General features: G+C 38.5%; 1 protein-coding gene across 1 annotated transcript; it reads left to right on the forward strand.

Annotated features, from left to right (window-relative positions):
• The first annotated feature begins 23,363 nt into the window (after positions 1-23,363).
• On the forward strand, positions 23,364-24,034 carry LOC149165617 (uncharacterized). The gene has a single exon (XM_089431173.1). The coding sequence runs from the start codon at positions 23,397-23,399 to the stop codon at positions 23,886-23,888; it is 492 nt and encodes a 163-aa protein (XP_089287299.1). The 5' UTR covers positions 23,364-23,396; the 3' UTR covers positions 23,889-24,034.
• The last annotated feature ends 48,055 nt before the right edge of the window (positions 24,035-72,089 follow it).

Consider the following 72,089-nt stretch of genomic DNA (forward strand, 5'->3'; position numbering starts at 1 on the left):
TTCCACAACCTATAAGGTTGAAACCACAAAAATTGGAAGAAAAAAGAGCAAAAGGGCTTTGTTACAGTTGTGATAGCAAATACACTAAAGGTCATAAGTGTGTTGAGAAGAAATTATTCTACATAGATTGTGAAGAGGAAGAAGAAAAGCAGCAAGAAAGGTAAAAAGAAGAGGATATACTCTAGGAGCAAAGCCTAGATAAAGAAGAAATGAATCCGACCATATCTTGTAATGCATTGGAAGGAATTACCACTCCTCAAACCATCAAGATAGAAGTACAAATCAAGAAGAAAAAGGTAATAGTGTTGATTGATTCAGGAAGTACCCACAATTTTATTCATTGTAAGATAGCAAGAGAATTGAATTGCTTCTTATATCGAGCACCAGAGTGTCAAGTGATGGTTGCAAATGGAGGAACAATAAATTGCTCGGGAAAGCACCATAATATCAAGCTATCCATGGGAGAATATGTATTGGCTAGCTCAATGCTTTCCATTCCAATGGGAGGTGCTGATGTTGTACTAGGAGTCCAATGGCTACAATCCTTGGGTACAATAGCTTTTAATTTTCAAAAAATTTTCATGAAATTTTCTGTGGAAGGAAAGGAAGTTGAATTAAGGGGTATTGCAGGGAAACCAGGAAAGATAATCAGCTCTAACGGTATGACAAAGCTTCTAAAAAAGGAACAAAGAGGTGTAATTGCACAATTATGTTCGCTAGAAGTGTCCACAGTGGAATCATCTATTTCTCCAGATCTCTAAAAAGTCTTGAACAATCATTCCAAGGTATTTGAGACTCCCAAAGGTCTCCCACCTATTCGTGATCATGATCATGCTATTCATCTGATTCCAGGAAGTGTTCCTCCAAACATCAGGTCGTACAGATATCCCTATGCCCAAAAGAGTGAAATTGAACGTATGGTTGCAGAAATGCTAGAGGCTGGTATAATTCAACCAAGTCAAATTTCTTTCTCTGCTCCAGTCGTATTGGTGCACAAGAAGGATGGATCATGGCGCATGTGTTTGGATTATAAGGAGCTCAACAAGCTCACTATTAAAGATAAGTTTCCCATTCCTTTCATTGATGAATTACTGGATGAATTGCATGGATCAATTTACTTCACCAAGTTGGATCTTCGTTCGGGATATCATCAAATCAGAATGAAGATTGAAGACATTCCGAAAACAACATTTAGAACTCATGAGGGTCATTATGAATTTTTGGTCATTTCTTTTGGCCTTACCAATGCACCTTCAACATTTCAAGGTTTGATGAATTCAATTTTCAAACCATTCCTTAGAAAATTTGTGTTAGTATTTTTTGATGATATACTAATCTACAGCAAGTCTTGGAAGGATCATGTTGAACATGTTGACAGGGTGCTACAACTATTGGAGGAGAAACAATTATATGCAAAAAGATCCAAATGTTTCTTTGGAGTACAAGAGGTGGAATATTTGGGTCATATTGTATCTCATGAAGGAGTTAAGGTAGACCTTAGCAAAATTAAAGCCATTAAGGAATGGAAAATTCCCACATCCATAAAGCATCTGCGAGGATTTCTCGGGCTGACAGGGTATTATCGCAATTTTGTTAAGAATTATGGGAGAATAGCAGCACCTCTAACAACATTATTGAAGTAAGATGCATTTTCATGGACTCCAAAAGCAACAAAGGCATTCGAACATCTTAAAGAGGCAATGTGCCAAGCACCGGTCTTAGCTACACCGGACTTCACAAAAACCTTTATTGTGGAATGTGATACTTCAAGAAATGGAATTGGTGCTGTTTTAATGCAAGATGAAAGACCCATTTCATTTGAAAGTCGTCCAATCAAGGGAAAGTTTTTACACAAAGCTATTTATGAGAAGGAAATGTTGGCAATACTCCATGCACTTAAGAAATGGCGACCCTACCTAATGGGAAGACACTTCAAGGTAAAAAGAGATCATGATAGCCTTAAATACTTTTTAGAACAAAGATTATCCTCTGAAGAGCAACAAAAGTGGGTCACAAAGATGTTGGGTTATGACTTTGAACTCATCTACAAAAAAGGGAAGCAAAATGTGGTGGCAGATGCACTCTCAAGAAAGGATGAGGATGTGGAAGCATTGTTGTGCGCCATTTCTATTATCCAACCAGATTGGATAAACGAAGCAAGGGAGGAATGGAAGAATAACGAAGAAGTGTGGGCACTCATTCGAAAGTTAAAACAAGATTCCAGTATGTCTGATACATTTAGCTGGCAAAATGATTCGTTATGGTAAAAAGATCGCTTATACCTCTGGAAGAATTCCCAGCTAAAACAAAAGATTCTTATGGAATTTCACACTTCTCCCTTAGGAGGGCACTCAGGATTTTTAAAAACTTATCACAAGGTTAAGAAGGAATTTTTTTGGGATGGCCTTAAAGCAGATATTCAAAAGTTTGTGGCGGAATGTTTGGTTTTCCAACAAAATAAAGTTGAAACAATTAAGACACTGGGTCTATTACAACCTTTATCCATTCCATGTCAACGTTGGGAGGAGGTTTCAATGGATTTTATCACAAGTTTACCCAAGTCTGAGGGAAAGAGTATCATCATGGTGGTAGTTGACAGACTTACCAAGTATGCACACTTTTGTGCATTATCACATCCATTTAAAGCCAGTACAGTTTCTACTGCATTTATGGAAATACTTCAAAAGCTACATGGAAACCCAAAGATTATTGTAAGTGATAGAGATCCCATTTTCACTGGAAATTTTTGGACATAATTATTTTCTTGTCTTGGTACTCAGTTAGCTCATAGCTCATCTTATCATCCTCAATATGATGGGCAAACTGAGATAGTAAGCAAATGTTTAGAACGATATCTTCGTTGCTTTGTATTTGATAAGCAGACACAATGGGTCAAATGGTTGCCTCTCGCTGAATGGTGGTATAACACTTCCTTCCATACAACAACAAAAATGACACCATTTATGGCACTTTATGGGTATCAGCCACCATCCATCACATCATATTTAAGAGAAAATTCTAAGGTTCAAGCAGTGGAACATCACATTGAACATCAACAACAAGTCCTCGAACTCTTAAAGGATAACCTCGTGTTGGCACAGAATAGAATGAAACAACAGGCATATCAACATCATAGTGAAAGAAGTTTTGATGTAGGTGATTGGGTATTCCTATGGCTACAACCATATAAGCAAATGTCCCTCAAGCAAGCTAAGAAGGATAACAAATTATGACCAAAGTATTATGGTCCATACAAGGTGTTGAAAAAAATTGGTACTATGGCATACAAATTGGAGCTTCCTGCAGCTTCTCGATTGCACCCAGTTTTCCATGTTTCATGTTTAAAGAAGGTTATAGGCGACAAGCTCTCAGTTCAAATAATATTGCCAGAACTTGACGAGGAAGGAAAAATTATATTGGAACCAGAAGCAGTCACAGAAACAAGAACTCAACAGCTACAAAATCGATCAATTTCGAGTATCTTATCAAGTGGAAGAACTTATCCGCTGAAGATTCCACATGGGAGGATGAGAATTTTATACAGAAGCATCCAGAACTTCTCAAGCATTGAGGACAACAGTTTTTTGAAGGAGAGGGGCATGTTGGGTCCCTATAATACTAGTGATTACCCCATTACTATTGTAGTTGTACCCCTTATTAATATTTTTGTGCCCCTATTATCCCCATATTGTTATTACTGTGCCCCATAGAATCCCTCTATTGTTATTTTTGTGGCTTTATATTATTATTGTTAAGTCAACTGGGTTATATTGTGACTCCTTAGACTCCTATATATAGAAAGGAGGTTTTGTCATTTGAATCATCCAAGAATTGTTCATTTATGTAATGTAAAGGAGGTTTCCCCCTCGAAGAGGCTGAATTCTAAGGCGTTGATCTATATTTTCTATCTTTTTCTTTGTTATGAAACCAGCTCAAGAAAAGATAGAAAAGATAAATCCACGCCTTAGAATTCAGCCTCTTCGAGGGGGCAACCTCCTTTACATTACATAAATGAACAATTCTTGGATGATACAAATGACATAACCTCCTTTCTATATATAGGAGTCTAAGGAGTCACAATATAATCCAGCCGACCTAACAATAATAATATAAAGCCACAAAAATAACAATAGAGGGATTCTATGGGGCACAGAAATAACAATATGGGGGTAATAGGGGCACAACAATATAAATAAGGGGTATAACTACAATAGTAATGGGGTAATCACTAGTATTATAGGGACCCAACATGCCCCTCTCCTTCAAAAAAGTGTTGTCCTCAACGCTTGAGTGGTTCTGGATACTTCTGCATAAAATTCTCATCCTCCCATGTGGAATCTTCAGCGGATAAGTTCTTCCACTTGATAAGATACTCCGAAATTGATCGATTTCGTAGCTGTCGAGTTCTTGTTTCTGTGACTGTTTCCGGTTCCAATATAATTTTTCCTTCCTCGTCAAGTTCTGGCAATATTGTTTGAATTAGGATCTTTTGCAACTTTTGAATAAGTGGCCATACTTCTTTGTCCTTCTTCCATTCATCCCTTGCTTCGTTTATCCAATCTGGTTGGATAATAGAAATAGCACAAAACAATGCTTCCACATCCTCATCCTTGAAGAGTCTTCCCATTCGGTAAGGTTGCCATTTTTTAAGTGCATGTAGTATTGCCAACATTTCCTTCTCATAAATAGCTTGCTTTAGATGTAGCAGTAAAAATACCCAGTCGCCTACATCAAAACATTTTTCACTATGATGTTGATCTACTTGTTGTTTCATTTGATTTTGCACCGAAGTGGTGTTATCATTTAAAAGTTGGAGAACTTGTTGTTGATGCTCGATGTGATCCTTCACTGTTTGAACGTTTTTCTTCTTGATATGTCCTTCTATCTTTAGAATTTGAGGAGTGGTAATTTCTTCCAATCCTTTACAAGATATGGTCGGATTCATTTCTTGACGCTCGATGTGATCTTTCACTTCTTGAACATTTTTCTTCTTGATATGTCCTTCTATCTTGATAGTTTGAGGAGTGGTAATTCCGACCAGTGAACTACAAGATATGGCTGGATTCATTTCTTCTTTCTTGATGTGATCTTTCACTTCTTGCACCTTTTTCTTCTTGATATTTCCTTCTATCTTGAGAGTTTGAGGAGTGGTCATTCTTGCCAATAGTTTACAAGATATGTTCTGATTCATTTCTTCTTTCTCTAGGGTCGGGTCCTGGCATATATCCTCATCTTTTGAAGTTTCTTGATCCTTTTCTTCTTCCTCTTCATACTCTATGTAAAATAATTTTTTCTTAGCACACTTATGACCTTTAGTGCATTTGTTGTAACAATTGTAACAAAGCCCTTTTTCTCTTTTTTCTTTCAATTGTTGTGGTGTAACCCTTGTAGGTTGTGGAAGGTTAGGAGAAACAACACATCCATCTTTAAAGTTGTGAGGGGTAGAATTCCTTGTTGCCATAATTTTACTTTCAAATATGTCACAAAGCCCTTTTACTCTTTCCAATTGTTGTGGTGTTGCTCTAAAGAAGGTGTTGCTCTTTGTATCCTCATAATGTGTTATCATTTCCTCCATGAGAATTGACCACGTAACAAGTTGTTTAAGAGACCAAAGCCCTTTATACCATAAAAATTGATCTGGTTCTAAATATGAAGATGAAATACATACCTTTTGTAACAGTGGTACACCATGTAGATCAAAATATTTCTCCATCTGAAGTATCCAATTTACCGGATCCTTGCCATCAAACTTCCTCATCTTGCTTTTTCTTGATTTTAGGACCTCGATCTTGAAATGACTGTAACTCTATACTTGTGGATATTTAAGTTTTGAAATTGCTACCTGTAGTATCCCTCTGTGTCCTCTTTCCAATGCCACCAGTCTGATCCAAATTGGATTCTCCAAAAAAGAGTTATGCACAATCTCCCAAGATGATCAGATTATAGACCTTTCCAGAAGAGCGAACTTGTATGAAGTGCCACGTGTCAATTTTTTGACCTATGGCTCTGAAAAAGATATACAAGAAACTAAAATCCGTCCTCTTTCTGTACCTTCTTACGAAATTTCAATCCAATGCTCAGAGAGAAAGTTATGACTATTTTCCCCAGGTCACCTGTTTTGAATGTAATTCAGAAGTCTACAAAAAGACCAACTTCCTCAGATCATATCTCCGCAAATATCACGCAAAAAGCTCTGAAATTCGGACCCAAGGTTCAACGCGATTTCTTATCAAATGGGTTTTTTTTGCGACTTCTAAAACGTTACAGAAAAAAGTTATGGCGAAAATTTCACGATGACCTATTTGGAGCAGCGAAACCCTAAAATCCAAAGCTCTGATACCGAATGTTATGAAACCAGCTCAAGAAAAGATAGAAAAGATAAATCCACGCCTTAGAATTCAGCCTCTTCGAGGGGGCAACCTCCTTTACATTACATAAATGAACAATTCTTGGATGATACAAATGACAAAACCTCCTTTCTATAGATAGGAGTCTAAGGAGTCACAATATAATCCAGCCGACCTAACAATAATAATATAAAGCCACAAAAATAACAATAGAGGGATTCTATGGGGCACAAAAATAACAATATGGGGTAATAGGGGCACAACAATATAAATAAGGGGTATAACTACAATAGTAATGGGGTAATCACTAGTATTATAGGGACCCAACATTCTTGAGTTGGTTTCATAACAAATTATTTTTGCTTTCAATAACTTATTGAGTTCAGATTTGATCTAGTTTTCTAAATTGGGATGGATCTTTCTAAACTTTTGTTGGACATGTTTTTCATTGTCTATCATTGGAATAGTATGTTGGATGATGGATGTGTCATATGTTTTGAGTTCATCATAGTTCCAAGCAAAGACACCTTTTTATTGTCTCAAGAGACGAATATACGCTAATTTTTCTTCAGGAGCTAGACCAAGGCCTAGATTGATATTTTGTGGTTTGGTATCAGTTCCTAGATTTACTAATTCATAATTCAGAGTTGAACTTTGGAGTTTTGAATTGGTAGATCTTTTAAACCGATCTTTCAAATCATAAAGATCTTCTAACTTGACTACTGACTTAGGTATGGCATTGCTAATGCTATCTTGTTGCAATTGTTGGTCATGTTGGTGTTCGTCAATTATTTGATTGGTGTAGGATCCTTCAGGTGTGAGGAAACTCACAATATCAGGATCGTCGTTGAAAATCCTCCAATTGGTTATGTTATCAAGAATAGATGGTCTAAAAACTAATTCAATTGAAAATTGATCAGGGCTGAACTCTTCTGAAGGAATGAGTTTGGAAGCTATGTTGGCTAAGAGGTCTGCACTAGCATTCTGGAGTCTAGGAATTGATGAAATATTAAATGCTATAAAGTGTTCAGTCAGATCTTGGACTAAAGATTGGTAATGTTTTAAATGACCTGATAAAAAATGTATAGTATTACGTACCTGTCTGATTACAATTTCAGAATCTCCGAAAACTTGAAGATATTTGACGTTTAATATGATTGCTTTGTACAACCCTTGGACTAAAGCCTCGTATTCTGCTGTATTGTTTGTGCAATCAAATTCGAGTCTGCAAGTTAGCATAGTCTTATCTCCCTATGGAATTATTAACACGCATCATGTTCCTACTCCTTCGTTAGACTTAGAACCATCAAAAAATAATTTCCAAAATAAAGATTTATTTACAGGACTATCTATAAAATTGATACATCTAGAACTATCTGTTTGAGAGAATTTTTCTACTTGGGATAAAATAGAATGTTCTAAGTAAGGTGAAGTATGAGCATTAAAATTTCCTGGGAAAGAATCTACTGAATAGTTTCCAATGATGTTAGAATTATATGCTACTGGTTCATTTTCTCCCTCGAGTTCTGTTACTACGTATTTCTGATGTCTTTCCCGCTCAACTTTTATCTAATTTGGTTTACCATTGTAAGGAAGCCACATGTGCGACCAATCAATTGCAAAGTATCCATGAAGTTTTCCTGACCAATCTTTGCTAAGAATTAAGCCATAAAATTCCGGAATATCAACAACTAAATTATCGATTACTTGACATACCTTTGGGTTGGATGACATCGTTATGGTGACCTGATTTAATTCGCCAATCACTTCGACTTGCGATCGATCTAGCTAAACTATGCATACAATGGATTTCTGTGGTTGAAAATTCAATTTTTCACATATTGATCTTGGTAAAATATTCGATGAAGCTTCAGAATCCACTAAGCAATTATGCACATTTTTTTTGAAAATTTCATAAGTAAGAAGAAATGGGGGAGTATGAGATATCGATCTTCCTCCAATTAAGGCGATATCATTTGGATCAACTTTATTCATCGTATTAGTTGGAGGTCTTCCCATGTCATGGGAAGCTTGAGAGATTACAACGACTGGTAAAGGTGCAACTGGTACAACATGTAATTTTTTCAAAAGTACCTTTTGTTGGAGTTTTTACTTGCTCAATTCGAAAAAAGTAATATTGGCCCTAGTCTTTTTCATGTCTTCTATGATATTATACTCCATTTCATCCAAAACGATCAACATTTTAGATTGAGTTGATGGGTCTGTTTGGACTGGGCTGGTTTGAGAAACTTTAGGTGACGTTTCCTTGGCTGCGACTTTATCCTTAGTCATTGAGCTTGCGCTCTTTGCCTTAGGTGTAGGTTGAGGAGGATCAAGTTGATTTTTGCTGCGAGTACTAACTGGGGATACCTCTTGATCCTCTTCATATGGGAGGATGAAATCCCACATACCTTGTAATTCTACAACTTCTTCTTCATAGGTATGTTCTTCAGTAGCGATTTCCTCTTCTTCTTCTTCGGATTCAACACTCGTAATGGCGTTAGGGGGTTTGGAATTGGTTGAAGGGTTTCTTTTGAAAGGTCTGTATGAATTTTTAGAAGAAGTTTCTACCACTTGTTTCTTAATGTCGACCATCTCGTTAGACATGGTCTTCAAAACTTTTTGTAATCCTTCTAAATTGAATGGATCTTTCGATTGTTTTTTCTTGGGATCTTCCTTGAAAGACAATTTCTTGGATTTTCGTTCTTCTATTGCATTTTTCTTTTCTAAGGCCATAATACGTTTCTCTACTGCTATTGCTTCTTTCATATTTTCAACTAAAGTTGTTTTGTTATCCCTATCAATAAAGATTGCTATGTTTGATGCTAAAGCAGTAATGTACCATTCACTTCGCACTTCTTCGCTAGGCTGGGAAGCAGCAGGGATTTTGTTTAAGATTTTATTGAAACCTAAATTGAAATCTTTGATAGGTTCTTTTGACTCGGCCCTAAGGTTAGACAGGTCGTTGATCAGTGTCGCTGTAGACCTATCATCACCAAACTTAATCAACAATTGTTCTTGGAATTGCAGAAGATGATCCCTGTGGTTGAGAAGATGAGGATATTATGACTCCAGATGATTGAGAAGATGATGTGGTAGTGCCGATGGACTGATGGACAATGATCTGAAGTGGAGGGGTGGATGGTTGACTTCGAGGTTGTTAGACTCAGTCTTGTCAGTATTCTGTCAGAGTCAAATTCACTAAGGTTCATTTCTCGTCATCTGCAGTCATCAAATACTAGTTTGGTCAAAAAGGGTCATTTTAATCCTTGAGTCCAGGGTTTTGTCTCCAGAAGTGTTCACTAATTCCCGCAGGCCAAAGAGAGCTTCAATTAGGTTTCACTTCAAGATCCACATTATTAATAATGCTGAAGAACAGTTCTTCTTCAAAACTCTGTTTTAAAGAAGAAATTATTAAGTTCGTTCAATACATGGTTGATAAGGTTTTACAGCTCTTCAGGCAGACCTGCCCATCTTGCTAGGTTCAGCAGCCCCTATCCCTGCAAAATCACAAACAGAAATGACTTGGAATAGATTAATAAATTCATGCAAGAATTTTTTGTAAAGAATATTATCCCATACATGGAGTAGAAAATACGCTCCTTGAATCAACAGGCTTTAGCAACAAGGAAGGAGTTGAAAAATCAGTTTAAAAACCTTAGGTGGCATAAGGGGAAGGTGTTACACTAAAAAATGTCACCTTGACTACTTACAGTTAGTATGGCTCAAATCAACAGTCATGCTACCCTCTTAGGCAAGTCTCATGCCTCTGTTATCCATCTCAAACTCAAAGAAGAGAGAAAGTCTTGTAAAAACTATGTTTATCTCTGGGGTCGCAGGTTCTCTCTAGCCTTACCTGCGGGGACGCTGACCTTGTTCACAAAATATGCGTCCATGGACGCTCTGTATGTTAAGGGACAGGTGCGTCCCTCTGTAAAAGGCAAAATGCGCGAGTTTTATCTTGAAAAAGTTACTTGTGGTTACTTCTAGAACATTCTAGAGGTCGGTTTGATGAAATGGATGCGCCTCCAGTTGGTTCATGTATCTCTATTAAGGGGGAACTAATCCCATCAATAAGGGAGCTATCCCACCCAAAGAGGGGGATGATCCCATTGATAGTGGACCTGAATAACCTCTTTACAGCACTATAAATAAAGGCATTGAGCCAGAAGGAGAGGAGGTTGGAGCTATACATTTTCTTTGGGTAAATGCTGCAGGATTTAGGTCTTCCATTAGAGCCTTTGTGAGGAGAGATTGTCTTCACTTGATTCTACTTGGGAGAGGGTGAGCTTTGTCAAAGTAGAGGAAAACCCTTGATGGACCCTGGGAGGAACTTGCACAACACCAAGGCCAGGTTGTAAGAGTTTCTTTGTTTCGTTATTAATACAAACTGGTTTATTTTTCTCAATAGCTTGTGTTAATGAGTTATTTCATGTGTTCCTTGGTCTGCATGTTGAATATATGTTTTATTATATGAAATGCAAGTGCTTGGTAATTGTTTGATTGTTTGTGGTTGCAGGAATTGACTTGAAGGAGGAGCTCATCCGGATCGTCAAGAACGGACTTCAACAACAGCGTTTTGGAATAAGGTAAGCCTAAACACTTGTAGTTTTCATGTTGTAAAAGGTGTATTTAGAGAAAGATCACTCCATTTTGTCTTGTTTGTCATTAGAACGTCTTAGACTTCTAGGAAGGTCAGTCGTGTCTGCACCCTTGACAAATTCCGTGTGACAAATTGGCGACTCCGCTGGGGAATCCATTAATGAGAGAGTCTTTTCCTTTGTGTGAACTTTGCTCTGAGAAAATCATTTTTGTTTTCTGGTTTTTGACTGTGAGAATTAGTATTTGGGTGGCTTAGCTTTAGATCTGGTTAGTCTTGGTTTTTCTTAACTTTTCCCGAAGGACGCACCCTCTGAGTACTGCACAGTGCGTCTTTGGACGCGCTGTTGCCGTTTGCACAGAGCGGGGCCGCACCTGTGACAACGGGTTGCCTGCGTCTTCCTGTAAAATTTAGGAAAATTCCATTTTTTGCTTTAATTGCTTTTAGATTTTGGTTTTTCTTAGTGTTTTCTGCCCAGATCCTTTAGTACCCTGTCAAAAATTTTCACCTGAGCTTGTTCCTGCTCTTAGCTTTCATCAATTGGGTGTTTTGAGTCTCTTTCTTGAGAAATTCTTGATTTATTTTCCTTTGGTCATTACTTGGAGATTTCTCTCAGTTCTTTCACAATTTTGCATCTTTTTGCTTTTGTTTTTGCAAAAAAATTTCCCCCTCATTCACCGGGGGGGGGCTAAATTGTGTATGAGTGTTAATCGCCTTTGAGTGTTTTTATGTTTTGATCTTTGGAACTCTCACCCAATTTTCTCAACTTGCACTTGATTGGTTCTTAGATTACATTAGAATCATCTTGTGTTTGAGAATTCTCTTGCATAGATCACATTTGCATAATTAGAGTTCTCAGTTTCAGAATATGAATGAAAAATGTGCATAGATTACATTTGCATACTTTTCATGTGAATTGTGCATAGATTACAATTGCATAGTTTACATTCTGAAAAATCAATCGTAGATTTAGATCAACTTTCTTTGATTTGAATTTACACAAAAATAAAAATAAAAATTGGTTTGGAATTGATTTGCATTAGTTTTTCTTGATGAAATTAGTGCATTAGAGAATTTGTTAAATTTTCTCTTAATGATCAATTTTTTGCATTGTTGGAAGTGAATGGAAACTCTCTCCTTACTCTAGTTAGGATTCATCGAATTGAAAGGATTGCATTATCATATTCGATTGCATTCAGTTGAGTCGGGTCATAACACCATTGGTTTCATCTCCATTTACCCATTTGAGTAATAACAGCCTTAATAACACAGCGCTTAATTAAAATTCATCTAGTAATTTTTACATTTCTAGGGCTCTGAAACACCAACATAGCTTAGGCTAGGGTCTTGGAGTAGGTGAGTACTTAACTCTCCAAGACTACAAAACCAAACAGATAGTTTATCTTGAGTAGAATAAATCCAATTGTTTCAATTGCACTCTGGGAAAGCTCCTCTTAAAGGAGAAGCACGAGCTCGTGTCCGAACCAGTGAGGGGATCATTCCCCCCTCGTTGGGAACGACGCCAGACAGTACGTATTACAAACGGTAAACCTCGGATTAACCATTGTCGAGGAGCCAGGGGTCACTTATCGGTAAACCTTGGATTGTTGTCAAGGAGCCGGTAAGGGGATTGAGCTTGCTACTCTGCCCTTGCGTGCTGTCGGAGTTTAGACTGTTCCCCCAGGTGTATTTGTTACTGTTGGTGACCTTAGTGACCATAATCTTTAGGGTTCTACCGAGGTGACGGTGGAGGGAAGGTCCCACTGTACCTGGAGCAGACGTCGGTTATACTCACTTGGATTTTCCGGGGGGTTCGCTTCACTTCGAGACGGTTAAAGTGGAGGAACTTGGTCCAGTCTATTCATTAAGCAGGTTGTCGGGGTAACTGTTCCACCCACTATTTCTGTACTGGATTCTGCGAGGTTGGGCTTAATCACCAACTAGTGTTTTCGGTCCGGAAGGCTACTGTTTGTGTGTGGTTTGACTCCTAGATTTGATAGCGCGTGTTAATTTGTTTGTTTTTACTTTTAGAGACCATAGGTGTGAATTGTGAATTTTAGTTGTTAAGTGTGAATTGTGAATTGTTAATTTTAGTTTTAAATTGTTAATAAAATTCACTGAAGTTGAATATAATGGCAAATGTTCCGGAATTTATCAACCTAGGAACCCCTCCTAATGAGAATCCTAGTACTTTTCCTTACTTTGGAAATGTTGGTCCTCCTTATATGGCTACTTTGTCATTACCTGGATTTACAATAGGTTTACCGATATGGTTATTTTCAACTTCATTGGCCCAAAATACTCCAATTGTTCCACCTCAACCGGATGCTTCACCTCAACAGAGTTCACCATCTCAACATGACCAACCTTCTGTTGACCCTTTACCTTCTTCGCCTAATTTTTCTTCCTCCATTTCTTCCTCTTCGCCTGGTAAAAGCCTTGATGCTAGTAACCAGGAGGCTAAGAAGAAGAAGAAAGGGAAGAAGAAGAAGAAGAAGAAGAAGCAAGATAAGAAAGAAGTCAACCAACCAACCATGGCTGTAAGTGTTAGTTGTGTTGAGGAAAATTCCGACATGCACCGTAAACCCAAATACCCTTGCAGGCTTTGTAAGGGTGACCACTTCCTTGTCAATTGTCCTGGTATTCCAAAGGTCTTGGAAGTATGGTCAGAAAAATCTCATCAACTTTCCATTGATCCATCAACCAGTGATAGTCAGGTTTCTGGGAAAAAGGGTAAAGTTAGGTTTCCTTGTAAGTTATGCAAAGGGAGTCATCAAACTCACATTTGCCCTCACATGGATGAAGCCTCAACATTGTTGGAAAAACTTACTGTTCTACAGCAAGAATTTCCAACTGGTTACCGTAAACTTTCTCCCAACCTACCGTCATCTAACGGAGTGATTGATCTAAATTCAAGTACCGTCAATCACACTCTTCCATTGGAGAGTGAAACTCATGTCACTCAGGTTGATGATCCGTTAGTTGATCAAGTGGTCGATTCAATTTCACATTCAGTCGATCCCACTTTCCCTTTAGAGAGTGAACTTCATACCGCTCAGGTTCTTCTTGTTACATCAGATTCTTCTATACCGGGGGGTATTTCACCTGTTTCTATAGAACCCTCTCCAAGCACTGAGGTCTTTTCCTTTGATTGGAATAGACTGACAGAACCTCGTCTTCCTTCCTCCATCCCTTTCCAAATCATTGTCAAGGCTGGTGGTAGGGACATACATCGTACTCAGGTAGATGAAGGTGCTTCTGTTAGTATTTTATCCTCAACTGTTTGGAAAGCTTTGGGTTCCCCTCAGCTTGCGCCTATTACGCAGAATCTGAAAGCTTTTAACAGAACCATTAGTGAACCTTTAGGGATCCTTCCTAAGTTTTCTATTACCTTGGAAGGTAAAACTGTCTGTATTGATCTTATGGTAGTTCGAGGTCCCTTGGATTTCAATTTACTCCTTGGGCGAGACTATGTTTATGCAATGAAAGCTGTCGTATCGACACTCTTTCGCGTGATGTCTTTCCCTCACGATGGCAGTATTGTGACTGTAGACCAGCTTTCGTTCCCTAGTCTTGTTTCAACTACCAATAATATGACACCCCTAAATGTTCCTGATTCTAAAGTGGTATCTACCCTGCCACGGGTTAATTATGTGGCAACTGGTCCCATGACTTCAGTTACCGATGTAAGTGAGCCTCTCACTGTTTGCTCATCTTCCTTTGATTTAGCTCCGGTAATTGACATGGAAAACTCTATGGGATTACTTGAACACGATGTTCTTATCCCTTTTGAGTCCCTTGACATGTGTTCCTTCCAAAGAAGTATTCTTCCTTCTGATGAAGACCTCTTGGAAGCCATGATCAAGGTATGTCCATTGACATGTCTTTCTTCCAGTTGGAAGCCATGATCAGTGGATACGAGGAGAGTTTTTTCCTGTATCAACCTCGTTAAAAAATGAAATAGGCTGTAGTGAGGATAGTTTCTTCTAGTCTCAACCTCGTTAAAAAATGAAACTGGAAGTCATGAGCATAGTTCCTTGTCTTGTGTCAAGCTCATTAAAAAATGAAACAAGGAGTTCCGAGGAAAGTTCCTTGTCTTGTGTCAACCTCGTTAAAAAATGAAACAAGGATAGGTTATATAGATAGTTAGAAAGTAGAATTGTGAGGAAAGTTCCTTTTACTGTGTCAACCTCATTAAAAAATGAATCAGTATGAACGAGGATAGTTTGTTCCTCTCTCAACCTCGTTAAAAAATGAAATTGGATGTTCCGAGGATAGTTTGTTCCTGTCTCAACCTCGTTAAAAAATGAAACTGGAGTGTTTCGAGGAAAGTTCCTTTTACTGTGTCAACCTCGTTAAAAAATGAATCAGTGTGTATGAGGATAGTTTGTTCCTCTCTCAACCTCGTTAAAAAATGAAATTGGATGTTATGAGGAAAGTTCCTGTTACTGAGTCAACCTCATTAAAAAATGAATCAGGTAGATTTTAGGCTATATAGATAGTTAGAAAGTAGGATTTTGAGAGGAAAGTTCCTGTTACTGAGTCAACCTCGTTAAAAAATGAATCAGGAGTGAGGAAAGTTCCTTTTACTGTGTCAACCTCGTTAAAAAATGAATCAGTGTGTGCGAGGATAGTTTTGTCCTGTATCAACCTCGTTAAAAAATGAAATAGGCTGCTACGAGGATAGTTTGTTCCTCTCTCAACCTCGTTAAAAAATGAAACTGGATGGTACGAGGAAAGTTCCTTTTACTGTGTCGACCTCGTTAAAAAATGAATCAGTGAGTACGAGGATAGTTTTTTCCTGTATCAACCTCGTTCAAAAATGAAATAGGCTAGCATGAGGACAGTTCTTTTACTGAGTCAACCTCATTAAAAAATGAATCAGGTAGATTTTAGGATATGTAGGTAGATTGTAGAAAGTAGGGTTTTGAGGACAGTTCCTGTTACTGAGTCGACCTCGTTAAAAAATGAATCAGGTTTGAGGATAGTTCCTGTTACTGAGTCGACCTCGTTAAAAAATGAATCAGGTTTGAGGATAGTTCTTTTCTTGTGTCAACCTCCTTAAAAATGAAACAACTCCCTTTTCAAGTTAAATATTGAAAGTAAACCTTCATTTCATCCAGCCGGTTGAATGCAATGAAGCCTGGGGGGCATGTACCTTGCTTTGCATCATTATGCTAGGGGCATGTGAACTTCTTGAGCATAGTTCCTTGTCTTCTGTCAAGCTCTTTAAAAAATGAAACAAGGGTAGGTTAAATAGGTAGATTGTAGAGCGTAGTCATGAGCATAGTTCCTTGTCTTGTGTCAAGCTCATTAAAAAATGAATCAAGGATTTTAGAGCATAGTTCCTTGTCTTGTGTCAAGCTCGTTAAAAAATGAATCAAGGTTTTTAGAGTAGAAGTTTTTGTTAGGTAGATTGTAGAAATAGTTATGAGCATAGTTCCTTATCTTGTGTCAAGCTCGTTTAAAAAATGAAACAAGGGTTTGAGGATAGTTCTTTTCCTGTGTCAACCTCACTAAAAAATGAAACAACTCCCTCGAGTATTTCCAAGATTTTGAAAGTAAAGCTTCATTCCATCCACCTCATTGAATGCAATAAAGCTTGGGGGGCATGTACCTTGATTCGCGTCATTATGCTGGGGGCATGTGGACTTATAACAAGCATAGTTTTTCGTTTCAAGCTTGCATAAACATGAAACTGAATCCGAGCATAGTTCTTTTCCTGTGTCAAGCTCGTTAAAAAATGAAACAAATCCTCCTCTAATTGAGTCGAGAGTTTGACTAGACCTCATAGATGTTAGGTTGTATATTTAGGTTAGTTATTTTAGGTTTTTGCTTAATTTTCTTACAGTTTTAGGTCGAGTCTTTCAAACGATCTCGTTCATTCCATCCAGCTTGTACTTAGTTGAATGAAATGAAGCTGGGGGGCATGCGCTCTAGCAGTTGTGCTTAGGGGGCATAAAGCATAGTTTTACTCTTTTTCAAGCTTTTATAAAAATGAAACCTATCTCGAGTCAATTTCAGTTATTTTCAAGACTCGTTAAACTCATGAAAATACCGAGATTATTTTGCTATCTTTCATTCTCGTAAAACAAATGAAAATGTCGAGTTCTTTCCGTCTTTTCCTGCTCGTAAATTAAATTGAAAGTCGGCCATATGAGTACATTTTTATCATTTTTTCGAACTCGTTAAAACTTACGAAAAAATGAAAACCATGAGTACATTTTTATCCCTTTTTCGAACTCGTTAAAACTTACGAAAAAGTGAAACCTCAGAGTCATCTTTTAAGCCCTTTTCTGACTCCTAAAACATGAAAAGATTGCCGAGCGTTTCTTTTACACTCGTTAAAACGGAATTAAAAGACGGTCCCCTTTTAGCTCTTTTCTGACCGTAAAATCAGGAAAAGATTGCCGGGTTTTTGTCGTTTCAAACTCGATAAGGAAATAAAACGACGTGTCCTTGATCGCTTTTTACTTTTCAGGTCGACGACACTATTATGAAAGTACTCCTTGGTCGCAAGATCAAGCGGTTCCCCCAGGTATTATTTTATACTTTTTCGGGCTTGAGGGACACAAATTTACGAAAAAGTTCAACGTGGAGTTTCCTTAAGTTTTTCAGACTCTCTAAAATTGAAAAACGCCGAGTTTCTCCTATACTGGGCTCGTTAAACTTTTACAGTAAAGGACCTGTTCAATTACAAACAGGAACGAACCACTCCTTCCTAGGGTTCGAATTTAAACTAGGTTGGACTCGTCCGAAGGATGAGCTTATAATCAAGCATATGTTATCCTCCTCAAGCTTGTTAAAAATAAAGAGGTACTTGCCAGAAATGGTGGGGGAAAAAAGAGAAGAATGAACCTATTTGTCACCTTTTGTCTCAGAAGAAACTTTATTACCGCTCTTGAACACGACACTTTTCATTCACCTGGGTTGGGAAATCTTTTACCTCACAGTTGACCAAATCACTTTGAAAGTCTTTAACCGGGTTTCGGGGATTAACTTTGAGTTATTCGTCACCAAGCCATCTGTTGTGTCGTTATGTGTTCAAGAGGTCTGCAAGCAAAACTTTCATCTGCAAAATACTTGTCATCCATTTGACCATCCCTGAGTCAGTCCTTACGGCAACATTTCTTCAACTTGAACAATGATTTCGTGTTGCGGGCTTGCCTGCAACGGGTCGCTTTCTATCGACATCGGCACATTATCTAGAAAGATGACTTAGGAATCGACAGTACCTTGAAGTCTGCATGCATCAATGGCAGGTTTCTCGCCTTTGACGTCAGTTTACATCATTGACTTTCGATCAAAGGATTCCGTGAAGTGTTCGACATCAAAACATCTATTCACATTTCACGGGTTGTGCTTGGTACTTTGAGAACCATTGACATTACTGGTGGTTTCTCTCACGCTTGTTAACAGTTTACATCATTGACTGGTAATCAAGTGGTTTCTACCATGTTCGACATCGAATCATTTAATCACATGGCTAGAATCGTACCAATTCGGGAAGTAGAAGTGAAGACCCTGGATCTAGTTTCTACCATCCAGGCTGCGAGGAGTTTTGTATTCATTATCTATGTAGACTAATCATAAACAGATGGCTGCGTCCATACTGTGTCTACAAAAGTCTATTAAAATGATGTACTGCAAGATCATTCCTGTATCAGAATAGTTAGTCCATTAGTTAAAGTTTTGAATCTGAGTATGGGAATGCCTACCTCAGTGATGATATAATCTTATCCATGTATTTTGTGTTGAAAATTGCAGGTTCCAACCAGGCCATCCACAAGACAATCCTTGAAATGATAAAGCGCTTCACCCTTCCTAGAATTACAAAACCCTATTCTATTCCAGGCTTCGCACTTTAGGGGGCAATCTGTTACACTAAAAAATGTCACCTTGACTACTTACAGTTAGTATGGCTCAAATCAACAGTCATGCTACCCTCTTAGGCAAGTCTCATGCCTCTGTTATCCATCTCAAACTCAAAGAAGAGAGAAAGTCTTGTAAAAACTATGTTTATCTCTGGGGTCGCAGGTTCTCTCTAGCCTTACCTGCGGGGACGCTGACCTTGTTCACAAAATATGCGTCCATGGACGCTCTGTATGTTAAGGGACAGGTGCGTCCCTCTGTAAAAGGCAAAATGCGCGAGTTTTATCTTGAAAAAGTTACTTGTGGTTACTTCTAGAACATTCTAGAGGTCGGTTTGATGTAATGGATGCGCCTCCAGTTGGTTCATGTATCTCTATTAAGGGGGAACTAATCCCATCAATAAGGGAGCTATCCCACCCAAAGAGGGGGATGATCCCATTGATAGTGGACCTGAATAACCTCTTTACAGCACTATAAATAAAGGCATTGAGCCAGAAGGAGAGGAGGTTGGAGCTATACATTTTCTTTGGGTAAATGCTGCAGGATTTAGGTCTTCCATTAGAGCCTTTGTGAGGAGAGATTGTCTTCACTTGATTCTACTTGGGAGAGGGTGAGCTTTGTCAAAGTAGAGGAAAACCCTTGATGGACCCTGGGAGGAACTTGCACAACACCAAGGCCAGGTTGTAAGAGTTTCTTTGTTTCGTTATTAATACAAACTGGTTTATTTTTCTCAATAGCTTGTGTTAATGAGTTATTTCATGTGTTCCTTGGTCTGCATGTTGAATATATGTTTTATTATATGAAATGCAAGTGCTTGGTAATTGTTTGATTGTTTGTGGTTGCAGGAATTGACTTGAAGGAGGAGCTCATCTGGATCGTCAAGAACGGACTTCAACAACAGCGTTTTGGAATAAGGTAAGCCTAAACACTTGTAGTTTTCATGTTGTAAAAGGTGTATTTAGAGAAAGATCACTCCATTTTGTCTTGTTTATCATTAGAACGTCTTAGACTTCTAGGAAGGTCAGTCGTGTCCGCACCCTTGACAAATTCCGTGTGACAGAAGGATGATACTGCTGATGTTTTGAATGGGTCCATCTACACATTTAGTTCGATAGAGTCTCAGATCATAATTTTGGGAGACTATGCCTTTATGTTGCGTGATTATGAACTTGCTCTTTCAAATTATTGATTGTTATCCAGTGACTACAAGATTGACAAGGCTTAGAAGCACTATGCTGTGGTTCAGGAAATGTCTCAAATTAAAGGAACAATGTTAAAATCCAATGGAAGTCAAGTGAGCTTCTAGAGGCCACACCTGACATTGACAAGGAGGTCTTTCGTTAATATGTACAGAGAAATTGAGTATTACTGGTTGAGAGTAATGATATATACATCGATATATCATGCCATTGTGGCAAGGGGCTCTTGTGGTGCCTTCGTAGTAGGATTCATGACTTTCATGTCTACAGGAGGCTTCCCATCATTCTTAGAGAGCATGAAGGTTTTCCACCATGAGAGGCTCAGTGGACACTATGGAGTGGCAGTTTTGCAATTGCGAATTTTTTATCATCTTTGCCATACCTAGTAATGGTGGCCAGATTCTTTACCGCAATTGTATTTTTCATGGTGCAGTTGCATCAGGCTTGTGTTCACTTTTCATACTGGTTTCTGGATCTGCTTGGAACAATTGCTGTGGTTGAGAGTTTGATGATGATTATCGCTGCTTTGGTACCGGACTTTTTGATGGGAATTGGAACAGGCGTTGCAAATCTAGCAATTTTTATGATGACTTCAGGATTTTCCCGTCAGGTAACCGAGCTCCCCAAACCAATCTGGCGCTATCCTATTTCCTGTATAAGTTATGGCACATTGAGTTTCCCGTGCGGCGCATAGGCGCAGTGCGGCACACTGGGCCTCCTGCCACAATGTTATTTTTAATAGGGCGCGACGCACATGGCGCACGCAGCGCACATGGCGCACCCGACGCACATGGCGTGCGCGGCTCACTGGGCGCGCGCACGACGCACATAGCCTCCCAATGCTAAATTGTGCGACAAACATTACAAAAAATCCAATTCTCTTGCTGCAGTTCCAGATGGTTAAAGCTTATTACTTCGTCGTTGGGAAATATGGAATGCAGTCACAATTAGAATGCAGTCAAATAACAGTGACGGCCCCGAAAATACACACGCAACATCATTATATAGTCTAAGATTTCAGTCATATGTTCATAGCCTCGATGTAATAAAGGAAGCCATTGTCTCGGTGAAAGTGTTTCCATGCAATTTCCATAGATGTATTCCGTGATTCGTTTGAAACAGTTCAGACCGCCGCATGGTTGGGAAATGCCTATGTCTTTTCGGCTGGAGCTGAAATTTAACTGTATATACACGTGTTCCTCAGTAACAACGTGGCCATCTCCATGCTGGGCACGCAAAGGATGCCTTTTTAAACCTATGCATCGTTCAGAGGGATCAAGGGCGCACAATATGCGTCGAATGAAGGCTGCTAAAGCTCTGAATTCTCTCTTTTTGGGCCCTCCTGTTAGATCCAACAAAGTGAATGCATGCTATGAAGAATTCGTGGCAGGCATACCCACGTGTCCTCCACCGGCGTTAGAGATCAAGATTGATCAGATTATAAGAGAAAGACGTAAGAGACATGAAAGAATGTGGTCAAGACTGGATGGGCCTGAGATAATCATGCCTATTTAAAAGAAAAAAATCCTCATGCCAAGTGTCTATGTTGGGAGTTAGTGACATGTTCTCGAATGCAAGATAACTTAGGCCATTCTATGGAATCATGTAACTTTCACAGCACCATGGTGGGGCGATGGTTGCGTGCTGAATTAATGAGCAATGGTGAAATAGACAGCAAAGAGTGCAAGTCAGATATGACTATTTTGAAGAAATGGATTGCCATGGATACTGAAGGTAGTGGCACTCATGATTTGTTAAGTTTGTCCATTTTGAGAGATGTGGCTTTTGATGCTGACAGTCTTGAAAGCAACGAGGCTAGCTTAGTAGGAGCAAGCGGCCTTCTGTTTCTATTGGCTGACAATGTTCGACGGGATCTTGAACGAACAAGACTGCAGTCTCTTGTAAGGAGTGTTCAACCGGGTTCCCACTTACCTCTCCTGATCTTGAGCTCTGGAAATGTTGAAGGAATCACAATAGAGAACCTGTTAGAGCTTCATAAATTGGATAGGATGAGGATTAATAGCTGGTCTGTTATTCTTGATAGAGAGAATGAAAATGATGTCAAAGGGTTTTTTTTTTTTTTAAGTGATGATTGCTTAAGAGAAGGGTTATTGTGGCTTGCCCATCATGCTCCTTTACAACCAAATGTTTATCCTTCAGACGTTCGAGATCTGGTTTTAGAGTCTCTGGACCCTCATTTGAACGCCCTCTTAAATGTGAAGCCATCAGAAGTGACACCGAGGGATTGTATTGCTGTTTTCAATCAGGCATTGGAAAGAACTGAAAGTGACATTGCTCCGCAGCTCAGAACAGTGTTCCTGGTTGGCCGCCACCCAAAATTAATGTGTTTGATGATATTGTGAGAAAGTGCAAGCTGGAAGAAGGTTGCGAAGGCAATAAAGATAATAAGAATCAGAAGGATTCAATAATACATGTAAGATAAGAAGCTGTGAAATACGCTAAAAAATTACAGGATTTAAAGAAGAAACAAGGAATGATTAATGAAAAGGAGTGCTCTCCCAATATGGTGACACTTGAGTACTCAAATGTTTTACTAGAAACCGCTGCTGGCAGGGTGGAAGGAGGGAAGGGGCTAAATCCTGTTGAAAAAACAAAAATACTGGCATACACAATAGCTACTCTGACCCCTTGCTCGATGCTTTATAATTTCTTGGGGCATGAAATTACCAGAGCCTCAAAATCTAATTTTGATCACCCACACAAGGAGTGGATTGAAAGGGTCTTTCTTCAAGATCAGGGACCATCATTAACAGCTGAAAGGGTGCTAGACAAACTGGCTAAGCCGTTAACTAGGGAAGAGAATGAAGTCCAGGAGAGGTTATATTCTCACACCTTCAAACAAGAGATAAAGTTCTTTTACGCTATGCCTTTGGAGCAGAGAATTTCAGTTCCCTTATTGAAGCAAGCATGCCAGCGGCGATTGTGCACAACATTTCTGAATAGTGAAACAGCTCATTCGTCAGTTGAAGGTTCGACTCTGGCTGCTTTAACGGTATTGAAAAAGATATGTGACCATCCTGGACTATTGACAAAGAGAGCAGCTGATGACATAGCAGAAGGAATGGAATCTATGATCAAGGGAGTAGGTGTTACCGAGGAAGAAGAGATGCACGCGGAAGTCGCTGCGGCAGGAGAGATATCTGTGCTGTCTTAAGGGGAATCAATGCAGAAGTTGGGCCTTCTGATGAAGTGCTTATTGATTCTGAGGAAACTTTCAGTCAGAACCAACACACTAAAGCCAGCCTTTCACAGCAGAATAAGTCCTCTCAGGACCAAATAAAAAAGCCGTCTGTTTCTATTGCAAACTTGTTATTGCCAAGGAGTTACAAACCCAATTCACAGATATACACTATTTTAATGAAAGGGTATATGCAAAAAGGAAGATTGGATGATGTGTTGCAGATGCTGAGGGAAATGCAGATTGAGGATGACTCCCAGAGCCACCCAGATGAAGTGACCTATACAACTGCAATTTCAGCTTTTGTTCGAATGGGTTTGATGGATGAAGCGCGCAAAGTCCTTCAGGAAATGGCCGCCAACAAATTTCCTGCAAATCTCATCACTTATAACGTTCTGTTGAATGGCTACTGCCGATTAGGTCAGATGCATAAAGCCGAAGCTTTGGTGCAGGACATGAAGGAGGCAGGGATTGCTCCTGATGTTGTCTCGTATAATACGCTGATAAATGGTTGCATTGGCGTTGATGACAATGTAGGAGATCTTACATATTTCAATGAGATGAGGGAGGCTGCAATTCCTCCATCAGTTATCAGTTATACCACATTGATGAAGGCCTTTGCAATGAACAGTCAGACAAGGCATGCAGAAAAAGTGTTCGAGGAAATGTAGAAAGACCCTAGGGTGAGAGTAGATATAGTCGCTTGGAACATGTTGATAGAAAGTTACAGTAGAGCAGGTTTGATGGACGATGCCAAAAATATTTTCGTACAGATGAAAGAGCAGAAATTGCATCCCACTGTAGCCACATATGGAAGTCTAGTGAATGGTTATGAAAAAGCTCAAAAGCCGGGTGAGGCATTAATCCTGTGGAAAGAGATTCAAGAAAGGACAATGGCCAAAAAATGGAGAGAAGAAACATGGAAATGCATCCTGCAAAATTGTTTTCTTAATGGCACTGCTGGATAAGCTCATCGCGGAGGACCATCGAGTGCTAGTCTTTTCTCAGACTCGAAAAATGCTTAATATTATTCAGGAGGAAGTAAGAAGCAAGGGGTATGATTTTCTGCGGATTGATGGCACAAACAAAGGCATTTTTTTTTTGCTCGCAGTAATCTTTTGGAAATGTGATTACCAACAATATGGTTCACTTCCAAATTTTCTAACCAAAAACGAAATCCAAGATTCCTCGCGCTATTTAAAGACACTTTTCTACAGCAGTTTGATTTTAAAGAGATGAGTCGAACAATTTCTGATGTGTGCCTCAGTGGAAAGAATGCACTGCTACAAGCATAATTTAGCTACAACAAATTTTTAAGTACCCTGTAGTTTGGGTGTAAGTTCGATAAAATAAATTCATTACCAGACTTGACCTTTTTTTTGGGTCGAATACTAGTTTCAGTCATAAAGAATGAGAGAAGAAATATCATCTGAAATTAATTGAGACTCTTTGAAGTTGGTTCCATTTCGGTCTTAGAAGAAATCTTGAGTGGAGTATCAGTGAGAGGGATAGATCAAATTCTAGAAAAACGCAGAAACCAAAAAGCCAAAATTTAAATCAAAGACATCTACCAGGGCAAAGAAATAGGAACAGATGGCCTATTGTTGGACTTTAGTTATGATTCAAAATATCTACGCTACAGGTGTTGCCTCTTCATGGGCTATCAAATAGTTTTCAAGTGTAACGCTCCTTTCTTCAGAACAGATGGTTGGCTTTTCATTTCTATTAACAATGATTAAATAACCCCTCACTTTGGGTCGATCCATTTCCCACAGTAAAGCTTATTTATTGCATAAAAAATCATTTGTAAAGGGTTATGAGTCCTGAGAAAGAGTGTGGGAAGAAAAAACCCAACACTATCACTGTACAGTTTTGACAGAGAAATAATTAGATGGTGCAGCTCTGATTTATAAGATCCTTGCGGTATGAGTTTTGGAAATGTGTTTTTCTCTCTGTTTCATATGTATCATGTGTTGTTTTGTAGTCCATTCATGATTGTTTCCAGCTGAATACTTTCAAGTGAGAAAGGTAGAATTCAGTCATTGCTCTGCCTTGAGGAAGTGTTCAGTATTTATGTGTTTTCTTCTGCTTGGAAAGGATTCATACATTAATGCCCTTTTCAGCTTTCTTAAACAGTCTTTTCACCCCATTTAATTTCAATTCGATTGCTAAAATCTCATGCTTATCTCGCCTTATGAAATATCCTGTGCCTTTGGTTAAATCTCTGTTCATGCTGTCCTCGTCCCATACAACCCAACAACTTAGTCATTAAATCAAATATCCCTCATTCAAATTCATTTACTAGCCTAAAATCAGTTCCTGTTTTAAGTCATCTCGCACCCTATTTCTCATTGTATCGAGATTGACTGGAGAGAGCCCTCTCCTGTCCTCATAGGGCTAGCTATGAGGCTGAGCTTGGTTTGATGTTGCCTTGAACCTCGCCTTCATTTAGCCTGAAGCAGATTCAAGCGCTAACAACGGTGAAGAGGTTGAGATGGATGATGATGATGAAAGACTCTCACTATCAGACCCTTTAGGAGATTTCCTTGCTCTCTTCCTTGTAGGTAGAGGTAACTCGGTTGGCTGAACACCAAACTTTTCACTCTTTAATCTGGTAAGAGGATGAGCAGGGTTATATTGTGAAGTCACGCTACCTTGATATTTATCAGATTTCTAAGGAGATATAGAAAATCGCTGAAGTTTGTGAATCAAAGATTCAACTTCAGGAGGTTCAATAGTAGATTGTTATGAAATGTCAGGGTTTGTAGCAGTGGCTATTGCTCTAGCGACTTCTGGCTCTGGATTTAAAGATTCTAAATGCAATGGAGAAGTCGGGGGAGAAGGTGAGGGCGATTTACTCTCAGAATGGTATTTAGATTTGGATTTACTTGCCATTCACAGTTCGTGGCCCTCCTTCTAGTGCCAAATATGTTGAAGCCCCGAAAATCGGGTCTACAACAAGGGGGATAACCACCTGGTCCGGACCTTGGTTAGCAGCTCCTTTTCCATTTGGTGTAGTGGGTCCGAATGGGGATATGGGACCAGTTTCCCAATTTATGTGTGTGTGTGTGTGTGAAGAATTGATATTTCCGTTCTAAAAGTTCCTAAGTGAGATGCTCTAATTCTAATCTAATCTAATAACATGCAAATTTTATTCTAATAAACAGAAACATCTAATTCTACACTAACCCAGGGTGTAATCCTTCTGTTATGCGATCTAAAATGATTTCAAATAACAATTGGTAATAAAGATCATTCAACTGCTATGAGAAAAGAATTCAATAAAGATGAACCACTTCGTATAAAAAGTTAGACGAAACAGTTGTGAAAAACATATCGCATAATAAGATATTCATACATTAAGCATAAATAAATAGCTATCACCGTACAAAAGTGCCAAATGATAACTCAAGCATTCACACATCAATATATAAACAACTAAACTTGAATATCACTTTTAACACAAAAGGCATAAATAGTTAAGAGATAGAAGTACCATTTATAACTAGTCCTACTCATGAGCTTCAAGTGATAATGATTTATCTCTTCTTAATCCAACATCCACTAAGAGTACAAAAGTGCAACATCAGTAGCAGATATTAAATACAGATATCAATAAATCCTGTTCCATTCATTCATCAAAACCTCCTCAGAGGGTACAAAAGTGCATGTTCTGGGGATAAGTTTTTGACAAATTTCAGGACCCTTCTCTAAATGCATGAGAAGGGTTTAAATACTACTTAACTAAACCTAAAAATAACTTATTACAAAAATGTAGGATGCGGTTTAAATGACCATCCTTACTTTGAGCAAAAAATCAAACAAAATTAAAACTAAAAATACTAAAATTACTAACTAACTGTGTATCTGATCCTTGAAATCGCACGCATTCAGCATCTGTTTGAGCAGAGTCGGCTGGCCGACTTCCGATTTCAGCTGTGCTGAGAAAATAGAATCGGTAAGAGCTGGCGCCATCTTCTCGGCAGAATTGATGATACACTTGAGAGTCATGCACTAGTTGTGTGGTTTTACCAAGTACATCCAGTAAGAATCCCAATTTAACTTGGTTAACCTTTGGATTGATTCTGCCTTTTCTTGAGCTTTCTGTTTCCAGTCTTCCTGTAGTTGCTGCACCTTTGGTAGATACCATTTTGAAGATATTTCTAACAAATACCAGTGGTCTAGGATTCAAGTTTTACTGTTTACCTCTATCGTTGCTTTCTTGCAAATTCAAGGGCTTGCAGGTGACTGAGCAATTAGAAGATTTCCTTTTCAAGAAGTTTTTCTCAGGTGCTAATCGCGCATCAGAAACTGCCTCCGTTTCTCGATCCGGGCTTCCTTGGTGCATTTTTCACCTTTTGCACTTTTTCTTTCAGCGGATATAAAGCTCAAAATTTGTAAAAATAATGATTCCACAAGCTCTTGACCCTGAGTCTTAAACTGTATGTTTCTGATATCCACATTGTCTAGTATCCATTTAACCATGTCTATGTATGGAGGAATTTTGGGCCTTGCTGCTATTCGGTGTAAGAATGAACAAGCTAGCTCTGTAAGGGATGCTTCAGAGGAACTATGTGAACCTGCAGTAGCCTCAACCTCAATTATTCTGGGATTCTCTTCCTCAAGTAGATTGTACATGCCTTCCTAGGTAGCAATACCAGCATCTCGGTTGCAGGCGGTGTCTGTATACAAGGGCTCCATTTCCTTCTCTTCAGAGCTCGGGGCTTTGCCTTTCTTTCCCATAGTATCCTGCGTATTGCTTTGTATCATTCTCTATTCTTCGTTCCTGTAATTTACAAGTGAAGTGAGAATAATGATAATGAAAGGTGTCGGGAAAGCTTTAAATGCCGAAGACATATAAAATACACCACCTTACGTGAAATGATTTTTTGATAAGCATGAAACCCTATTCCATTAATTACTGGCAACTATGTCATTAATTAGCATTAAAGCGCATAACCAAGTCTCAGTTTATGGAAACTACTTTTTTGAACCACGAGCCCACAAGATCTGTGATGAAGTGATTTTGCGATTTGCTTCGCAATATCGCAGATCGCAACATCGTAGAATCACGACATCGCTTTCTTGTTGTATCGTAAACTTACGATATCGCATTATCGCATAATCGTGCTATTGCATTGCCACTTTTATCATAATATTGCAGAATTGCTCTATCGCAATATCGCGATATCGCGGGAGTGTGGCATATGACAATTTTCGTTAATCTGTTTCCTGCGATTTGCGATATGCGCCGTCGCATATCGACAGTTTAAAGTTTTTCAATGGAAGCGGTGTTTGACGCATGCGATGCGATATATGTCCGTAGTCCCATATCGCGATTTCGCATTTTTAGAATTTGGCTTGCAAGGGGATATTCATGATCCTTTTGCGATGCGATATTTCCCAAGGAATAATGCTACTTTACCATAAAACTTAGGATTTTTGTTTTTTTAAGGGTTTTCTCCTAAGTTTAAGATGGTAAGTTTTATTGAAAAAGGAAATATAAGCACTAGTTGATTTTTTAAAATTTTGACTAAGGGTCCTTACTTATTTAGTATTAGTAATAACACCAAATAAGAAGGGGGGTTGTTGCTGGCCACAACAGGTTCTTGAAGTTATGTAACTTATATGTGGTGATATTACAATGATAAACAATTTCATATATTAACAACCATAGGAGGAGGTGTCATATCACTATCATAGGGGTTTTAACCTAGAAAATGGGGTCACAAACTTCAATTATGATTATCTCTCAAACCAGGAGGCCTCTCAAGGCGTACCACATATCAACGAAAACATATTTTCAAGGAGAATATAATGACATAGATCTCCGACTCAAACTCAATGATTTGACCTATGAAAAATCCTCAACAAAGTCGAGGTACATCCTCAGTCCAGGGAACCCAAACCCTAAGACTTGTGTTTTCAACCATGCAACATTATAATTGTTATCTTGATGTAATTTGACAATTACTAAGAAGCGTTAATTATCCATTTGACAACAATCACTGACGTTTTTGTTCAAATTCAAACTCAATCAACTCCATGGGATGACATCAATGATGACAATAATCAAAAAATCTGTGCCTTTGTCATTGATGGCACCACACATACTCCTCATATGAGTACAACTCCCCCTGACATCATGCTTCACCTCCTTCTTGATACTTCAATCTCTATCTCAGGTTTTTCTCCCCCACTTGATATCGATGGAAAAGGGTTACCCCCCTGAGAATTTGCTTGCTTCATGTGGACCTGTTATCTTCCTGTGCTCCCCTTGACGATAATCCTTCATTTAATAGTTTTTCAATGACGATCCCTATGGACATGTGTCCTATATGTGCTTCCCTGGAAGAGGAACCTTCCTTTGTGAAGCTGTAATCCTTCAACTATTCTGCTCCCCCTGAGCCTGTTATGAAACTGCTATCTTGTTCAAACTATCTGTTTTCAAATCATAGACTTATGCCATATATTGCTGCATAGACCCCACCCATACAAACTTGAAGGAGTTAATGAGACAAATCATTCAAAATAATGATTTACCTAACAAGTCATCTTGACTCTATTCCCTTGAACATGTTACGAATCCTGAAAGCATGACTATTGGGATATTTTTTTTTTATCTTTCTGCACTTCCTACTGATCCTTTACTTGTTCTTCCTATATTTTTTCATCCTCTACCTGTTTCCTCTTCCAAACCTTCTTATTCTCGTCATAAATATTCATTATTAATTCCATTTTGTTGCTGTAGTGACGAGCTATGTGTCCATGATTATGAAATTTAAAGCATTCAATGTCATCCATAGAAGATGCCATATGGTATCTGTCTCAAGAATCTCCAAACTTGCTTCTAGGGTTTTGTAGATAATAGTTGTGCTTGTCAAAACTTCACAATCCCTAACCATATGACCATAGTTAGCACATAAAAAGAAATAACTAGTAAATTAATGTGCATACATAGAAGATTTTTCATTCTTATTTGGAGGCAGTGCTGTAGTCTGTTGTTGTCCTTTGTCCTTGATTGCTTTGGCATCATTCTCCAAAGTTGCAACATTCTTCTTTGGTTCAGTCGTCTTCTCAATCTCACCGTGCGAAGATGTGGATCTCGTACCTTCATTAATTGGAGCCTTACATGTTCTTTTTTCCAATTGTTTATCTGTCCTTTCTATAACCTATAAATGGTCCTTTTCTTTGAGCTTGTTGGTTTCATTAAGCACTACATCAAGTTTTTCTTTCCTTTGAGCAAGATATTCTTCAAACCATCTTTTCAAGATCTCCCTTTTTTTTTATGCCTCCTCAACTTGTAGCTTGAGAAGAGTGGTCTTCTCTACTTTTCTATTGAGAACCTGCATTTGTTCCTTTTGTTTCTAATTTTCAATCATGAGCCTTCTTATTTATAATGAAGATGTTGCTAATTCCTTTAATTGGCTTGCCATGACTTTCCTTTCCATTTCAGCTTCCTGTACTTGTTTCTTAAGCGTATTAATCTCTACCATGACTACATCAAGTTCTTGTTGCTTTTGATTGACTTCAACTTTTTTGGTTTTTTCCAATTGAATTATAAGACTGCTAATCATTTTCTCAGACTCTTCATTTTCCTTGATGAGTTCTTTTGCTGTCTTCAATTCTGCTTCCAAAAGTCTTATCTTTTCCTTTTGACTTTTGAGTTCCTTTATCACCTTGATCACTTGATTTTGGAACTCTGTCTTACACATTTCTCCAATTTCATCATCATAATCAGAAGGATCTAAATTTTCAATAACATCTTGACCTGATTTCTTTGTTGAATAGAGATTATGAAGCTTTTCCCAAATATCTTTAGCCGTTGAACATTGACCAAATTTTATTTTCACAGGCTTTAGAAAAACATTCAAAATTACATTCATGGCCTTTGAATTGTATATTTTAGCTTGATCGGTAGATGTGTCTCTAAAGACAACTGATTCACATACTCCATGTGCCTACAAATGTACTTCCATCCCAGATTCCCATATCTAGCGATTATATGCATCAAAATCAAGGGTTGGTACACAATACTCACTTTATTCAAATTTTGTTGTACCTGTACCTTCCTTTGAAATCCTTGCAACCCGCTTCTTTGACTTTCCCATCTCTATGCTTTGAAAAATTCCTTCCAATGGTTAAGCTATTATTGAAGGAACCAAGCTCTGATACCAATTTTTGGAAACACTGACAGGGGGGTGAATCTGTATTTCTTAGCAATTAAAACTTTTTAATCCTTTTCAGAGCATTAGTTATTCTTCATTTATTATTAATGTATTCTCCAACAATTATAAATAATAATTAGCAATAAACAACACCATACAAAAATGCGGGAAGCTAAAACAATAGACACAAATATTTTTAGGTGGAAAACCCCCTTCAGGTCAAAAACCACCGAACACTTCTCTAGTAATTGTATTCTTATCTATTTAAAAGAGATATTAATTAAATCAAGATTTTAGCTACTACTGAGGGATGCATCAACCCCCTAATTCACATGCCACAACCCATAGGACGCTACTAAACCCTAATATCCTATTGTAATCAGAAGGTCACCCCAATGCCCTGTAGATCAAACCACAAGCTGATGAGTGCCACAACACTCTATTTATCAGCTGCTGTTGGAAAGGATGCTTCACTGCCCCGTTAGTTTATCAGTCACAACTGAATTGACTCCACAACACCTTGTGCAAGTCACAACTTTCCCTAGCACCACCCTGCCAGCTTGAAGTGTTCTAAGGTCACAACCTAAAGGTGACTCCAATCACCCAAAAGAGTTGGTAGATCACATTTCACAATTTTGATACTGGATCCCTTGTACTCTGAATCAATGTAGAATAACTGGATAAAGATGTAGAATAAATGTCGAACCTTGTTAGCCACTGATCATTTTTCCCACAATCTTAATGGTAGAAGTGTCGTCAGACAAACAATTTTATTAATCAAAAAAGAAATTACATATTAATTTTGCAAGAGTTTACAAACACACACTCCAACACTCTTGCAATTAGGAGAATGAACTATATATAAGCTTAATTTCCTAACCTATTCTAGTTATGGACTACTTATTAAATTAACAAGAGTCCATTTACAATAAATGCCGTTCTAACCAATCTACTAACTCTACTCCTAAATTGGAGCCTAAGATACGACATTATTCTAGATGTCATATCTTTTACAACAATATTCTATTTCTAAGTGTCTCCAATATTTAATTAAATATTCTAAATAAATAAATATTCTATCCTAACTTTGTGAACTATGAATTTTGTATTTTGGATCATTTAACAAATCTGATCAGTGCATAATGCTACACACCAATCTATCATTGTTCAACTGCACATCACTGTCACTGCAAACTACATATCACTACACATGAATGAATAGTCATCAATGCACAACCAATGTCATCATTGTTACTGCAAATCACTTTCACTTTAAATCACTACATCACTACTGGATACACTAAATGTCACTTCACGAATGAATAGTCATCTATGCTTAAATGAAAACAATCATACTTCATGTTGCTTCACTGTTAGAAACTACTCACGATGCTGCAATCATCTGGCACTGCAATCAAATGATGGCACAAACCAAGGTGCCTCAAGTCATCCCTATGACCTATTACTAATGCTCTCAAGATTTTTCCACGAAGTACTACTAGCATATGTCAAAAAACTGTTGCTCAGCTGGTCAAACCCTACTATCCATCTTTACATTAATATGATGTACAATTGGATTATATTACCTTAAAAGACTTGGTTCCCGAAGTTTAAGGTGTCAACTAAATGTTAATGTCTTCAATAGTACTGCAACATTGTCATCTAATGTCTTAGTCAAGTGTAGTTAAAGTTAAAGCACTTGTCAAACAAAATGTAAACTCATTATTTCAAACCATGTGTCATAGCTAAGTCTTATTCAAAGAATTAAGTCAAGGTTGAGGCGTCAACTTAAGGCCATGTCAAGGTATTACTCAAACATCATAAAATGCTCACTAAGTCAATCACTTTTTTTACTTCATATTTAAGGTATTGTCAAGGTATCAAGCAACTGTCAAGGTCATGTAAGTCAAAGTCAAGATATTGTATCAATTGTTAATGTGTCACTCGTTGTAGATAACATCAATTGTCATTCATTTAATAAATCATAATCAAAGTGTCAATATACTTGTTATGCCTAGGTCTAAGTTTCTTAAAGGTGAATGCCAAGTCAAAGTCAAATTTCCAACTGTTATGCTAAATGTCATTACAGTAAGACATAATATAAAGTCATAGGTCTTCAAGCTATAACTTATATCAAGTGAGATGTCAAGTCAATTACATCTCAAGACAACACAAGCATATCATCAATTCTGAGGTCATTGAACAATGTCAAAGAGTAAATAAGGTCACAATATTATTAGTTCTAGATATCGGTCCCAAATAATATTATAATGCATTGAGCTATTGTCAAGTCAAATTATCTCATTAATGTACTGTACATGTATCAAAGTTACTACTATGCCAAAGTCAAGACATTAGAAGGTCCAAAATAAAAAATCCAATAAATTTCTTACTGTTACATTAGGATAACAACAAGGAACTATAAACCTTTCAATCATATCACAGTCATTTATATATCAGAATTCTATGTGATGTTTATGCACTAGTTAACTGTATATATATATCTTGGATAGCCAAGTGAATCACTGAGGTAAATGTAAGTACACATTAAGTCAAGTCAAGTTGTCATACACTATCAAGTCTTTCTTGAAGGAGTACTGCAAAAGTGGATATCTCAGGAAACCCTACAAATATCATTGACCTTTTATATTCATAATTTAGGTTTCTAGAGATCACAATATATTTTGTATTGATCAACAGGTGTATGTAAAAACTTGCCACAATGTTTAATGCATCTTTTGCTAGATACTTGGTTATGAAATTAACCCCAAGTAGGATTGTGGGGTTTAGGAACCTATAATAGGTCCAAATATTTACAGAAGTAGTAGTATTTATGCTAAAGAATAATAACTTCAAGGCAAAGTATTCTCATAGAAATTTTAGGACTTTTGAAGTCAATTTCTTCACTGTAGGTTTCACTATATAGTTCACTAAAATACATATATGTTCCTTGATAACTTGTTGCCCTAACTAGAGATCTTTAAATGCCGGACTAAAATGCCAAGGAGAAAAATAGAATAAGAAAGATACACCTTCGTTGTCATATAGTTGAGAGATAGTACCTTCCGTTTATTTTAGAGAAAATACCCTAGAGGACTATGCCACCGAATGCAACCCAACGAATGCCAAAAATGATATTTTTAGGAGATTCAAGCATGTGTATTCCTTTGTTGGTTTATAGAGACACTATCTCAACCGAATCTTAGAATTATGGAGCACCGTATCCCTGAAACAATACATAAACTAGACCCAAGAAAAACATCCAAACCAAAAGCAAAGTTACCAAAACCAATCCTATACAATTTCTTAGGTAGGTTGAAAATTTCTTCCACAGGTAGAGTGAAAATTTCAGAGAGGAATAATAGGTTATGTTTGTTATGCTTTTGAGAAACATATGATCTCTTTTCATAGTTTTTGATTAGTCCATTTGAGGGGCATCTCATGATGTATGTTGGAGAGAATTTTTAGGATCCTAATCGTTTAATTTTTTTATACTTATTATATGACTTTTATTCTAAGGTGAGGGTTGCTACCCTAATTTGGTTTAAATGAGTGTATATGGTCTTAAGGTGGTGAAGTCAATGATTGGTTTATTGCCTTTGTTTCTTGAAGTTATGAAACTTATATGTGGTGAGATTACCGTGATAAAAAATTTCATATATTTACAACCATAGGAGGAGGTGTCATATCACTATCCTAGGGGTTTTAGCCCAGAAATTGGGGTCACCAACTTTAATTGTGAATATCTCTTAAACTAGGAGGCCTCTCGAGGTGTACCACAGATCAACAAAAACATATTTTTGAGGAGAATCTAATGACATATATATATGACTCAAACTAAATGATTTGACCTACAAAAAACCCTCAACAAATTTGGGGTACATCCTTAGTCCAGGGAACCGAAACCCTAGAACTTGGGTTTTCAACCATCCAACAGTATAGCTGCTATCTTGATGTAATCCGAGAATTACTAAGAAGTATTTAGTGTCCAGTTGACACCAATGGTTGGTGTTTTTAGTGAAACTCAAACCCGGTCAACTCCATGGATTGACATCAATGACAACATCATCAAACATCGACACTGCTCAATACATAGTCCCTGCCTCATAGAATTTCACACTGCGCAAAAATTGTGCTTATCCTTAACCCTTAAGCTCCAAAAATGCACAATATTTTCCTCCAGCCAAGCTTGAATTGCGCCTTGTGTAGTCTCATTCCTCAAGCCTCAGCCTTGAGCTCTTGAATTGCAAATTTGCGTAATGACATGTCCTCTTGTCCTTCTAGAACTACACATGGAAAACTCAGTGCTTAAGCCCTCAACTTGACTTCTTGAATCCCTCAACTGCATAATTTTCAAGCCAATCCAACTTGAATTTCACATTGCCTAATCTCAAAGTTCAGTCCTCACCACTAACTCCCCGAGCTGCACAACTGTGCAATCCTTGATCCTCTCTCTCAGCCTGCCACCCAGTTCTAGATTAGTCAATGGTTCATCATGCTACATATTAGACTATGGGTTTATCTGACTGATGTCATCTTGTCATGAGTGAATTGCAGTCATTGGTATTCTATGATGCTATGATAGGATGATGATGAAAGAGATGGAGAAGGAGGCCATGCTAGAAGAAACCTTTGTAGCTAAAAGTACAAGTTGATCAATCAAGAGGTAGCAAAGGGACATCAGATTGTGACAAAAACTCAAGATCCAAATAACATTTGAAGACTCCTCATCTCTAAGCCATATGCATGTGGAAGAAGAGATCATGTTCTATCTTCAAGAAGACACAAATCAAACAAAAACAAAGAATGGTTTGACATTGCCATGTCATCTTATAGCCCATGTCATCAATGTCATGTCATGAGTCATCATGTGCCACTTCATTTGTGTATTATGTAAATTCTTATTCGAAAATTTATTATAAAGTGGAAGTCTAAAGGACATGTACAAAATGTGAAGAGTCATGTAAGAGTCGAAAATTCATAGGGAAGTCAAACAATCATGAGGGTAGTATAAGAGTCACAAGGGAGGTGAAGGATCACCCCATTTGTTATATATACACCCTCATTGTACAAGTAAACAACTTTTCACCTTGGCTTCTCCCATAAGGCATCAGAGATACATAGTTAGTACTTTTGGGAAGCAATTAGTGGCTCCAATGCTCCACTACTTGAGCTAGTGATGTTCATTGTATTCATGTATCTTGAGACTTTTGCTTAATATTTGAAGCTTGATGGCCAACATGATTTTCATGCATGGATTATGAATATTTGTAAGATTGTTTTGTAAATATTTATGCTTCATGTTTTCTTCTCTTGTACTAAAGTAGTTGAACTATTTCAGTTATTTTAGTGCTTATCATATTGAGAATGTGTTGTAGTGGTTGTAATGATTGTTGCATCTATGTGGACTATTCCACCAGATGTTAGATGAATCTTTCCTGTTTATGTACAACTCTGCTAGGGTGGTACTGTTACCTCTCCCTTAGAGGATCACTTTTCTCTCCCTCTGGAGTAGAAGAATCTTGATACACCTGCAACCAAACATTCACTAGGCACACTTTCTTGATTTTTCAAAGGCACATATGAAATTATGTCTCTTGCTGACACTTAAAGCCAAGGAAAATCTTTAAGTTGACGACAACTGGGTTGTATTATGGATTGATCTCCTACACCAAATGGTCTGAGTTCTTATTGGGACCTCATATCAGGGAGACCCTCTTGAATGTTGGTAGGTCCAACATTGTCAACATTTATGACACTAGAAGGAGGGTCGCGAGTTTTTTAAGGTTGATAACTCTACACACCCATATCATTCTTCTTCCGGACAAGGAAGCAACATTCCCAGTACTTATCCAACTCATATTCCTGAAATATGTGAATCTTCTCAGCCTCACACGAAACCAACCTGCAAATTTACTTATGTTCAGATTCATGAAATTCGACCTATAATCCGTCAGTTTGTGAAGGCTATGAGACTAATTCTCGGAGCACAAAAGAAAATAAACAACTCATACCATGATAGTGATTTCTACAGTGGAAGACCTAGTTTTTTCCACTCTTGAAGAGTTAGCAGAACCCATAGACGACATAAAACATCTAGATCAACTTCCACCTTTCAACGAAGGGTACAAGGATAACGTTGTGCTTTTAGATGAAATTTTCCATGAGATAGATGGTTGCGGAGAATATTTCTCAGATTCTGAGGAGGAGGAGGAACACATAGATGAGAACATGGCAAGAGAATATCTGGATTGGATGACTCAGGAGCCACTCACTCTCCTGGGTATTTTACATAAGATGCCAAGAAACTCGGAAACATTGTTAACGAAATATGACCATGACAAGTCAATCAAAGTGAAAGATCACTTGGATAATTTCTACCTACACTTGCAAATTCTCGAGGTATGTTATGATGATGTTGCATGTAGAATCTTTCCTTGTAGCTTAGATGGTAGAGCAACTATCTGATATCATAGTCTTCTTGTAAATTCAATTCAGAATTGGAGGGGGTTTAAAAGGTTGATCCTCTAAAAGTTTGTTGACAATGAAACCCAAACCATGTTATTAAAGGAGTTAGGGAATTTAAAGATGGGGAAAAGGATAAAGTTAAGGATTTCAATCAGAGGTTCAATCAAATATTGAACAAGTTTCCCCCAGATACGAAACCTCATGACTCAATCACTATTGGTTACTACACTTCTACCTGTTGACAAGCATTTCACAATTCGTGAAGAGAGTTGTGAAAGAATCTTTGGTGTATAATTTTGAAGAAGCCATCACAGTAGGAAAGGAATTGCATGCTATTAGACTCGTTATTGATGATGAATCATCTAAAGACTACAAGGAAGCTGGTAAAATGTCTTAGGTCTCAAGCAAGGCCAAGGAGAGAGAAGTTACTTATCTTGAAAGCTTGACCAGGACCCTCAAGTCTTTGTCCAATGAGTTGGTAGAGTTAAAACAAAGGACGAGTGAGACCACTATTAGAAACAAGCCTCCCAAGTTCAACTTCATGAGAAGGAATAACAACAACAACAACAACAGTAATCATCCAGCTACATCTACACAAAGCTCAAATGTTGTGATAAATGTTGAAAGAATGGGCATGGACAAATAGTGATCTTTTCATCACATTTAGAAAAGACGTGCCCACGATGGAACCACAACGCTTTGGATATGCACATCATTGAAAAAATACTTTCAGATGAGGAGACTGAACAGATGGAAGAAAATGAAGAACCCATTGTGGCTGAAGAAACTACGAGTATTGTACATGTAGCGAATAATTTTAGTTGTGTATTCACTTCTGAAAATAAAAATGTTCAAGAACCACCACTGAATGAGGTCCCAACTCAGAAGCAAAATAGTCAATACAAGTTGAGAATTCAAGGGTCTGTTTCTGAACATGAACTGACGAGGTAAAAATTGAAGGAACACTTGTTAAGAAAAAATACACCACCTGTCAACCCAGCTCAAAACACTCAAAAAATTTGGAAATGTTGCTACAACGAAAAACACTTCCACCAATAATAAAATAAAGTCTACCATTCCATAAGTGTAAAAAGAAAGTCACTCCTCCAAGTACTTTGGTAATGCCTGCTGCATATGAAACACGTGATTACAATACAATGGAAGACATGAATAAAGTTCGCATAAATATTTCAATCTTTGAGCTTATAAGGATAGTAGGCGAACGGGAACTGCTTGGCCAAGCCCTTTCATAACCTTCATCATGTGATAATGCCTTTTCCTCGTAGAAGGTGTCTGGTAAGTATTCTGGTCCTCTGGAATTAGGTTTTAACACTGCAATGTTAGAAGCCAGCGTTCTCTACCTTTCATTTTTATTGACTTTCAAAAATTTGAATTACAATGTCCATAATTGTTTATTCAATTTTGGTGCATCTGTGAACATAATGCCATTATCTATCGCCAAGAAAATCAATGACAAATGGGTTAAAAATGATGCAAAAATTATTCAGCTGAACATGTATCTTGTCCAAGCTATTGGTGAACTCAAGAATTTTCTTATTCGATTATTGTCTGATCACCGAGTTCACCAGTGTATAAACATAATGATTGTGGACATCCCAAAGGCTCCGATGTATTACTAAGTAGAGACTTGTGTAGCAAATTACAGGGGTATTTTGCTACTGAATGGTCGCATTTATGGCTTCCATATAAGGGCAAGAATAAAAAAATTCTGTAAGAATAAGCAACTTACATGAAACACATTGTCAACCCCTTTGAGGGGTAGAACAAGCCTGTTTCTTTTGCATGCTTAACTTTTTGAAATTTATTTTTGGAAACTCACCTTGGGTGTTATCTTGCTCAGCCTTTCCCAATCCCACTAGATACACAGTTGGAACTCCTTCCTAGTCCAACTGGTGGAAATGACTTATGTATAGTAGATATTAGTAGTACAAACATAGGACATAACTCTCATATTCTGATTCTTGGGTTTTATACTTTGACGGTTCAAAGATACATTAGGGCTATGGAGCTAGTTGTGTTTTAGTAGATCCACAACAGAGAAAACACTTGATCTCTTTCCACTTGGAATTTGAGTGCACCAAAAACACTGCAAAATATGAAGCACTCATCTTGGGCCTCCAAAAATCCATTGACCTCAAAGTTGGTGTTCTTAAAGCGATATATGACTCTGATATCATCGTACGACAGGTACATAATACTATACACTATGTGTCACCTAATCTCAAAAGTTATCAACAGGAGGTATGGCATTTAATTTTGAAATTCCAAGCTTTCAATATTGTTTATGTTCTTAGAATATGTAATGCGGCTCCATATGCATTATTGAATGTTGCTGCTAGGTTGTCACTCCTTAGCTATGGTTTTTCTACTAAACTTATTTACAAGCCATCTGTCCTTGATAATATCACTAATTTGAGGGTTTCCAATGATGATTAGTAGATATTGCATTTCATGGAAAACATTGATGTGTTCAAGGATGCATCCATTGATGAAGATGAGCACGATAAAGCATTGCAAGATGCGGCTCGAGTGAGCAAAGAGGATCCCATGCATAAGGGCGTGGTGTCACTAGAAAAGCTGTATGATTTGCAGAATCACTTTCGAGGACCGATAAATGTGAAAACTCACAGTTCAAATGCGAAAAATCACAATTCAACTCTATTGCACGGACATATCAATATTAGCATAGAAAAGGATATTAAGTGCATCAATATCGGTAATTGTTGCACGCCTCAAGAGTGGCAATATTTTATCCGCCTTTTCAAGCAGTATTGAAATGTTTTCACGTGGACATACGATGATATCAAAACTCATGACACATGAATAATCCAACACGTTATTCCGATTAAAGAAGGGTCTAAGCCTTTCCAACATAAGCTGCAGAAATTTCATCCGACAATCAAGCCTCTTATTCAAAAAGATTTAAAGAAGCTGTTGGATGCTCAGATCATCTATAAAGTGTGACATTCAATATGGCATTCTAGTTTGGTTCCAGTATGGAAAGATTCTGGGGAAATATGACTGTGTGTGGATTTTCGTAACCTTAGTCGTGCCTCAGACAAAGATAACTACCCAGTGCTATCAATGGAACATACTTTTACAAACAATATCAGGGTCAGAGATGTTTTCTTTACTTAATGGATATTTAAGCTACAACTAGGTTCTAGTGTCAGAACCTGATAGACTAAAAACAACATTTCAAATGAAATGGCACACATTTTCTTTCTGGAGAATACCATTTGGGATTGTTAATGCCGGTGAAACCTTCCAACGTGTGATGGGCATCACATTTTGCGGTTTGATCAATCAAAGCATAGTGGTGTATCTTTATGACGTCATGGTGTTTTAAAAAAGAATATCCGACCACTTAGGCCATCTGAAGCAAATTTTTGAGCGATGTCAAAAATACAGGATATCTCTTAATCCAAAGAAGTGCATATTTGTAGTGTCTGAGGGGAATCTCTTGGGCCACATCATTGAAAAAAGTGGTATTAAAGTGACCATGAAAGGGTCAAGGCCATCACACAAATTCCCTTCCTAGTGAACATGAAAGTCATGCAATCCTTCTTGGGGAAGATAATTTTTCTCCACAAATTCATCTCTGACTATGCCCAGATAGTACAACCAATGTAGGAGATGGTGAAGAAGGATGCAATACAAAAGTGGGATAAGAAGGAAAAGGATGCATTTTGCTGTATAAAGCAAGAAATTGTAGAAGCACCAACCCTGTACTTCCAAAAATTCAACAAGGATTTCTTGATCTACACCTTTGCTTTTGATACTTCTCTTATCGCTGTGCTTACACAGAAAGATGATCAAAATAATGAGCGACCTATATCCTTCATGAGTGCCAAATTCCAGGGACCTGAACTTAACTATCTCGCCATTGATAAACATGATTATGTAGTCTACAATGTTGTGAAACACTTTCAACCCTATCTTTTGAAGAATCTTTGTATTATCTTCGTCCCACACCGAACAATCAAATCATTGTTTGTTCAACAAGATTTGGGTGAAAGAAGAGTGAACTGGGTCATTGGTCTACAGGATAATGATCTCTAATTCAAACCAGTTCACAGTATAAAGGGTGATGGTCTATTCCAGCTAATAGAAAAAGTAGTGAATACACTAGAAGATGATTCATCTGGATAGGAGCAGGAGATCGAGATGTACAATGTGGAGTGAGCTCCCCCCACTAACACTCCAACCTCTTGGTATGCAGATGTGCGACAATACCTTGAGCATGATACTCTTCTCTCTTATTTACTAGAAAAACAGAAGATTGTAGTTAGATTGAAAGTTTTTCTTACGAGTTGGTACATGGAGTGCTTTTCAGAAATCACCATAATGGAGACTTTCTCAGATGCTTGGAAGCACTAGATTCAGAAAAGGTGTTGCGTGACCTTCATGATGGATCATCCGAAGGGCACTTCATGGGTGACACTAGGGTGCATAAAGTCATGCAGATTGGTTTTTGTTGGCCCACATTTTTCAAAGATGATCATGCTTATGCCTGAAAGTGTTAGGTTTGTCAGAAGTATGTCGAACAAGAAAATAAGTCAGCTACCCCGTTGCAGCCTATTGCTATGGAAGAACCATTTCAACAATGGGGCTTAGATGTTATCAGTGAGATATTTCCGCACTCATCAAAGCAACACCCCTATATTATTACTACCATAGATTACTTCACATTGTGGACATAAGTGGTTCCACTCAAGCAAGTGAATGATTATGAAGTCATCAAATTCTTTAAACAAAATATCATTACCAAGTTTAGTGTTCCGACTTTACTTGCTTTTGACAATGCAACATATTTCTCATCGTTGAGGTTTGTTGGAAAATTGGTGGTGTATGGGTGGTTGTGTTAGTGTTGGAATTGATGTCAAAAAGGGTCAACATGACGATTGGGTGTTCGAGAGGAATCCCATGGTTGTTGGAGTGCTTTGTAGAAAATCATTATAGTAGCAGGCGTGCTGGAAAAGCCATAAAATGATGAAAATGGCTTATAGTAGCAGGCTTACAAGATGGAATTCCATGGTAGCTATAGGATTTATGTAGAGAATCATCACAATAGCAGTCTTATTGGAGAAGCCATAAAAGGATGACTATGGTGGTTGGGAGTTCAACATTACAAGCACAAGAAGAAGAGTCAAGGAGCAAAGTGTGGCATAAAGTTTGCATCCATATCATAGGTAGTAGATGAAATCAAATCCTACATCAGACCCTATCTAATAAAAAGTGTTATGAAAGAGATTTCCAACGATATGCATAAGTCCAAAAATGGATTCATGGATCAAAAGATATGGTCTTCCTGTTGTAAGATATTTCGGCACACCTAAAATTTTTAACTTTGGATGAAAAATTGTCAATTTTTCATTAAGGTAGAAATGCTGAGAGATATATTGTACTTTTGAAAGATTTAATTTTCTTTTATATATTAATTTTTATTTAAAATATATTATTTTTATAAAAATATAGTTATATATATATTTTTGAAAATATTTATTTTAAAATTAAAATTATATTATAAAAGGTTTTTATATTTGCCCAAGTCAACGTTAAAGCATAAGGTAATGTCCGGGAATTTATAAACGACAAAGATCATCGAAAAGAAAATAGAACGGTCTCCATTCATTTCGGACCCCTAGGGTCATTTGAACTTTAATAGCTGGGGGGGGTCCAAAATTAGTTGTTTTGGAAAAAACAACTCTTGGGCATGCGACATCATCTGGAGCATTTCGTCCCCCCAGCTACAAAACCATTTACCAGCATGGACCCCCTTTGAAATCGGCTGGTGGTTTCAAGGAATATCACAAAGGTTAATTTGCGAAGAAGGGTTTAAGGTGGCAGAGATACTTTTGCAAGATGCACACGCTATTGATGTTTCAGTTTTTATGCACTTGGTTATGATTCTATGGAATAGCTCCCCTAGTAGACTGTTGGGCATGGAATCCCCCCAAGGCATGTTTTGGGGTTTAAAGCCCAAGTTTTGACCAAATATTCTTGTAAAATCTCCGTGAATTAGGGGCGCAGAGCGCAAAATTTTGATAGAGTCACAGGGTTGTCCACCCTCGCTTTGTAATATAATGTCGACTTAATAGACCTACCCATGGTCCGCAAACCATGGGATTGTATAAATAGAGTGAGGCTCCAAGTGTAGAAGAGAGCATAGAAGAGAAGAGCAGGGGAAGTCTAAGTAATTGAGCAGTAGTGTAAAGTGTTTCTTTGGGTCGTAGGGTAGGGGAAGGCTCTGCAGCTGAGTGCGTAAAGGCCTAGTAGTTTGCAGCTGAGTGTCGGACCCCTACAACTAAGTGCATAGGGCAGGTCGAGTTTGTAATCGTTGGAAGAATCAATAAAGAGAAGTTTACCATATTTATGTGCATCTTTTCCTCTTTTAATATATATGATTGGGTATAATTTGCAAGTATATTGTTTATTTGCTGTGCGAACTTATATGAAGGTTTTGTATAAATAGTTATAACATAAGACATCCAAGTACGCGCAGGTAATTAACTAGTATAATAAGATAAGTAAGATCTCCAGTAATAGCGCAGAACGCAGCTCTAGCAATGTGGAAGCTCCACAACCCCTGGTTAGGGATGCTCAAGGACAGTGTATCAGGGCATGAGGAACAAGTAAGTGCGTGAAGTGACCTACGCGCAGGGACAACCAGTGGGACTAGTCAAACCTCTCATACATCTAAAGGGTGTGAAATCCTAGTTCTAGCACCCTCCCATACTACTTTGGGTGAGACCTCAGCCCGCGCTCCGCGGACTGTTGCCGAAAGGGCCAGTAGTACCAGGATTTGTTTGGCTAATTAACTCCGAACCTAGGTCAGGCCCCAACAAGCCAACAAATGGTTTCGTTGCTAGGACCAGGATCTGCATAGAGATGTTTGATGTCGTATCACTGGAATCTGATAAAGAAAGGAATTGAAGATTGGTTGGATAGGAAGATTCACGAGTTCATGGCACAGGAAAACAGGGATCCGCGACTATCAAAGGAAGAGTGGTTAGGCTACTACTTATATACCGAGATCCATGAAATTTTCTTTTCATCCTTTCCCACTGAGTTGTATGAGTGGATCACAAAGCTAGCAGATAGCCAAGGAAGGTGTAAAATCGACAAACCTATTGCGTGGACTCCAGAATTGGTGCATAGATTGGAAGCATCAGAAGATAATACCGCGCATGCTGTCAATCACTAGCTTGATCGAATCATAGGAGGATTCATCACTGAATTCACAGTAGATACTTCAGTTAGTTATAGTGAGGCGAAACGACGCTTCCTCAAAGGACCGCGAGGTAAGTATGTTAAATATTAGAACACTTGGATTAAATGATACTGTGTGAAAAACAGGTTATGTGAAGAAATTGATGTTTAGGGCTACGCGAAGTAGGAGGATCTAAAGAAACGAAGGTAACACATAATTAGAAACAAGCCCCTTGATTTCAACTCCATGAGGCGACGAAGAAGAGCTCGTGAAGGTCTCACCAAGAAGTGTGATCAATCTGATAAGACAGAGAATTCTGTGCATACCACCCCCAACCACACCACCACTAGTTTCACCGTCTTCACCCCCATCTTCGCCCATACCACCTCCGCCACCACTGCAAAGCAGTATGGCAAGCGTGATAAAGATACCAGTGTTCAAGGGAGTAGGGAATTAATATCCAGACTAGTTTTGGTTCGTGTTAAAGGCTATATGAGAAGCACAGGGAGTCATGAATGACAATATAAGGAAGGAAATATTGGTCAGCGCTTTGCAGGATCACGCGCTGACCTGGTAGATTAATCATTTCAATGACAATCCGAATGCGGCGATCACAGATATCTAAGCTATGCTAAACAAAGAATTTAGTAGGCCAAAGTCAGAGGCACATTCGATCATTGGGTTCAAGGAAATCACAATGCTACCAGGCAAGACCCCGTGGGAGTTGGATCAAATATTGAAGTGCACAATTTGAGAAGCGAACATGACATTAACAGATGGGAAACACCGTGAATGGTTTGTAGCATCGTTAATGCTGCATCTACAGAATACGCTGTCATAACAGAGGCTAAGCACTCAGGCCGAGGCCTTGGAGATCACGATGAGGTTGAACAAGACCCCGGTACAAGAAAAAAAGTTGGGAGTTCAACATATTCACTTACAGTTGAAAAACTTATGCCTTGAGATGCAGAGTTTGAAAAAAGATAGGACAACCCACCCAGAGATGCGTGATGAGGTATGGTGCGTAAAATGTAAGTGCTAGGGGCACGATAAGGACCACTACCTGGTGTTCACGAACTACCTTGCGGGAGGAGGGAAATGCCACTAAGACCGGAGGCATAAGCACGACCAAGCATGACGCCTGCACTATGGTGTGTGATTTGTCAGATAGGAGGAAAGCATGCTACAGATAACTGCCATCTATAACAGAAGTATACGCAGAATTCACAATAGTTGTTCTGTAATTTTTGTAGGTCAGTAGGACATGATGAGCGCACCTGTCAAAGTTATGAGATAATGATGGATCGAACTCCTACCTATAGATTTGAGGCTGAAACATGACCCCTCGATCAAAACACAGGAAGGGCGCACATCGAATTTCAGGGGCATGAATGAGGCTGAGGTGGAAGGGGACCAGGAAGAGGTCGCGGACAACTGATATGTTACAATTGCGGAGGGCCAGGGCATTACGCTCACGATTGTATGAATCTGATGTAACCATTATGCTTGTATTGTACATTGTTTGATCATGAGACAGAGCATTGTCTCACGCTGATAGCGAGGCTGCGTGATAAAGGAGCACTCCAATCCCCCCAACTCAGAACTTGCAAATGATGAGGTTTGAGCCGTGCGAGGATGACCCTAATGTAAATATCATGCTATGGAGTGGAATTACAACAGGGGATGACAAAGGAAAGAAGTCTGAAGAAAGTACCTGGGTTCATAAGGCTCCAACGAAGGAACCAAAATTTGATTTGGAGCATGCCAAGGAGACCTGCATGGAAGCTAAGAGGAGCTTCATTGATGCCCCCAGTTCAGGAAGTAGAGACAATATGGAGCTGAAAATGGACCCATTGATGCTCACTATGTTCTTGGAGACATGCATGAAGCTATTCCGTGACAACAAGGCAGTAAAGGGGCTACAAGGACTCATAACTAGATGCGCTAGGACCGCGTTAGGAGAACCACACGTAATCCGGAAGCTTGGGAAGCACACGATGTGAATAGGAAGGGAGATGAGATTGACCGTGCAGATTTTGGAATATGAAATGGACCAAGTGATTCTGGATTTAGGATCGGACGTGAATGTCCTGCCAAAGCAGATATGGGAGCGCATGGGCAGGCCTGCGCTGCAATGGTCTCCTATCCAACTGCAAATGATGAACCAACAAAAGATCCTACCTATGGGGAGATTGCAGGGAATCACAGTAGATATCGAAGGAACAAGCGCGCTCGCAGATTTCGAAGTGATAGATATTGTTGATGATAGCAATCCCTACCCCGTGCTATTGGGAATAGATTGGGCCATTGACATGAATAGAGTGATAAATCTGAAGAAGCGCAAGATGATCTTTGAGAAAAAGTCACTGCGCGTAGTGTTACCTTTAGACGCCGTAGAAATATCGTGCTACACGGAGCCAATGCGCGACTACGACAATGACAATGATCTAGACTGCATCTACAAGATAACCGCATGGGAGTAAGACTAGGTAAATCCAACCATGGATGGCTGAATCTCATGGGAGAGAAAAAGCTCCTGCACATCAGATTTTGACGAGGAGATATAGAAATGGAAAAACCAATTACACGAGGTCACGATGCTCAACTGTAACATGATGACGAGGTTGTTGCGTTGAGTAGCGACAAAGGTAGGAGATCTACCTATGTATGATGGGTTAAGCGAGGTGGATGACTTCTTGAACAAATTTGAAAGAGAAGTAGCGGAACAACAACATGTCAATGCTCTGAAGTGGGTACTGTGCGCTATGCCCGCGAGGTGGTGGGGTATGCACCAAAGAAGTTTTGAGGACTGGCACGACTGCTGAAGGATGATGCGCACACCATTTGGCAAGCCTCCGATGCGATTAACAAACAAGATTGTCCGATGAAATGACCTGCGCACCCACCTATCTAGGTGGATACAGGCATATGGTGAAAAACCTGCACGAATGCACACATTCCTCGTGGTAGGAGACACGATCAGTAAGCAGGTGCAAGTAAGGAAATGGTGTGAATGACCCCTCCGGTTGGGACCAGGACGTATGGAAAGACCTTGTGCATAGAAGGATATCCATGCAAAAGCCTTTAACAAAGTACGCAAAATGGTGAACAAGGTCCACAATGCGAAGGAAACTTACTAGGACCTATGCGTACCAGAGGTTCTATGGGCTTATAGGACAACATGCAAGAACCTGACTGCATAGGCACCACCAAGGTTGGAGTGTAAAGTAAACGTTGTAATCCCTATAGTACACGAAAATCTTAGACCACGCATGATAGCACCAGTAGATATGACGGTTCACAGAACCTTGGAAGAAGAAATCCAACAGGGAAATTCTAGGCTCCAAGAACTTGAAGAGGAAAGGGTACGATTAAGGAATAAAAGAACTTTGATAGACGCGGAAGTCAAGAAGTTGGAGGAAAAAATAAAGGAAGATTTTCTCGTTAAAAAGACCATGGTGATAAGGCAGGATGCACATGATCACAATGACAGGTTTGAGGCCTATTTCCATGAATTTATTAGTCTGATGCCTTGGCTTGGACCACACCTTACTAAGCGAATCGACCAGGGTAGCACATTGTAGATGATAAAGTGCGCGATGTCGCCCGTAACAATAAAAGGTGGGTATTTTCCAGGAACTGTGATGGATGACAGGATGAAACTTTACACAGGTGGTGTGACCACCTAACTAGCCAAGGGAAGTATAGTCTTAGCACTCCAGGTAGTTGAAAGGAAGTGCAGGACTATAAACTATTCTTCCCAGGAGCTGCGTGATGTTGGAACTACGCATAGAAGCAAAGCGTCACAAGGTCCATGATCGCACACGGGGGGTTGCACTGCCGCATAGGTTGGCCAAAAAGTGACTGTTGAAGTCATTATTCACAATGGGATTCTCGACTTGAGACCAACTGGAGTGGGCGGTAGACAGTTAAGATGCGATTTATGGGCAAGATTTAGGAAATCCTGCCGCCAAGGGAGCATTAATGAATCGGATTTGGGGGGAACAATCAAATTAAAATTCAAAAAGTGCTATAAATTACAAGGGGCTACCTAGCAAGCACACTTGGTCATTTGCGAATTGAGCTATTGAGCAGAGCCCTGTTTGTTTGGTGCCAAGCATTGATTGAGCCCCTGAGTTCACGAGTGATAGATTTATGCACAGACACGATGGCAACAGCTGAGGAAGTTATTGAAATAATAGAAACGACTGCTGAAGAGGCTATGTAGTCCTTGACTATGGGGGATGCTCTGGAAGGTGTTGGGATTGTGGCAAAAATCATAAAATCACCGCGCACGCCAAGACCAAAGAAGGAAAAACAAGCAATGGTTCCCGTACATGTGTCCCACGGAACCTATTGCACACCAAGCTATCAATGGAGGACAAGGGGAAAGACGTCACCATAGAGACTGATGAAGAAGAAGAGGACCTTGAGGACATTAGTATCGAAGAGGATGAGGACGAAGGCATGGAGGAGGAAACCGAGCCTACACACCCCTCGACAAAGTTGCCTGCCTATGTCCCCCCATGGAAAGGGAAGGCTAAAGTTCCCAAGGACCTTGACGAGACCAAGAGCTCGCTCTAGACCCTGCTCCTCCCAAGCAACATTATTTTTGAGGGCACGCACCTGGGATGGGTGCCGAGCATAAAATTTGAAGATTGGGACCTTGCTGACCACGAGAAGTTCCCTCACCTTCACTCCTCACACCTCATGAAGCCCAAGCAGAACACCACTGTGGGGGTTACAAAATTAAAGCCGCGAAAGTGGTTGTGCAGAGTAGAAAAGGTAGATCTACTTAACCTGCTCTAGGTGCCACATTTCCACCACACCCCAATAACAATTTTCATCATCAGACAACTGCTCTGCCTGGTGCATGGTGGGTGTTTATGGCTGGAGGAGCCCATCCCTATCATGGAAGACTTGATTCACCACATTACCCAGCTGCCGTGCAAAGGAGAGGACCCCGTAAACATTTCGGAGGGGAAGAGCAGTGACTTGGCCATCGCGGAGGCCATGAAGAAGAAGTACAAGCTGGAAAAGAAGAAAAGGGACTATGCCATATCCAGTGTCAATGACAAAGCAGTGAAAGTGGTTACCCAAATACTGACCAGTAAGATTACGCGCAAGTGTTGTGTGGATGAGGTACCCGTGTCGGTAGTAGTGCTGGCTGAGTAGTGCGCGGAGGGGGTCCAATTTAACTGGTCCAAGTTCCTCTACAAGGAGTTCCTAGAAAATTGCTGTGAGGCCCAGGAACAAAGAAAAACATTCCACTATGCATGGATTCTGCTGTCCATAGTGCTCGTGGTCGGGGAACTGCCGGAGGATAGTCAATTCCCCATAATTGATAGGGATCTGCCGAAGGCCACGAAGTATGCTTCGCTCTAGGCCATAAAGGATGCGAATAGGATCTGTGACAGTAATATATTATGGGTGTTCATGGAGATGAAGCTTAGAATGGGGATCAACAACAAGCTGTGGTTGTCACCTACTGCCTACAAAAACCTGTAGAGTTTTGCAGATTTTAAAGTGGACATCCACAGCCTATACATCAGAGCACGCAAGGACCTGATGAAGCAATGGAGAGAGCTACCCTTTGTAGCCACAAATGATGTAATCTTCAATGTACTGGAGACATGGCCGCCAGAGTGGCGCGCTCCAGACATCGCAGAGATAGAAAATTTGGCGGCACAAAGGAAGAAAGAAGAGGCCAAACTGCGCATCGCACAGTTGGCATAAAAGAGAAGGAAGGAGGTAGTGATGGCAGAAGCGTGGGACGCTGCACAAACAGTGACTAAACAGGAAAAGGCCACCGTAGCAGCAGTAGTGTAGGAGGCATCTGCGAAGGTGCTCGAGGGCCAAACATCACCTTCACATGGACATGAAGCAAAGGAAGAAGAGGGAGGTGCGGATCCACAAACTACATCAACATAGTTGAAGAGCCAACACCCAACCGAGCGGACAGGGCCACACAAGAAGGTCAAGGCATAGAAGTTGTCCATTGACCCGATCATCCTAACCGAGGGTGATCTGCATGATATCGGTGAGACAATGTGCCATGTCACCTCCGAGGCCCTCAAAAATTTCATGCAGGAGAACCAGACTGTGTTGGGGGCCCTCAGAGCGCAGCTGCAGGAGTTGCAAGTGTGCCCTCCTCTGGATGGTACCCTTTCGACTAGCCTCACAGTCAGAACAACGACATCAGAGTAGATGTTGCGTGTTCAGGTGACGAATATCGTAGTGCTACCAGAAAGGGCACTAGTGACAACAAATGAGGCTGACAGGCCTACGGTTAGCACGTTGAAGGGTCTCAGCTTCAACATGGCTGCACTTTCGCGGAAGACCTTATACATTCTACAGGATGGGATAACTACAGAACTACGGGCTAGGGAGAGCCGTGCATTGCAAGTCCTCAATGAGCAGAAAATCAACATGGAATAGTTGAGCTTGTAGCACGACAAAGTGGTGTCGCAGAATCGACAGCTGGTACAGGTAATAGATGAAGCTTGTTAAAGCGTCCCAGAGTTGGCCATCCCAGCAAACATACCAGCAGAGGTGCACATCCATAGGTTAGCACTAGGGGTGCGTGAGGCACGGGAGGAAACGAAAAAGGTTCAGATGGAGCTGAGCCTTTAGATCACCGAGCTATGGTTAAAGGAGTAGCCATCCACTCCTCCGGAAATCAGAGAACAATGTGTTAGTTCTATTGCAGCGGGACTAGACGAGATTGGCAGTGCAGTGTGAGACTGCACCAACATGTTGGAAGAACCATTTGAGGTCCTCACCAATCTGCAAGAGGACCCCAACATCTAGCACTTAGAGACAGAGGTGCGAGAACTCCAATAGCAGTATGACAGTGTCAAAGGAATAACGTAGACTGTGGCCCTCACTCAGAGGCTCACACGGATGGAACAGGTCAAACCTCTGAAAGAAAAGGTGGATGCAACACGACACAAGGAAGCAATCCTGAAGGCATGCGTTTAGCCTTGGATCGACGCGGCCTTCACCATCACAGAAGAAATTGAAGGCAAGCTCGCACACATGCAGTGGATATAGGCACAGATGCAGAGAAGCACTTCCGATATCGCGGTCTCAGAACAACACATGCAACAGATCCAACAGGTAATAGCTCAGTGCGCTGCCAACCTTGTAGCAGTTCGAGTAGAGTTGGAGGGACTCTGCGCCGACAGAGTGACTCGAGGGCGAGTTACGATGTTTGCGTTGGGGGCTTGTTGGGTATGGAATCCCCCCAAGACATGTTTTGGGACTTAAAGCCCAAGTTTTGACCAAAACTTCTTGTAAAAGCTTCGCGAATTGTCGGCGCAGAGCACGGAATTATGATAGAGTCACAGGGTTGTCCGCCCTCACTTTGTAATGTCATGTCAGCTTAATAGACCTACCCATGGTCTGCGGACCATGGGATTGTATAAATAGAGTGAGGCTCCAAGTGTAGAAGAGATCATATAAGAGAAGAGCAGGGGAAGTCTAGGTAATTGAGCAATAGTGTAAAGTGTGTCTTTGGGTCATAGAGTAGGGGAAGGCTCTACAGCTGAGTGTGCATAGGCCTAGTAGTCCATAGCTGAGTGCGTAGATCCCTGCAATTGAGTGCGTAGGGTAGGTCGAGTCTATAACCATTGGAAGAATCAATAAAGAGAAGTTTACCATATATCTGTGCATCTTTTCCTATTTTAATATATATGATTGGGTATAATTTGCAAGTATACTGTTTATTTGTTGCACGAACTTATATGAAGGTTTTGTATAAATAGTTATAACATAAGACATCCAAGTATGCAAAGGTAATTAATTGGTATAAGAAGATAAGTAATATCTCAGGTAATAGTGCAGAATGTGGCTCTAGCAGTGCGAAGCTACACAACCCCTGGTCAGCGCTGTGCAAAGACAGTGTATCAGGGCGTGAGGAACAGGGAAGTGTGTGAAGTGACCTGTGCGTAGGGACAATAAGTGGGACCAGTCAAACCTCTCAGACATCTCAAGGGTGAGGAAACCTAGTTCTAGCACCCTCCCATACTACTTCAGGTGAGACCTCAGTTCGCGCTTCGTGGACTGTTGCCGAAAGAGCCAGTAGTATCGGGATTTGTTTGGTAATTAACTCCGAACTTGGGTTAGGCCCCAACAAGCCAACATAGACATACATGCTTTATGTGTTAGGTGAAAAATTCAATTACCATTGGAAACCATAGAGTTCTTGTAACTGTAAATGGTTTCAACTACAGATATACAAGTGACATGGCACCTGGAGCTCGAATTGCAGTCTACAAGGAAATTACAGGGCAGGATACTTGGTAAATGTGGGAACTACAATTGATTAGAGCAGAACTTGGAAATGGTCTCAGGAACCAGTACGATGACAACCCATGTGGTGGGAGTTGCAGTGATGATAAAAAAAAATCATCTGAATTTGCGTCCCACAGATATTGCTTCCACTATGATGACGACTGCATCAACAACAGATCACTTTGGAAAATCGATTCTTGTGAAGAGTCTATGGGGTCATACTCACCATTTGAAACATCAAATTTTGTAGCATAAATCAAAGTATTCAGCAGGAAATGTATTAATAGATATTAGCGCAAGGCAAAGAAGGGGATCCAATGGTCAAATAAAGTTTTTATTTTCATATCATTTTAAATTTTCGCAGGGTTTTCAGACAGTGAAATTCGACTGCAGATTTTGAACAAACAATGGAAAATTTCAAAAATCCGGAACATGGGTTTTGTGCAGAATCATGTTAATTAATTTCATGGTGGGAATTTGTTCTAGATTATAAATAATTATGGATATTTTGAAGGTTCTCTGAAGGGTACACACCCATATTTCCTCAAAGTTTTGCAGGGTTTTCAAACAGTGAAATTTGACTGCAGATTCTGGACAAATTTTTGGTAAATTTCAAAAATCCGGAACGTGGGTTTTGTGTAGAATCATGTTAATTAAGTGCTTCATGGGATTTTTTTTCCAGATTCTAAATAGTTAGGGATATTTAGAAGGTTCTATAAAGGGTACACACCCATATTTCTTCATAAATCCATTTAAATGAATTCAATATAGGTATATGTCGCAATACATCCCTATTGCATCAGAACCGTACAATATGATCATGGAAAATCAATAATCTTATTTAACACAACATATCGATCATAAAAAGAATGTAACATTAGATTTTCCTCTACGCCTTGCTGTGAACAAAACAAATTTTGGGCAAGGTTATCAGAAAAATTTGGGGTTATTTTGATGTAATTTTCTAGCTTCCAAATTTTCAAAAGTGCAGAGTGCCATAGTTGGAAATCATGTTGCTCTTAGTTTGAACTTATTACATATTCTACAGAGTATTTCCAAAAGAAATATTAGAAACAAATTATAAGGTTTCACATTCATCACACCAAAGTGAATAATCATGGAACCATGGAGAAATAACATGCTAAATCTGGAGCATGAGAAGCTTTTGAACGAAAGGAAGATACCAAAATTGTAATTTTTATAATGCAGACAAAGATGTTCTTCAAATACATTAAAGGAACATGGTACATGAAATCCTCTTAGAAAAAAGAGTGATAAAATTGTTGTTATTTAAAGGAAAGTAAGCACACAATCTAAGGTTTTGGCACTCCTGGAAGCATTGAAATGATTCTGCCGAAAGTATTTTATGTTTCAAGCTATCATCTTAAATGAATGTGTTTAAAGGAAACCTAAAAAGACAACAGGGATGTATTGCAGGTGCAACATCAAAGTATAGCAAGACATTGGCCTTATGTCCTGTGAAAATGCCCAAAGGAAAAAGAAAAAATGTTGTGCAACAACTGGTGTTTAGGTGGGAAAATTGACTCAAGCAGTTGAACAAATGAAGGTAGAATATTAGCACTAGAGAACCAACTCCAGATTTCAAGGCAAGATATTTTTAACAATTCCAGATTTCTGGCAACTAATTAAGATATATTATTTATTTTTAGTATACAGTTCAAGATTTTATCCGTGAAAGTTTGTAACAGTTTATCATTTTGTATTTCTATATATATTTAATGAATTGTAATAAGCAAGGTGGTGGGATTTTGATGGCAAGGCTCTTCACTATGTAATAAAGTTTCTGTTGTAGTATTTCTAATGACAGCCTTACAACTCTAGTTTTGACAGAATTTTGTGCTTCAGGTATGTTTTTCCAGTATTTCCATATCTGTTTTCTGCACATATTCCAAGCATTATAGAAGATCTGGGTAAGGATAGATTGAGTTTAAATCTTCCTAAAATCCACTTGAAATTCATAATCATTTAAGAAGATAAGTATATTGGACTGTTTGTCTGAGTTAGCTCCTCTTTGAACTGATTTTATTATTTTTACTTCTATCTTCACCGAATATGTTTTGTTGGGCTGTAGAAACCTTCTACACACATCCAAATCTTCCTAGTTGTTAAGTAATCAGTCTGGTTACTCAATTATTAGGAATCTCCTTACATTCTTTGGTCAAATTCTTATAAAATCAAGTCGTTTTGCCAGGCTGGAAACTGACGCTTTCAAAGGGAACCCTGTGAGAGTTCCTTTATATCATAAATAGGAATTTCCATTGATCGTCTACCACCCCAATTAAAACCATAAATCTAGACATTGTGCTTCAAAGGCTGTTGTTGAGTGACAAGTGAACAACATTAAATAAAGCCTTGTAACAACTGAGGGAGCCCCCTATGGTTCAAGGGCTAGCTTGAACCCAAAGGCTGGTTGAGTTGGTTTCCTAATGTAGTTCTTGCAGCCAAGGGCTGTCTACAAGAAATAGGTACAACATTTGGTGCCATTGCCGGAGAGAAAAGTAAAGATATTTCTCTAGGGAACGATAAAGTTTAGATCTATTTCTTGCTAGTGAACAAGGAATAGGAATTTGTATTGGTTACATTAATTTCACCTTGTGACTCCACTTTGTCGGATGGTGATTCCACTGGATTACTGATCCCAATCTTGTTTTGAAATTTCAATTTCCTTTACTACTATGCGAGGTTTGTTGATACTTGTAGTAAGCAGTATATGTATCTCCCTCTCAGCCTTGATTAGAAATCTAAAATGTCAGCAGAGGATGCAACTTCTAAAGGATACATGTGAGTATAGGTTTTCCATTGGAGTTTATGTTCATATTGTATATATTCTTCAGATTTTCAGCTGTTGGCAATGTGGTTTGTCAATAAATCCACTCTGCACTTGGTTACATTGGAAAGCAGATTTCACCTAACAGTGTAAGCTTTTCCAGTTCAGTTAGATAGAAGTGTGGGGATTGGATAGATATTCAGAATTTCAGTATGCAGTAGATCAGCGTGCTCATTGTTTAATGAATGGTGTGATTTGAAGAGTATATGATAGATCAACTTATATTTTCAGTCTTTAGAATTTTTCAGTTTTCAGATTTGAAAGAGTATCCGGATTAGTGCTGGCATATGGTTGCATTTCACAGTTGCAGGTTGCAGTCTGCACTAGTAGGCTATTCAAATGACAGGGTTGATCTAGGAGAGTTGGTTATGGTAGATGATGGTTGATGATCAGGTTTATAGTATGATTCCATGCCCAACACTAAAGGCAACTAGTCTACTTGCTCTGTGCATCCCACAGGGAAATCAGTCCCCATTGGAGTCGATGTTGTAATATATTTTGGCACACCTAAAATTTTTAATTTTCAGTGAAAAATTGTCAATTTTTCGTTAAGCTAGAAATGTTGAGAGATATATTATACTTTTGAAAGATTTAATTTTCTTTTATATATTAATTTTTATTTAAAATATATTACTTTTATAAAAATATAGTTATATATATATATATATATATATATATATATATTTGAAAATATTTATTTTAAAATTAAAATTATATTATAAAAGATTTTTATATTTGCCCAAGTCAAAGTTAAAGCATAAGGAAATGTTTGGGAATTTTTAAATGACAGAGATAATCGAAAATAAAATAGAACGGTCTCCATTCATTTTGGACCCCCAGGGTCATTCGAGCTTTAACAGCTGGCGGGGGTCCGAAATTAATTATTTTGGCAAAACAACTCTTGGGCACGCGACATCATCTGGAGCATTTCGGCCCCCTAGCTACAAAACCATTTACCAACATGGAACCCCTCCAAAATCTGCTGATGATTTCAAGGTGTTATCACTGTAAATTTTTTTTAAAAAAATTTGGACAACCTACATGGTTTCTAATTTTTTTTGTCAGTCATGGTCAAGTCATTTTTATGTTTTTAGAATCTAAGTCATAGGGTTAGAGTCTCATTTCCATCATCAAATAAAGTTCAACAACCTTGTTTTGCCTCTTATAGATCCCATATCATGTTTTAAGTTGCATGTGTTTGGTCATTTCAAACTTTTGAACGCGCTATGAAACTGTGTAGGCGTTTTCGTAGTGCAAAGTCCTGAAATTACACTACCTGCGCTACGAAATCGGGGATTCGTAGTTAGGTTTTTTCGTAGCGCAAAATCCCGAATTTACATTGGATGCGCTACGAAATCACGGATTTGTGTTCAATCAGGTCTAGCTGCCAAATCCACCAAAATCCTTTAGATTTTCATCATCAGGTGTCAGTCCATGAACCTTACCACTTTCATGCAACCATTCATATCAATCATTAGATTCGTTAGGGTCATTTATCCGCAGTCATTTAAAATTTCAAAAGAGGAAAGGGTTAGTTGATCCTGGTCATATCCATGTTGATCTAGCTCATATGCATGTAAGAGACACTTGTTGCTATTCTTAAGTTCGAAGTAAACAAGCCCAGAGTGAGCAGAGACCAAAATTATTTCGCAGGTTTCAAGCGAGGTAGCTTTTCAATTAAGCAAGGCATTTTATTTTAGGTTGTTCTATCTAGAGAAATGTCGAAAGAAAGAAAGAATCACAGGTCAGGCCGTTGTCTGAGAACTGAACCTGAAGGCTTGGATGCCCTCACAAAGGATAAATTAGTGGAAGAAATTTTCAAAAAAGTAGGTTGCTGGAGGTTCTATGAGAAACTATAGGGAGGACATAACCAAGTGACCAAGGAATTTGCTCTTAAATTCACAGGTTTACATACAAAGATTGGGGTGTTAGAATTTCCAGTTTCTCCTGAAGTGATATCTTTAGTCACAGAAATTCCTAGAGGTCAAGAAAAGTGGTTTAAAAATTTCAAGTTTGAGATGGCACCCTGCAAGATATTCCTGAAGCCAGAGTTTGTGGACACAGATTTAACTAAATCAGTGCCAAGGAGTTATGTCAAAGATTAATTTTCCAACTTACTCTCATGCATACAAAGGTATTTCACCTGTGAAGGAAGATACCACAAGGTATATTCTTACCATTTCAAACTCCTTTTGCATTTCACTGGCATAATATATCTAGATATACATTTCTTTATGTTTCGGAGCTTAGGCAAGATGTCTGATAAAATACAGTTGAATAAAGATGCATGTGAAACATCATTGTTCCATCATGGTTTAGTTAAATTAATGGTCTTGCATGAACTTTATAAGGTAGATAGAGAGTGGTCTTCATTTCTTTTCATGTCTGGTTTTAGAGTTGAAATAGGACTTAGCCCTAGGGCTAAGGAAATATCATCACTAGTGATTAGTCACCATGCAGAAGAAAGGTCAAGCAGGTTTGTTAAATTGAAGGCGAGAAAACAAGTCAAGGAGCCAGTGACTAAAACACCATTGGTTGTTCAAGATACTTCTCAGCAGTCACAAAAGAAGAAAGTTTAGATTAGAGAAGTAGCACAAGAGTAGTCCATTGGTGAAATAGTCTAGAGAAGCATAACTAGAAGACAAATAGCCAAAGATAAGGGTAAAACAGTGGTCACTGATGAAAGCCCAGCCTCAAAGGGTAATTTGAATGATCTTCTCCAAGGAATTGACATTGAGGAGTCCCCTCTGGTCCAAGCAGACTTCATTGAATTAGGTGAGGGCAAGTCAAAAAAGATGAAATCCTCTAAAAAGCTACAATTTGATGATCAGGTTTCAGAATTTGTTTTTAAGCCCAGAAGGCATGTGATTAGGCAGTCCAAAAGGTTACAGGAGGTAGAGCCGGAGGTTAGTGAGACAGGGGGATATCAAGATTCCATGAAGAGCTCATAGTTCCAGTAGTGCAACCATCACACATGCACGAAGATGACAAAAACAAAGCAGCTGATACTCAAGAAGAAGAAAATGACTATGAGGAAGTCAAAAAGAAATTAAAGCTTTCAAATCTGGACATTTCTCAACTTAAGAAAAGGGAAAGGAAACATGTGTTTGAAAAAGCCAATTTCAAAAGAATGAAGGCCATATGTGAAGAAAGAGAAGCTTCAAAACTGGAAGTAGTTAGCAGAGATGCTCAATACTTCACCTGGACTGTCCCTGCAATTAAGGAAGCAAGGTATATCAGATGGATCAATGATAGACTAAGAACTAATATCAGGGTGATGAAAAGACAAATCAAAGACCTGGAAATTCACCTGAGAAAGTCTAGAGGTCAGCCTCAACACAAATAAACAGGGCAGTAAGTGATGAAACACTAATACAATTTTGGTTAAAACAAAGACATTTATTTTTGAAGACATTACTTTTGAAGTTGTTTTCATGGATGGGTGATGACATATTTACATAATGAAATAGTTGTGAAGAATCCTTAGAAGGAAGTTTTTGGGAAAAAACTGTGTAAATTAATTAACATAGTAGTTTCGTATCTCGCTACGAAACTACTGTAGGTGACATGCACAACAGTTTCGTAGCGCACTACGAAACTGCTGTAGGTGCAGTTTTGTTCTTTTTGGAAAATCTTCAAAGGAAGAAAGGGGTTATTTTTGAAGAAGGATGCTGCTGCAGAAATGTAAGGAGATCATTTAAGAATGTTTAAAGCCTAAGTGAAGAAGAACTTAAGTGATGAAAAATATCTGCAAAAACTAAGCCTTGCGCTACAAAAACAACAATTCATTTTGTAGCTCATCTAGTTTGACTTTCTTCAAGCAACTTCAAGAAGTTCAGATTTGGCACAAGTATAAGAGCAGGGTTCTATAGCTAAATTCAACATGTGTTATATGATTAAAGGGGCTAGTTTGGTTAGCAGGAGATTCGAGGAACATCATTGAAGACCAAGACTGCACTGCAGGGGACAGTTTCCTAGTTTTCAGGATAGACGAAAGAGAAGTTATTGAAGGCTAGCATTAGGGTTATGGTCATCACCAAGGTCGAAGTTAAGGAGGAGCATCTGTCAAACATCGAATTTATTTCCTAGTTTAAGTTTCTACTATCATAATAAGGAGTTGTACTCCTAATTGTATTAGGACTCTAGGAATATTAGATAACTGCTACTTGTAATTAATAGTTTGTTTTAGGAATGAATAGGTGTCAAGATAGGAAATTTGAATTCCCCTCATGTTGGATCAAGGAATCCAATATTGTAAGGAAAAATCTATAAAGGACAAGAGGTGGAATACCTCAGGGTTGGAAATTTTCAAAAGAAATAGTCATACTATGTCATTGTGGGAGACTTTGTTTTTCATGTTAATACAGATATTTTTGCTTCACTACTTAGGATTTAGAATAGAGTTTTAATGTTTGATTTTCTTATGGTTTTCTTCATTTACTTACTTGCAGTGGTATGAACACATGTTACTTAGAATTCATTGGCAATGCTCTAACTTCCTTCATGTGTTTATAGACTGTGTTCCTTACATTATTTCTCTATTTTGCTGATACATTAAAACTCTCTATTCCCTGATTTCCATGTTAAGCTAATCTTGCTATGATACTAAAACATATTCTGACTCCATAAGCCCAATGGAAGTTTACTGATTGTGTTCAACCATTTATACTTTGTCACTTGTTTTTCCATAGAGTTAGCCATCTAATCTTTAAACTAAAATATTTAACCTAGTGAGAGAGCCCTCTCAGGTTGAGGAGGCTAAGCCTTAGCCAAAAGTTTGGTTTGAAATAGTTACTCAAAGTCCTCCTGGTCAGCAGCCTATCAAGGTTGGGTTTTGTGATAACATTTTGGTGCGTCTGCCATGAGTCGAAAATTACTCATTCCCAAAATCAAGAAGCTGAACTTCTGAAGGTAGCAGGAGCTCAGATAACTTTTTGAGGTTGCAATCTACCTTGGTGACTCCATACATTTTCAAAGTTTTAAAGGTGGCTTCGAGAAGGAGATATACACAGAGCAATCCTGACCCTAATCCACCTACTCATGTGGACAATCTGAACACAGTTTCAAGAGCAAGTCAAAGATTTTGAGAAACACCAGGTACTCCATCTTATTCAAAATATTTACGCTTTGAATTCTCAAGAAGTTTTGAAGACAAAATAGTTGATGATAAAATTCATGAAGTTTTGTTTAGATCAGAAAATCAAGAAGAACTTGTTGGTATTATCTTAGATTTGTAAAAGAGAGGAATTGATACCTCAGCCCTAGTATCACAAGAAGACAAGGAATAATTTTGGGAAGTGGTTACCTCTAAGCTACTGCCAGAAAGGGAAGCCTTAGATAAACTGAAAGAACTTGATCCTTTTGAAGTCTTACTAAAATATAAAGTTAGTTTACCTCTTCCAAATTGGAGTACATTTCTCACTGGTTTGCAGAGCCCAAGTAGTCCTCTTCGTATCAGTTCCTCATCTTTTGTTTCTGCTATTCCTAGTGGCTTTCAGAAACCAAGCAGTCCTCCTCATATCAGTTCTTCATCCTCTGTCCCTTTTATCCCTGTCACTACTGTTCCTCCTTTAATCATGGCTGTACCTGCTAGGTATGCCCCACTTGCACTCCCTGCTGTTTTGCATGATCTTCCTAGCAAATATGCTGCAAGAATCCCAACATGGGGTGGTGATGAAGAAATTATAGCAGAGGAACATGTAGATAAATTTAATGATTTTTTCGACAGAGAGGAAGTTGATGATGAGGATGTGAAACTAAGATTATTTGCACAGACCTTTATTGGCGAAGTTAGAAAATGGTTTAAAGCTCTTACACCAAGAAGCATTCATAATTGGGTAGAATTTGAAGATAGTTTTCTAAGGAAATGGGGAAATAGAACTAATCCAGTTCAAGCACTTACTGAGTACAACAATCTTAGAAGGGAACCTAATGAAACTATTCAAAATTTCTCAAAGAGGTTCAATAAAGTGTTTAACTCAATTCCAGCTTGTTTGAAACCTCCAGAAGCCTTAGCACAAATGAGATATGCTGAAGCATTTGATTCTGATTTTTCTCTTTTGCTAAGAGAGAGAGAGTCTGCCACACTTGCTGATATGAAAAATGATGCAATAAAGGTAGAGGTAAACATGGTAGCTACCAAAAAATCAAAAATGGGAAAAGCTAAATTGAAAGAAGAAGAGAAACCTTCCTCTTCAACTCCTGAAGATAAATTAGATTCAATGATGAAAACCATGGAGAAGTTGATGGATAGGTTAGCTCTTGGAAACACATCTACTCCCCCTGTGCAACAGGAACCTCAATTTAGAAACCCTCAATTCAGGAGACCTCAAAACCAAAAAAGACCAAGAGAAAATAGGAATCAACAGCCTGATCCTCCAGTGAGACCTCCTTTTTAGCAGAATTTGGTTGATGAAGAAGATGATCCTGAGATTCCTGAAGAATCTATCCATTGTCTTGATGAAGAGATGCCAGGAATTTTCTTGACTAGAGAAAAACATGATGAGTCCAGTTTGACCAATCAAGGGGAAGATCCTTTAGATTATTTAAAAGGGTATCAACATGCTATCTTTGAAATGCAAAAACAATACAATCTTAGAAACAGAAATGTGCCAATTATAGCAAACAAAACACAACCCAAGAAAGATGTTTCAAAGGCTATTGAAGCCAAAAAGGATACCCCAAAGGTCGTTGAAGGTAAGGAAGACTCTCCACTTGGTAAAAAGGACACTCAACTTCCCCCTCCTATCAAAGAAGCTGAAAAAACTGTTTCTGTTTTCAATCTTGAGAATGAAATTACAAAAATTAAGATATCAGTCCCTTTTAGTGAGATTCTCAAGGTAGATAAATACAGAAGAAAGATTGTAGAGATGATAAATTCACAACCAGGAGCTGCTGATATTTTAAATGTACAAGAAGATAATCCTACTATATATTTGGGTCCAAGGTTAGAAGATGATCAAAATGAAGAGTTTCCTCCTTTCTATGTAAGAATCAGTATTGATGATATGACCTTACATAATGCTATGTTGTAATCAGGGGCTTCTCATAATCTCATGCCCAAAGTAATTATGGAGAGGTTAGGATTACAGGTAATAAGACCATATAAGGATTTATTCTCTTTTGATTCAAAAAGATTCCAATGTATTGGTTTAATGAAAGATGTTGTTGCTGGTCTAACACAAATCCCAGCAAATACAATTGTTATGGACATTGTTGCGGCTGACATTCCGCCAAAGTTTGGGATGTTGCTATCAAGATCAAGGGCTGCAAAAATCAAAGGCACAATGTAGATGGATCTCACCTATGCCACCATTCCTGTTTTTCGTGAGCAAAGGAGATTGTATTGGGAGACCATAATGGCTTATATGGTAAGAAGCAAAGACAAATCTCCGAATTTTCCTATTTATTCATTTGATACTGAATTTGGATCTGCCATACTTTTTAATGAGTCAGTTGATAATGGACAGGAAGAGATGAAAACAAAAAATCAGCACTCAGAAAATCAACAAGAAGATGAGAAAGGGATGAAGGGATGGTGGTCTTTGTACTTTGATGGATCAATAGGAAAAGAAGGGGCAGGAGCTAGAATTTGGATCACAAGTCCAAGTGATGAAGGTAATTTTTACTCTTACAAATTGGATTTTGATTGCACAAATAAAATGGCTGAATACAAATCTCTGATTTTGGGCCTAGAAGTTTTGGTAAGAATGAAGGCTCATAATATTTCTGTCTTTGGAGATTCTGAATTTGTTATTAGACAGATTGAGGGTGTCTATCAAACAAAGGTTGTAAGAGTGAGAGCATACAGAAATCTAGTTTTAGATATGTTGGAAAATTTTCAAGCATATTCTTTCATTATCAAAACTAGAGACCAAAACTCCATTGCTGATTCTCTTGCTGTTTCGGTAAGTTTGTTTGTCATTCCTTTTCATTCTTCTAAAAAATATGAGGTTGAAGTTCGTCATATACCAGCTATACCAGATAATATCACCAATTGGCAAGTATTTGAAAATGATCAACAGGTAAAGAATTTTATTGAATTGAAGGAAGAGTTTGACAGTACTCAGGTAGATCAACAAAACATGCTTGTTGAGTCTAAAGAAAGTTCGGAAGTCTTGCAATTAAAAAATAATTCAAACCAAAGGGTCCTCTTCCTCTTGAAAAGTTGTTTGATCAGAATGATGTGTTCAAGTCACCAAAGATACAAGCTGATGAAGAGGAAATAGAAAGCTGCAATCTAGGTACTTCAGTTTTACCTAAGATGATCAAAATTTCAAAGTTTCTTTTAGCTAATATGAAGGTCAAATATGTTGATATGATGAAAAGGTTTGTTGATGCTTTTGCTTGGAGTTATGCTGACTTAAAAGAGTATGATCCCTCCATTATTCAGCATACTATTCCTATTAAAGAAAATGAGAAACCTTTCAAACAAAATTTGAGAAGAATTAATCCGCTTCTCATGCCATTGATTGAAAAGGAGATTAAGAAACTCTTTGATGCTAAAATCATTGTCCCAATCAGATTCTCAAATTGGCTTGCAAATTTGGTTCCGGTTAGAAAGAAGAGTGGAGAAATAAAAATTTGTATTGATTTCAAAAATTTGAATAAGGCTTCATTAAAGGACAACTATCCTCTTCCCAAGATGGATTCAATTCTGCAAACTATTGTTGGTTCACAAAGAATGTCTATGCTTGATGGTTTCTTAGGGTAGAATCAGATTCTTGTGCATCCAGATGATCAGGAGAAGACAACCTTCATAACACCATGGGGCACATTCATGTATGCCAAGATGTCTTTTGGTCTCATGAATACGGGGCCACCTTTCAAAGAGCAATGGATATTGCTTTTTCTGAAGAAAATGATAAATCAATGGTTGTTTATCTTGATGACCTCACAATCTTTTCAAAGAAAGAAGAAGATCATTTGAAACACCTAGAGAAAATTCTGTGAAATGTAGAAGGTTTGGTATCTCTCTTAATCCTACTAAAAGTATCTTTGCTTTAACATCAGGCAAGATACTTGGTCATATCATTTCTGAAGAAGGAATTAGGATTGATCCTAATAGAGTTTGTGCAATTCAAAATGTAGATCTGCCAAGAAGTAGGAAAGAGATCCAATATTTTCTTGGAAAGGTGAATTTTGTTAGGTGCTTCATTCCTAATTTTGCTGAGATTGTCAAGGATATAACAAGGATGTTAAAGAAAGGAGTGAATTTAAGTGGACAGCTGAAGCGGAGAAATATTTTGAAGAAATCAAGAAGGCACTTACACAAGCACCGATACTCATCAGTACAAATTTTTCCAAGGAATTTCTTATCTTTACATTTGCTTCGGAGAATACAATTGCTGGAGTTCTGCTACAAAAAGGAAAGAAAGGTACTGAACAACCTATTTCTTTCTTTAGCAGGACACTAGAAAATGCTGAACTGAAGTACAATATTCTAGAAAAGCAAGCTTATGCATTGGTAAAGGCTATAAAAGATTTCAGAATCTATATTCTGCATTCTCACATTGTGGCATATGTTCCAAGTGATGTAATAAAAGATATTCTAACTCAAGTAGATCCTGATGGTAAAAGGGGAAGTGGATAGAAAAATTGCTAGAATATGATATAGAGATCAAACCAACCAAATTAGTGAAGGGACAAGGCTTGGAAAAGCTAATGACTCAGTCAAATCTAGACCGTCTTGACATAAATCTGAATGCAAAAATATTAGAAATTTCTGAAAATGAGGAAGAATTGGTCCAAATCAATGAGAAATTCTTGGTTTCAGAGTGGTATAAGGATGTGGCTTTTGTTCTACAACATAATAAAGCTCTTGTCAATCTAATGAAGTCTAGAGCAAGGTTTGTTAAGATGAAGTCTTTGAGATATTTTGTATATGATCAAAATCTATTTTGGAAAGATGCAGGAGGAATTTTGTTGAATTGTCTCCTTGAGGAAGAAGTTGATAAAGTCATTGAAGAATTTCATAAAGGAGATTGCGGAGGGCATCATTATTGGAAGGCTACAACAAACAAGATCCTAAGAGACAGATATTTTTGGCCAACAATGTTTAAGGATATCTACAAGAAGATAGCTGCATGTCATGAGTGCCAAATTTTTTAAGAAAGAAGGAAGCTTGTGCCTTTACCTTTGATCCCTATTTATGTAGAAGCTCCTTTTCAGTGGTGGGGGCTAGAATTTATTGGAGAGATACATCCTCATTCATCAGGGCAGCATCGTTGGATTCTTATAGCAACAGATTACTTCACCAAATGGATAGAGGTGATTCCAACAAGGCAAGCTAATGATTCTGTAATTATTTCTTTCCTAGAAAATAATATATTGTCTCGATTTGGCTGCCCCATGAAGATTATAACAGATAATTCTCAAGCTTTCAAGTCTAAGAAATTGATAAATTTATATCATCAATATCACATTACTCTTGGACATTCTATTGCTTACTATCCGCAAGGCAATGGGCTTGCTGAATCATCAAACAAGAGCATTGTTAGAATCATCAAAAAGGTATTGCAAGAGAACAAGAAAGATTGGCACTTAAAGCTGAAGTATGCTTTATGGGCTGATAGGATTTGTACAAAGAGATCAATTGGGACTTCGCCATATGAACTAGTTTATGGTGCTGAATCTATATTTCAGAGGAGAATCAACCAGCTGATAGCCCTACAAGAGAAGAGAAGCGAAGTCTATGAAAATCATCAACATGTTCAGAACAAAATTAAGAGTACATTTGATAAAAAGATCAAAGAAGATAGTTTTCAGATTTAAGACAAAGTGCTGAAATGGGAGGCCAGAATTGAAGAAAAGGGCAAGCACGATAAGTTTGAGAATTTATGGAAGGGCCCTTTTCAGGTTGCTGGTTTTCATGGGAACAACACTTATATACTGTAGGAAATTGATGGAGGAGCATATGCTGGAGGGCCTATTAATGGAAGGTTCCTAAAGCATTATCATTGTTGAAGTATTACCAATCTCTCATAACATTGTATATATCCATTTTTATCAGTTTTTTGCTAATAATGACAAGCTGAAACAGAAATCTTAAGCCCGAGGTGAAGGCCCAAATTTTTTGAAGAGGATGCTTGTCAACAAAATTTCTGTTTTTATCATAAATGGATAAAGCACTGGAACTGTAGGTTCTTAGTGTACCACAAGGGCACACTATCCTAAGTGGAGCCACTGTTATCACTTTAAAAATTTCTTAAAAAAATTTGGACAACCTACATTGTTTCTAAATTTTTGTGTCAGTCATGGTCAAGTCATTTTTATGTTTTTAGAGTCTAAGTCATAGGATTAGAGTCTCATTTCCATCATCAAATAAATTTCAACAACCCTATTTTGCCTCTTATAGATCCAATATCATGTTTTAAGTTGCATGTGTATGGTCATTTCAAACTTTTGAATGTGCTACGAAATTGTCTAGGCGTTTTTGTAGCGCAAAGTCCTGAAATTACACTACCTACGCTACGAAATCGGGGATTTGTAGTTAGGTGTTTTCGTAGAGCAAAACCCTGAATTTACACTGGATGCCCGACAAAATTGCAAATTCGTGTTCAATCAAGTCTAGCTGTCAAATCCACCAAAATCCGATAGATTTTCATCATTAGGTGTCAATCCATGAACCTTACCACTTTCATGCAACCATTCATATCAATCATTAGATTCGTTAGGGGTCATTTGTCCACAGTCATTTCAAATTTCAAAAGAGGAAAGGGTTAGTTGATCCTGGTCATATCCGTGTTGATCTTGCTCATATGCATGCAAGAGACACTTGGTGCTGTTCTTAAGTTTGAAGTAAACAAGCCCAGAGTGAGCAGAGACCAAAATTCTTCCGCAGGTTTCAAGTGAGGAAGCTCTTCATCAAATTCAAGCGAGACAACTTTTCAATTAAGCAGGGCATTTTCTTTTAGGTTGTTCTATTTGGAGAAATGTCGGAAGAAAGAAAGAATCACAGGTTAGGCCGTTATTTGAGAATTGAACCTGAAGGCTTAGATTCCCTCACAAAGGATAAAGCAGTGGAAGAAATTTTCAAAAAAGTAGGTTGCTGGAGGTTTTGTGAGAAACTACAGGGAGGACATAGCCAGGTGACCAAGGAATTTGCTCTTAACTTCATAGGTTTACATACAAAGATTGGGGTGTTAGAATTGCTAGTTTCTCCTGAAGTGATATCTTTAGTCACAGAAATTCCCAGAGGTCAGGAAAAGTGGTTTAAGAATTTCAAGTTTGAGATGGCACCCTGCAAGATATCCCTAAAGCCAGAGTTTGTGGACACAGATTTAACTAAAGCAGTGCCAAGGAGTTATGTTAAAGATTCATTAGCTAATTTACTCTCATGCATACAAAGGTATTTCACCTGTGAAGGAAGATACCACAAGGTGTATTCTTACCATTTCAAACTCCTTTTGCATTTCACTGGCATAATATCTCTAGATCTACCTTTCTTTCTGTTTCGGAGCTTAGGCAAGATGTCTGATAAAATATAGTTGAATAAAGAGGCATGTGAAACATCATTGTTCCATCATGGTTTAGTTAAATTAATGGTCTTGCATGAAATTCAGAAGGTAGATAGAGAGTGTTCTTCATTTCTTTTCATGTCTGGTTTTAGAGCCGAAACAGGACTTAGCCCTAGGGCTAAGGAAATATCATCACTAGTGATTAGTCACCATGTAGAAGAAAGGTCAAGAACGTTTGTTAAATTGAAGGCTAGAAAACAAGTCAAGGAACCAGTGACCAGAACACCATTGGCTGTTCAAGGTACTCCTCAGCAGTCACAAAAGAAGAAAGTCCATGTTGAAGAGGTAAATGCCCTCTACGGATAGAGGCGATCCCTACTAGCCCAGAATGGGTCTAGCAACAATCAGTCAATGCTACTATGCAAGTTCCTAATTGCAAATAAAAGGTAGGAAATGAACACCTACTTGGATTCCAACGCTATTGTTTGATGAAGAGCCGTCGCTCTCGCTCCTTTGCTTTGGCCGGTCACGATCCTCCACAATCCTCGTGGATAGACACCTGCACACACAAAGAGAAACACAAACACAAGCGTGAAATCTAATAAATGCAATTATACATCAGTTAGAAAGGACATAACTCACATTAACCATTACAAAGACAAATGAGAGTGGAACCATAATAGTAGTCATCTATTATTAATCAATAACAAAGAAGAGTACAACCAAAGTTCTGACGTCGAATCCTTCTCAAGAGGGTCCAGCCAGCAAGTCTCTTAAGCATTCACCCTTGGAGGTAGATCTCCCAAGACAAAAAATCTCTCTCACACAAGTCCACACAAGAAAGCAACACTTCACAACCTTCCTTAAGCTCTCTAGCAATCCCACACTTGTCACACCAACTACCTACTAACAGCAGCACTCTAAGCACCATCAATTCCACACTATCAAAAACTAGCTGCTCATGGCAACGGTAGAGGCTTAAATAGGAGAAGGAGTCTCCATGAATGGTGGGAGGATGAGCTTATCTCCAAGGAAGGTGGCTCAAATGACGAAACAAACATGCCAGAGAAGGGAGGGCGACATTTACAAGGCCAACAACCAGGTCTGGAGTCATCTGGAAGGCCGGCTGTTAAAACAAACTCGCCCAAACAAGATCAGCGCGGGTGTATAACTGCACTGGAGCGCTGACATCGCATCTGAATAACAAGGAAGGTTATGTCAGCGCGACCTAATATAAATATAAGATGCGCTGGTTCATGAAATTCGACCAGCGCGGAAAACATGTGTGCTTCCGCGCTGGCAACGCATTAGTTGTATTATGAGGCGCCAGTCAGCGCGGTTATTTTAATAACAGTCGCGATGATGGGAAAAACTTTGGAAAAGTGGGTCATTTGGCCACATTAGAGAGCATGAGCATGATGAATTTGAACTCATGACACAGTAGGAAGACTGATAGGGAGACAGTGACAAATTACTGTGTAATAGTCCAGATTAAAGAAGCAGCACAAGAGCAGTCCATTGGTGAAACAGTCTAGAGAAGGGTAACTAGAAGCCAAATAGCCAAAGATAAGGGTAAAATAGTGGTCACTGATGAAAGCCTAGCCTCAAAGGGCAATTTGAATGATCTTCTCCAGGCAATTGACATTGAGGAGTCCCCTCTGGTCCAAGCAAACTTCATTGAATTAGGTGAGGGAAAGTAAAAAAAGATGAAATCCTCTAAAAAGCTACAATTTGATGATCAGGTTTTAGATTTTGTTTTTAAGCCTAGAAGGCCTATGACTAGGTAGTCTAAAAGGTTGTAGGAGGTAGAGCTGGAGGTAAGTGAGACAGGGGAGAAATCAGGATTCTGTGAAGAGCTCGTAGTTCCAGTAGTGCAACTATCACACATGCACGAAGATGACAGAAACATAACAGTTGATACTCAAGAAGAAGAAAATGACTATGAGGAAGTCAAAAAGAAATTAAAGCTTGCAAATCTGGATATTTCCCGACTTAAGAAAAGGGCAAGGAAACATGCAATTGAAAAAGCCAATTTCAAAAGAATGAAGGCCATATGGGAAGAAATAGAAGCTTCAAAACCGGAAGTAGTTAGTAAAGATGCTTAATACTTCACCTGGACTGTCCCTGCAATTAGTGAAGCAAGGTAAATTAGATGGATCAATGATAGACTAAGAACTAATATTAGGGTGATGAAAAGACAAATCGAAGACTTGGAAATTCAGCTGAACAAGTCTGGAGGTCAGCCTCAACACAAATAAACAGGGCAGTAAGTGATGAAACACTAATACAATTTTGGTTAAAACAAAGACATTTCTTTTTGAAGACATTACTTTTGAAGTTGTTTTCATGGATGGGTGATGACATATTTACATAATGAAATAGCTGTGAAGAATCCTTAGAAGGAAAGTTTTTGGGAAAAAAATGTGTAAATTAATTCACACAGCAGTTTCGTATCGCGCTATGAAACTGCTGTAGGTGACATGCACAGCAGTTTCGTAGCGCGCTATGAAACTGCTGTAGGTGCAGTTTTGTTCTTTTTGGAAAATATTCAAAGGAAGAAAGGGGTTATTTTTGAAGAAGAATGTTGCTGCAAAAATGTAAGGAGATCATTTTAGAAGGTTTAAAGCCTAAGTGAAGAAAAACTTAAGGAATGAAAGATATATGAAAAAACTAAGCCTTGCGCTACAAAAACAACAGTTCATTTCGTAGCTCATCTAGTTTGACTTTCTTCGAGGAACATCATTGAAGACCAAGACTACACTGCAGGGAACAATTTCCTAATTTTCAGGACAGATGAAGGAGAAGTTATTGAAGGCCAACAACAGGGTTATGGTCATCACCAAGGTCGAAGTTAAGGAGGAGTAGCTGTCAAACATCAAATTTATTTCCTAGTTTAAGTTGCTACAATCATAATAAGGAGTTGTACTCCTAATTGTATTAGGACTCTAGGACTGTTAGATAACTGCTACTTGTAATTAATAGTTTGTTTTAGGAATGAATAGGTGTCAAGATAGGAAATTCGATTTCCCCTCATGTTGGATCAGGGAATCCAATATTTTAAGGACGAATTTATAAAGGACAAGAGGTGGAATACCTTAGGGTTGGAAATTTTCAAAAGAAACAGTCACACTATGTCATTGTGGGAGACTGTGTTTTTCATGTTAATAAAGAGATTTTTGCTTCACTACTCAGGATTCAGAGGAGAGTTTTAATGTTTGATTTCTTATGGTTTTCTTCATTTACTTACTTGCAGTGGTATGAACACATGTTACTTAGAATTCATTGGCAATTCTCTAACTTCCTTCATGTGTTTATAGACTGTGTTCCTTACATTATTTCTTTGTTTTGCTGATACATTAAAACTCTTTTTGCCTTGACTTCCATGTTAAGATAATCTTTCT

The sequence above is a fragment of the Pinus tabuliformis genome, chromosome 5_1 (assembly GCF_031772625.1).
Source record: "Pinus tabuliformis cultivar Carrire ecotype Pingquan chromosome 5_1, CPIR1, whole genome shotgun sequence".
NCBI lineage: Eukaryota > Viridiplantae > Streptophyta > Pinopsida > Pinales > Pinaceae > Pinus > Pinus tabuliformis.

What these genes read in the sequence shown, in the direction of transcription:
- LOC149165617 (XM_089431173.1), top strand. Translation starts at nt 23,397, where the DNA reads ATGAAAGGGTATATGCAAAAAGGAAGATTGGATGATGTGTTGCAGATG.